Source organism: Callithrix jacchus, chromosome 4, assembly GCF_049354715.1.
Source record: "Callithrix jacchus isolate 240 chromosome 4, calJac240_pri, whole genome shotgun sequence".
Lineage (NCBI taxonomy): Eukaryota > Metazoa > Chordata > Mammalia > Primates > Cebidae > Callithrix > Callithrix jacchus.
Window position 1 is genome coordinate 123,113,976 of NC_133505.1, and position 72,089 is coordinate 123,186,064.

The 72,089-nt window shown below is 36.5% G+C and overlaps 1 protein-coding gene across 1 annotated transcript; it reads right to left on the reverse strand.

Annotated features, from left to right (window-relative positions):
• Window positions 1-19,929: 19,929 nt before the first annotated feature.
• Window positions 19,930-54,042, reverse strand: GPRC6A (G protein-coupled receptor class C group 6 member A). The gene is made up of 6 exons (XM_002746896.6): window positions 53,852-54,042; window positions 36,851-37,154; window positions 34,519-35,355; window positions 28,735-28,947; window positions 23,841-23,964; window positions 19,930-21,081 (listed from the first exon to the last, which is right to left on the reverse strand). The coding sequence occupies exons 1-6, from the start codon at window positions 54,040-54,042 to the stop codon at window positions 19,967-19,969; spliced, it is 2,784 nt and encodes a 927-aa protein (XP_002746942.2). The 3' UTR covers window positions 19,930-19,966.
• Window positions 54,043-72,089: the final 18,047 nt, after the last annotated feature.

The following is a 72,089-nucleotide window of genomic DNA, read 5'->3' on the forward strand; positions in this document are numbered from 1 at the left end:
CCCCTCAGTTGGAAGCGTTGTGCTTCTTGCTAGGCTAAGGCAGAGGATACAAAGATAGAGCTGCAGAGCTGCCCCCAAGGCGCTCTCAGTGTGGCTGGGATGAGGTTCCCTCGTCAGCAAATGACCTGCTCCCAAAGGAAGGCCTTAGAGGGACCTTAACTAACTTGTTTTCCAACTCCCTTTTAGTCTCTCTGTAGGGAAAGTTCTAAAGTGACAGTCTATCTCTAGACTCTGCTCATAGGGGTCCCTAGTGCTTGGGGTAACCTTATTAAGTGGGTGGTCCAGATGAGGACTAAGCATACACTTAAGACACCAACCACAGAAAGGGCACTGAAAACATGAAGGAGTGTTTTGAAATTATTTTGAAATTTAGAATTAAGAATAAAAATTCATGAGAGCACCAGCATGTGTAAAATGTCCTCATGCTTGTGTTCTAAATATATATTTACATATGGGCTGATGAAGGCCATAGTATTTTCAGCACTGAGGATGCCAAAGATCTTAATTTGGCCTGAGTTCTTAGGGTCAGAGCTTATGGTAACATCAAAACTTGGTCTGGTTGTGATATAAACCAGATATGATTTATAGAAACCATAAATCAGATCATCTGTTTATTCTGGCAAAACATTCCAGTGGTTCCAAGCACACTGTGTTTAGAATAAAACGGAAACTCTTTACTGGGGTCTACAGGGCCCTGTATGACCTGAACCTGCGTAACTCTCCAAGCTCAATTCCAGCCACTCTCTTTTTTTCTGTATGGTCCAGTCACACTGGTCTCCTCTGACTTTCTCAAGCAGCAAAAGCCTTCTCTCATTTCAGGGTCTTTGCATTTCCTTTTTCCTCACATGCTCACCTTTTTCTCATTTTTAAGGTCTCAGTATAGCTGTCACTGCCTCCTAAAGGCCTTTCCTGTCCATCCTAGCAAAAGTTGCCCTACCCCTCCTCCCACCCTCAATTTCATCACCTTTTTTTTTCCTTAGCAGTTGCCATTCTCTGTGTTTTTGCATATGTACTTTGTCTTGGAATGCAATCTCCATGACCAGTGAAATGATGGTCTTGGGGCATCACTATATGATGGTCAGCACAGTACCTAGCACATTTGCAGATTTTCAAATGTGTATTGGATAAAAGAATGAACGGATGACAGATATTGCCTGATCTCATTCCAACAAAGCTCTCAAAGAAGAAGATACTCTTAACTCTGTCCATTTTTGTCTTTTCCTGTTCATACCTCAGCTCTTGGTGGTCTGGCTCTTTGCCCCATAGTTCTGCTCAAAATAAGATATCAAACAAGATCAATGAACTCTACTTACAGATCTTCATGTTACTCCTCTTGATTCCCAGTTTTATTTTTGTAATTCAGTCTTTTATTTTCTCTCAAACATCTAATTATAATGACCTCCAAAGTATTTTCCCCATCTCTGGTTAATTATTTCTCCAATCCTTCCTTTGCATAGCCTGCAGAGAGCTTTCTAAAACATGGTTGTAATCATGTAAAACTTTCATGGTGCCAACCTCTTCCCTATTCTTTCTCTAACCCTAACTCCCAAACCTCTATCCACAGAATACAAAACAGCCCTGATGCTGGGCATAGTGGCTTATACCTATAATCCTAACACTATGAGAGGCCAAGTTGGGAGGATTGCTCGAGCCCGGGTGTTCCAGATCAGCCTAGGCAATATAATGAGACCTCATCTCTAAACAAAATTAAAAAATGAGCTGGGTATGGTGATGCATGCCTGCAGTCCCAGCTACTCAGGAGGCTTAGGTGAAAGGATAACTTGAGCCTGGGAGGCAGAGGTTGCAGTGAGCCAAGATTGCACCACTGCACTCCAGCCTGGGCGACAGAGTGAGACCCTGTCTCGAAAAACCAAACCAAAACAAAACAGAAAAAACAGCCCTGAAAAAAATCACAATGATTCAGGGAGGATTCTTCCAAAGTCTTCTGCTCTGATACTTTGCATGGTCCGATTCAAATTCTCTGTCCTTGTCATATCCCTAGAAACTTAAAATGTCACTAACCACAGGAAGGTAGATCACATTTAATTACTCTATGCTACTAATAGTGATGTACAGCAACTATCAACTAACATCACAATTTAATTTTGGCTTGGAGGGCTGGGGTAAAATTGTGTGTGTGACCCGTGCTCATTAGGGCATGACTAAATTGGTTGGGTTGCTTTTGTCCCATTGTTTCAACCATTAGTTTGAGAAAGACATTCAGAAGAAAGCAGGGTTGGTTAAGTGATAAGAACTGTTCAAAGCCTTTCATATTTTCAGTAATATGTAGCTTTTGTTTTAGAAGTTACAAATTTGAAATACGTGCACATTCAAACAGTTTATTCACAGCCCCTCCAGAACAGCAAAAAAGCATATGCCCCTTTGCAATAATGACTACATGGTTCAAATCTGTATGCTTGGATAGAATTTTCTGATTACTTGCTAGTGCTTCTCCAGCTCCTCATCCCATACCACCCTCTCATAAACATACATTTAAATGGTCTTGCAAAATTAATCACACTTATAAGAGATATACAATGTAATTTCCTTCCTATGTAGTTACAATAAAAGAAGGTTGTTTTCTCATAATCACGTGAATGATGCCACCTCAGATTACCTTAAGATAACGACCTCTTGGCCTACATGCATTGATACAATTCCTCTTTAACTTTCGTAAGCCAGTTGTCTCTCTCTTGGATTATATGGCTATGTTCTCTTCAAAATTGGGAACCAACCTATTTGAACAATTTGCCTATTCAGGGATAAAAATCAGCTAATCAAAATAATTATTTTCCTGTTCCAAACTTTTTACTTGGGACTACTCTAATTACCAGTTTGCAGTATAAGCTTTTTTATTTTGCATATTTCTTGTTCTACCACCACCTACAGATATGAACTTAATAATTTATCATCATAACTAACATTTACCATAAAATTTGTTGAAAATAATTGTCAAGAAACTGTTACCAAAAGCATTTAATTAACAGTGTTCTTTAACAAAAGGCCTGTGTTGGGTTAAAGTACCAAAATTTAGGGAAAGTTTTCAAGATTGAAACTGGATAACCTAAGGTACAGAGTGTTTTAGGGATTAAAAATCAGCTACTATATTTTGCTCATTCCTTTTTTTCTTTTGTTCAACTGCAAAGTCTCAATTAAACATTTACTCTCAGAGGCCTAGCACTATACATATCTAGTCAAAAGCTATCTATACTATGCTATTCAAAAATCAAACTTTAAAAATCTAAACAGCTGCCTGCTTGAATACATACTTAATTGTTTTTGTAATGTCAGTATCTACTTTGCTAAATAATAACTCTAAAGAGGAAGAATTTATGGCACTGACAGAATGAGATGTATTAACTCAACAATAAAGCTCTGTTAAAATCATGCAAAAATTTTTGATGGTGATGGAAACTTATGTACTTCAGTGTCTTTACTTCTATGACTACCATTATGTTCTAGTTTGAAGTGTTTCCAACTTTTTTTCTAATAGTCATCTAAAAATCTTCAAAGCTAGTTCTTACAAAGCTGGATTGCTCTAAGAGACTCTTTAAAGAAGTGCTTGAAGCACTTGCTACTTGTATATGTGCTTCATTTAAAAATTGAATTGTATGGTCACTTTTATAATATGCTATCATAATTGATTTTATAAAATAAATTCAGCTACATATAAGTGAAAAATATCCTGCCTCATATAGTAGTTGGTTTCAATTAAGTATAAGATGAATCTCTATCATAATGGCAAATGCACAAAAATATACAAAGAATACACAAAGGAGAAAAATATGAAATTTTAGGGAGAGACTAAGATGTAAATTACATAATAAAATACATTAAGAAACAATGTTAAAGTCAGTAGTAGTCACTAAATACATTCTATGGCTATCATAATAATTGTAGAATATTAGGCTGTGTGAGAAGGCCCAGTAAATTACACCTCTGATTCCTGCCCATTTTAAAGCAGTTGAGATATTAAAAAATAGTCTGCCAATAGGAAAGCAAAATTTACCTTTATTATTTATAAAGTTGATTGGAAGATATGGCATCTGCAAGCAAGTGGCCTTCCTAGTACTGAGCCCTAGAATGAAATTGACTGACTCATCAAATGCTAGACTACCTGGACCTGGCAGACCCCTAGTCATGCCAGAGTCTACTTTATGAAACGAATGGCATAAAGAATAGACCAGAATGCATTCTTCATTTTTGCAGGCAGCAAGACTCATAGAAAGGGCAGAGCCAAGTAGATTCAGATTCATTTTCTTCCCTCAACCTCAACAATCACTAGGAGTCTTCCCTGGGGTGAGATTATAATGTTCTAACATTGTTTTCACTGCTCAACAAATGTTTCTAACAAATGTTTTTATTATTCAACAATGTCTATGAAATGTATCTATATTACTACTGTTGCACTAACACATTCATTTTACATGCTCTATAGTCTCCTATTTTTTGTTACTTGCCTATGTGTTTTCCAAATTTTTACTATTGTAAAACATGTTTCAATGAGCATTCTTGACATATCTCATTGGGTACATGTGCAATAGTTTGTTTACCTAGAAGTGGAATATCTGAATGGAAGTGAATAAAAATCTTTATTGTATTCATTATAGATGAAAAGTGGAATTTGATAGAGCACAATAATAAAGTAACTTTATTCCCCTAACTCCACTGCACCCAATCCTCATGCTATCCCTTAAAGTCCATCCTGTGAACTATTTGTTATTTACTCCTTGAATGAAATATTTTGCAGATTTTAAACATTTTAGTACCTTTAGATTCCATTAGTCATTTTTTAGTGATAAGAACAATCTCCATTATCCCTGCCTACTCATAAATGGAAAAAAAGAATTATCTCCATTTTAGAAGTTAAATGTCTAAATCAGTGCAATACTAGATATTATGAAATGTATTTATTTCAATTAAAAATATTTATTTATCAATTCTTTTTACTTCTTTAAAAATTATTTCAATAGTTTTTGGGAAACAGGTGGTTTTTGGTTTCATGGAAAAGTTTTTTAGTGGTGATTTCTGAGATTTTGGTGCACCCATTACCAAAGCAGTGTACACTGTACCCAATGTGTAGTCTTTTATCCATCACCCTCTTCCAACCTTCTTCCTGAGTCTCCAAAGTCCATTTTTATGCCTTTGTGTCCTCATAGCTTAGCTTCCACTTATGAGTGAGAACATGCAATATTTGGTTTACCATTCCTGAGTTCTGTCACTTAGAATAATGGTCTCCAACTCCATCCAGGTTGCTGTGAATACTGTTATTCATTTTTTATGACTGAGTAGTATTCCACAGTGTCTATCTATCTATCTATCTATCTATCTATCTATCTATCTATCTATCATCTATCTGTCTGTCTACCTACCTACCTATCTATCTATCTAGCTATCACATTTTTGTTATCCAACTGTTGGTTGATGGGCATTCAGGCTGGTTCCATATATTTACAATTGCCAATTTTTCTGCTAGACACATGTATGTGCAAGTATCTTTCCCATATAATGACTTCTTTTCCTCTGGGGAGATACCTAGTAGAGGGTTTGCTTGATAAAATGGTAATTTACTTTTAGTTCTTTAAGGAATCTCCATACATTTTCCACTGTGGTTGTACTAGTTTACATTACCACCATAGTGTAAAAGTGCTTCCATTTCACCACATCCATGCCAACATCTATTATTTTTGATTTTTAAATTATGGCCATTCTTGCAGGAGTAAGGTGGTATCTCATTGTGGTTTTAATTTGCATTTCCCTGACTGGTAATATTGGGCATTTTCCCATATATTTGTTAGCCATTTGTATATCTTATGTTGAGACCTATCTATTTAAGTCCTGTGCCTACTTTTTGTTGAGATTTTTTTTCTTGCTTCTTTGTTAGACAAATCAAATACCAGTGTTTGATTTGTGTCTGAAACTCTAACATTTCACATAATTTCCTTCCATTAAGGCCATAGCTATGATCATCATGGAGCAATTGAGGTTTTGCTCTATGAAACTAACTTTATGTGATGTGTGCATTTCTAATGAAGAGTTTTAAACACTTTGAATTGTAATTTTTATTTCATTTATATGTTGAAAATGCAAGTATACCTTTAGCATCAAAGAAACACGTGAATTTTGTACTGAGTACAAAGAGTTAATCTGGGAAAATCAGATGATGTTTAGTGTTTGTTGTAACCACCAGTGAGCCAGGACATACATTGTGAAGGATATTTGAAATGCTGAAATAATTTTTCCTGTTGCTTGTACCAGGGGTTGAATATTATAACATTGGAAAATGTTTAATGAATGAATAAACGGTGAAAAAGTTAAAAAATATGTACTGATGATTTTCTTCATATGCGTTATAATTAGAAAATTTGAGAGAAAGGACAATTTTTTTTTTTTTTTTTGAGACAGGGTCTTGTTCTGTCTTCCAGACTGGAGTGCAGTGGTGCGATCTAAGCTCATTGCAACCTTTGCCTCTCTGGCTCAAACAATTCTCCTGCCTCAGCCTCCTGAGTAGCTGGGATTGCAGTTATGTTATTTTTGTTTTTTTTTTTAGTAGAGATAATGTTTCAGCATGTTGGCCAGGCTGGTTAAAGGGCAATTTTCTATAACCACTTATCCTCAAGGAAGCAACATGTACAAAAGCTCAGAAGGAGGGATTATTGACCTGACGATTAAAAGTTGGATTTTTTTTTCTGAGACTCAATTTAAAGTCAAATTCTTCACTTCTAAAACAATGTTTTTATCTTACCATTCCTTAATTACTTATGCCCAGTAAACAAAATATATATTTCTTAATTACTTATGCCCAGTATACAAAATACGAGTATATATATGCCCAATAAATGAAATATATATGTAGAACAATTTATGTATATATATACATATATGTAGAACAATATATGTATATATGTAGAACAATATATGTATATATGTATAAATATACATATATACATATACATATATACACACATATATTGTTCTATATATGTATATATTTGTATATATATATGTATATATCCATATATGGATATATATATCCATATATGGATATATATATCCATATATGGAGAGAGAGAGAGAGAGAGATAGAGAGAGAGAGAGAGAGAGAAAACGAGAGTTTTGCTGTTATTGCCGGGCTGGAGTGCAATGGCGTGATCTCAGTTCACTGTAACCTCTGCCGCCCAGGTTCAAGCGATTCTCCTGCCTCAGCATCCCAAGTAGCTGAGATTACAGGCACCCACCACCGTGTCCGGGTAATTTCTATAGTTTTTGTAGAGGCAGGGTTTCGACATGTTGGCCAGGCTGGTCTCGAACTCCGGACCTCAGATGATCCACTCACCTCGGCCTCCCAAAGTGCTGGGATTACAGGCGTGAGCCACCGCGCCGGGCTCATATATATTTTTTAGTTTTATTGTCTGTATTCTTCAGTATTGTGATAAATTGAAACATCGATATTAGTGTTTATCAAGAAATTGTTCTACAAATATTCCATGAGGATCTTACAGTTATACTAATCTGTCTATAAATAAAAAGTAAAAATATAATTGCCCACAAGGTGGCAGCAGTATCTTCAACTTATTCTTCAAATAACCAAAGAATGGGGCATTTTTCTGTTCCGAGTCGCCCTCCCACTGCCCTTACAGTCTGTATTCCGTAGCTCAGATATATCTCTTTTCTTTCTGTCCTTTTGGTTTATCTTTTGGTTGTTAAAAAGTATAAATATGGGTTATTGTCAAGCGTCAGAAAGAAAAATGAGGCAATTATAGCCAGTTTGCCTATGTCTGACGTGCCTGGAATCCAATTATGAGTTTAAAGTCACTCCCACAAAGGTTAATCTAGTGACATTCTATGACAGTCTTTTCACTAAAAATACACATGATTTCAGGCATGTATTTTTTCATGATTTTTTTTCAGCCTCCAGACAATGGCAACTGGAATTCTATTTATTAGAAAGTGATGCTTCCTTTAGGACATTAGTTCACATTTATTACATTTGCAGTGTTATTAGTGGCAATGCAGCTGTAAGTTGACTGGGAAGATCTTACTCTTGTCATATGTGCATTTCAACAGACCTCATTAGGTTTTTAAATATGTATTGTTAAATAACATTAAAAGTAATATAAAATCATCTCATATTCCTACATTTGTACACAAACTGTTTTCTATTTCTCTATGCTTCTTTGGAATCTTTACCCAGATTTATACAGAGTTCTTTTTTTCCTCTTTATCCCACATATAACCATTCCTAATATAGAGTTCTAGAGTGCCCATAACACTTAAAAATGTTCACTTATTATTTCATTAACATTTCAATTTCTCAGCATAATCTTTATCTTTGTTTATGGCATTTTAATACTGAGTTATAAAGACATAGTTTATTTTATTTATATGGTGGACACTTAGGTTGTTTTTTATTTTACGTGTTGCAATTAATTACAGTATGGATGATGTTTTGGCTAGGTCTGAGTTCAGATATTTTATTTAATTCTGTGTATAAATACTATAATATTTGTCAAAACGTGTGTCCTGAATTTGATTTGGATTCCCAACACCTGCAAAGTACCATGTAAATGTGTGTGTGTGTGTGTGTGTGTGTGTGTCTGTGTCTGTGTGAATGCCAACACTTTTATTCTGGGATATTGACTTAAGGAAATAGTTCAAAAGAAAAAAAATATCTGAGTAATATGTTGTTTCTTTATACTTTACATTCTGGGAATGTCAACATATCTTTATTTTGTGTAAGTAATGCTTAGCTTTTTTTTTCTTTTAGCATTTCTTTTTTCTTTTTCTTTCTTTCTCTTTCTTTTTTTAATAACAGGGTCTCCTTCTGTTGCCCAGGCTTGAGTGCAGTGGCATGATCTCAGCTCAGTACAACCTTCACCTCCTGGCTTAAGTGATCCTCTCACCTCAGCCTCCAGAGTAGCTGGACCACAAGTGTGTGCCATCGCACCTGGCTAAGTTTTTGTATTTTTTTTGGTAGAGGCCAGGCTGGTCTCAAACTCAGGTGATCTGCGTATGTCTGCCTCCCGAAGTGCTGGGATTACAGGCATTAGTCACCGTGACTGGCCAATCATTCACTCTTTAAGGGAAACCGGTATTTAGATACATATCTTTCCACTCTTTTTTTTTTTTTTTTTTCTTTTTTTTGAGACGGAGTTTCGCGCTTGTTACCCAGGCTGGAGTGCAATGGCGCGATCTCGGCTCACGGCAACCTCCGCCTCCTGGGTTCAGGCAATTCTCCTGCCTCAGCCTCCCGAGTAGCTGGGACTACAGGCACTCGCCACCATGCCCAGCTAATTTTCTGTATATTTTTTAGTAGAGACGGGGTTTCACCATGTTGACCAGGATGGTCTCGATCTCCTGACCTCGTAATCCACCCGCCTCGGCCTCCCAAAGTGCTGGGATTACAGGCTTGAGCCACCGCGACCGGCCTCTTTCCACTCTTTACATATGTCATACATGTGAAAATTATGCTACTCGCAACTGGTTTCCTTCATTCACAATCCATGGTGGGGTCTTTTAATATCTATTCATATAAATTTACCTACTCTTAAAAATGGCTGAGCAGTCTTTCAACAAAATGTATTATAACTTATATAGATGATTCTTTACGGATATTTAAGTTGTTTGAAGTTTTTGAAATCTTTTATTATTTTAATAAAGAATTTTTACAAAGATCCTCTTGTAAATAAATATATCTTTGTGTAGTTGAGAATTTGTTTCTGAGGTCTAAATTTCTAGCAGTGGATTTGCTAAGTCAGAAAATACGTTTTTTACTATTTTTATTTAATTAATTTAATTAATTTATTTACATATAGGGGCTCGATCTGTTGTCCAGGCTGGAGTACAGTGACATGATCATGGCTCACTGCAGTCTCCTACTCCTGGCTCCAGCCATCCTCTTGCCTCAGCCTCCTGAGTTGCTAGGACTACAGGTGCATGACATGCACTAGGCTAATTTTTAAATTCATTTGTAGAGATAGGGTCTTGCTATATTTCCTAGGCTGGTCTCAAGCTCCTGGACTCAAGTGATCCTCCCACTTCAGCCTCCCAAGGCATTGGGATTACAGGCATGATCTCAGCCTATATTTTTCTTTAATTGTGATAGATATTGGCAAATCTAGGTATTTGGAGACAAATTGGCTTCCAAAAATTGTCTGAATTTTTCATTGATAATACATAATGATCCTATTTCCAAACCAGTAAATTTACCATATTTTGAAGGTCTGAGAATATCTGTCTCTTTACTGTTGGGTAAATACTCTGTGAAACCTATCCTTTCCTCCCGTTCCATGTATTGTTTTGATTGATTAGTGGAAAAAGAGGTTTATGCGTCTAACCTGATCGTTTGACTTGGATGCCTATAAAATTATCTAATTTTTCTCTGTTTGGCTCTGTTTCCCTCTTTCTTTCAAGTTTAAACAACATAGGTCAAAGGTCTGAAGAAAAGTGTTTCTTTTTCATTTCTTTTTTTGATTTTCATTGTACGTGACATGGTGTTCTAGAATCAAGTCAGAGTGTCTGAATTCACTTCAACCTGGCCTCCAAATAGACATACAACTTTAAACAAGATAATTAATCTTATTGTTCCTTAATTTCCTTCTTAGTAATGGTTGCCTACCTCACAAGATGTTGTGAAAACAAATACTAACAGTGGTGAGGATAGAATAATATTTTGAACAGTGATTTGTAGCTTTTGAAGTACTATAATGTGCATTATCTCTTCTGATCTTTATAATAACCTCATATGGTAGACTGGATAGATATCTTTATCATTTTTCATGTAAAAAACTAAGACACTTAAGTTTTGGTAGTAGCAAGAAAAGTTTCTTAGGGAAGTCAAAAGTATCCCACCACTGTAATACCAAGAACAAGGAAATACAGGTGTTTTGCTGGCAAGGAACTTCAGAGAGGGCTGGGTGTTTGGCATTTCTCCTTCCAACATGCCTCAGGTTATTTACTAAGAGGAAAAGACAGTTCCTTGACCAAACTTTCTCCCCCACTTTTCCCACCAAAACTATTTGTAGTTGGTTATAGGAAAGTTAACAGAAAATAGTATGAGAGAGAGAGACAGAGACAGAGAGAGAGAGAGAGAGAGAGAGAGAGGGAGAGAGAGAGAGAGAGAGAGATAGAGAGAGAGAGAATGAGAATGTGTGTGTGTGTGTGTGTGTGTGATTTATAAGTATATATACTATATAAATACTGAGAATTATTGGACAATCATTGCTTTTATGTAGCAATTCATTCTCATCCATGCCCACTGACAATAGGATATTGAGGTTTCCTTCCCTCTGCCACCACTGGAAAGCTTGGTTATGTATTTAACTTCCAACTTCTGTCTTTGCAGCTTATGCTAGAACTTCATTCCAAGCACTGACTTGGGGTCTTGAAAAATCCACTTTGGGTGAGTCGTACACTACGTTATTAGGGTAACAACCAAAGCACAGTACACACTGTGTCTTAGAGAAAGGAAAAGAATCCTCTTTCATGTGTCTTAGCAGACGGACCTCTTCTTTTCTCCCTCATCCTGGTGTGGCAAATGTCATGTGTGTGTGTGCATGTGCACACGTGTACAAGCACATGCACACTCATTTATATATCAATTATGTATATATATAATGTGTGTGTGTGTATATATTCTGTGTGTGTGTATGTGTCTATAAAGGGCACCTAACAGTACAGGAGGTCTGAACACAGATATTAGCAGAAGTATGAGCTAAATTTCTAAAACTTGGCTTATGCTTCTTTTAGCTACTGCTTCAATAAATCCTTTTACTTTTTTCCTGTTTTCCACAGAGCAAGAAACATCAAATCTTAAAGTTAATTATGAATGGTATGATTAACAATCTTTCTCTCTAGCTTGGATTATGTCAATGATAAATAACTCTTTTTAATTATTATATTTGCCATGCTATCAGATCAATAGTACAATGTGTATTACCCTTCATTTTATTAAAAATATTATCATTAATATTTCGAGACATGGACTTACTCTGCCACCCAGGCTGGAGCACAGTGGCACGATCATGGCTCATGGCAGCCTCGACCTCCTGGGCTCAGGTGATCCTCTTACCTTAGCCTCCTGAGTAGCTGGAATGACAGGTGTGCACCATCACGCCAGGCTAACATTTTTTTTTTTTTTTTTTGTAGTGACAGGGTTTCCTTATGTTGCCCAGGCTGGTCTTGAACTTCTGAGCTCAAGCAATCATCCATCTTAGTCTCCCAAAGTTCTGGGATTACAGGTGTGAGCCACCATGTGCAGCCTCACGAGCATTATTTAGCTTCCTTTCTTGGGAAGAGGAACCTGTGAACATCTGCTTGGCACTGTGTTTTATTAGAGACACAGAGGGGAAATAAGAAAGCAAAAATAACAGAGGTAGCTGCTTTACAAAAGGCTAGGTTTAAAGAGTGGACAGACCATTAAAAAAATTTAATACTAGAGGTAGTTATTCAGAGCCTCCTAAATGCCAGAAAGTCTGGCTATCAAAACAGGTGAGATAATAGTCCTGTCCTAGAGCAATGTGCAATTAATCTAGAGCTGTAAAGTTTTAGACTCAGAAGGAAATTTGAGATAGTTTGCTTCATGCTTTTCATTTTACAGGTGGGAAAATATAACCATTGATGTGAAGTACAAGGGTTTTAGTTATGATGCTTTAGTTTCAAATCATAGAAATCTAAGTGAAAGAAGAATATAAAAGGGAACATGTATAGGCTCTCATAGCGAAAAAGTCTAAGGATAGTTTAGCTTTAGGCACAGCTAAATCAGGGTGGTCATGTAATTCTCTCTCTCTTTTTCTCTCTGCTATTTTTATTGGCTTCACTTTCCATTTTGTCTCATTATCGCCTGCCTCAAACAGGTTTTCTTCATTTGTGGGAATGATGATTGTCAGAAGCCCTATCATTCACAAACCTAAATAAGAAGGAGTTTTTCTGTTTCTTTTCGAGGCCAGAAAGGACCCCAAAAGTCTCTTATGGCTCAATCTGAGCCACTTTTCCACCACTCTGGTTTGACAGCCTTTCCAGTTGCACACGGAGTGGGGAGACTTGCTAAAAGAATTGTGAAGAGAGTGGGGAACTTACAGAATAACATAGCAGATATGGAAGGCGCTGAGACCAGAAAATGAGCCTCCTAGGTTATAAAATTTCCAGTATCAGTGCAGGCTGTGCCTGTTGAGGGCTATGATGTCCACTTCTATTGTCTGCCGTGATGTCCACTGCCAGATTTTGTACAAGAGCAACCACTATACCCAGCCTATATTTCAATTATTATTATTATTGGCCTTGTTCTATTATATATTTAATTTTAAACATCTTTAAGAATTTTCTTAAATATGTTTTATTATAAAATTAATTTCAATGTATTTTGGAAATAGGTGGCTGCAAATGTAACAAATGAATTAACCCTCTCAACGCTTCACTCTTTCTTTGCTGTTTACCAACATAGGGGTCTCACTAGCTGCTCTCATTTCTATTTAGTCTTATGAAAGGACTTAGCAATTCTTGTAATTTCATTGGTTTAACACGGGCAACTCCCAGAATTTTGTTCTCATGTTTTCTGTTGGGGTATTTAAAATGGATAGCCCTTTAGGTGAGAAATATACTACCATAGACCCACTGGTTAATTGGGGAAACAGAGGAATACTATTCAGCATTAAAAAGGGGGAAACCCTGTTGTTTGTGACAACATGGATGAACTTGGAGGACATTATGCTAAGTGAAATAAACAGGCACAGAAATACTGCGTGATCTCATTCATATGTGGTATCTACCAAAGTTGACCTCATAGAATTAGAAAGTAGAATGGCGGTTCTCAGAGGCTGGGGAGGGGAAGAGTAATGGGGAATAGGAGATATTGATCAAAGGGAAGAAAGTTCCAGTTAGACAGGAAGATAAGCTTTAATAATTTATTGCACAGAATGTGACTACAATAAATAATAATACATCATGTATTTTGAAATTACTTGAAGCATATAATTTGAAGATTTTCATTACAAAAGTGACAAGTATACGTGTTTGTTAATTAGCCTGACAATCATTCCACGTTGTAAACATATATCAAAACATCACATTTACCCTATAAATATATATGTTTTGTAAGTTAAAAATAAAGTTAAGAATATTTACAGACTCGATATTACTTTATTTAGGCTTCTATGCTTTTTAGTCATGCTATTCTATGTCTAACAAGCTAAAACACAGATCAGGCCCACATGTGTATAGACATGAAACAATGGCTATATGTAAAAATGTGATTGTATTCGATTCATTCGTTTTTAGCTCTGAAAATTTCATTTTCTGATAATCTATTTTTTCTGGAAATATACTTGCAGGTTACTAGAAAAATTAAGAGAAGTTATAAATGTAAGACATTTTAATCACTGGAGATTTTCCTACAAGAGACTCTTGAAGGTGAGTGCATCTACTTACTATGCTAATTCTCCCATTCTTCATATTGTTTTTGTGCTTGGACACTCATTAAAAGAGACAGGAAGCCCACATGTGAATTTATCAGGCTGTTCTTGTTCCAGAAGCTCTAAGAACAGGGGTGCAGGACTGAAAAAGCAGCTCCAGAGTATTGGCATTGAGTCCTCTTCCATCTTGTTGCTCTGCCCTTTTCACGAGATGCAGATTTCATCTCATGGTCCAAGACAGCTGCTCTACTTTTGCATAGTGACTGGCAAGAAAGTGAAAAAAAGTATGGCCTGGAGATACTCCTTTCCTTTCTATTTCTCAAAGGAAGTTCCACTTTTCACTCCTATGTTTGTCTAAAGAAGCTTTTTCTCCATCTTCTTTTCACCCAAGTTTTGAGGATTATGCATTAAATGTTTTCCACTCTAACTTTCTGTAAGTCTTATTTTGCTAACAATGGTAGTAGGGGCCTATTTGAGGGTTTGGATTAAAGACAGTTTAAGAGATGTGGAGATTCTAACATCAGAGGGAAGCTTAGGAAAAGCCATTGAGTTACTGTGTTGAACAAGATTTCAAGAATATTCTTGAGAATGTTAAAATTACTCATTCGATATTTATTGAGTACCAGTTTTGGTGTGGCCTTGTACAAAATCTAGGCACATCATAACAAAATTGGTAGATCTTGCTCTTGAGATCCTCACAATCTGAGCTGACCTGCTTCTCATTTTATCCTGCCAATAAAGGCTATGGTGCAATGTGTGTTATTCCCTCATTCTCCATTTCAGCAATGAAGTATTTTACTATGGGTGTCCCTGTGGGCAGGGTAAGGAGACAACTATATAAGTCAGTCTGAAATTGTAGTCTAAATACTTTACCCCCCCACCGTGACCCAGATTAGTTTGTCTTGACTAATGGAAAAGTTTCTATCTAAAAAACAATTTGGACTTTATCAAGACAAACTTTAAAGAGTTGAATATTTTATAATGAAGGATTACTGATTAGTTGGAATGATAGGTACTTTTTCCACTTATTTAATTTTCTTCTTTAAAAATAATATTTAAGTATAGGCTTTATAATAAAAGGGGAGGGCCAGGCACGGTGGCTCACACCTGTAATCCTAGCACTTTGGGAGGCTGAGGCGGGCTGATCACCAGAGATCAGGAGTTCAAGACCAGCCTGACCAATATGGTGAAACTCCATCTTAAAAAAAATAATAATAATAAAAGGGGAGGAAACCCTTTATTCCAAAAAGAGTTAAAAAATTATTCAATTTACACCCAGTTGAATTTAAGGGCCTCGAAAGTTAAAAGAAAGTCTGGGCACAGTGGCTCATGCTTGTAATCCTAGTGCAGAATACCCAAGGAGGGCAGATTATCTGAGGTCAGGAGTTCGAAAGCAGACTGGCCAACATGGTGAAACCGTGTCTCTACTAAAACCAAAAAATTAGCTGGATGTGGTGGCAGGTGCCTGTAATCCCAGCTACTTAGGAAGCTGAGGCAAGAGAATGGCTTGAACCCGGGAGGAGGAGGTAGCGGTGAGCCGATATCACGCCATTGCACCCTAGCCTGGGCGACAAAAGCAAGACTTCATCTCAAAAAATAAAAAAAGTTAAAAGGAAAATGAAAAGTAAAATACTCATTCTCTTACTTGTGTTTTTCAAATGATGACAAGGATGTAGTTTTGGCTTCAAGGAATTTAAAACTTAATTTCTTAGATTAAGTAGGATGTTTTCCTCCATAATAATTGTTGAAAGCTATGTAATTGTAGTAAAACTCACAACTCTTATGAAACAATATTTCTTTTATTGTTCTATTGGCATTGTGCTGTGATTTTTTATTTTGGGAGACAACACTTAAGAATATGAAAACTCTTCTACACCTTTCCTCTCATGTCAATAGGAGAAATTGTTTCCATGTCAACAGAGCAGTGAATTAATGAAATCACAAACAGAATAATCATTTCTTAACATTTTCATGTACATCAGAATATTTTCTCTTCTTAGTTTTTATGAGACATTATCACTGTATACATTATACTGTATCATATATAAATAAATCTAGGATATGCAGAAATCTAAAATTAATATCTTATTTTTTTAAACATTCAATTTATGTTGAAGCAAGGCTGTGGAAGGTCTTGCTTAGCAAGGCAGGAAAATTCAATTTAATTTTAAGGACAATGGGAAGTTATGAAATTTTTCTGAAGAGGAGCATGATAATATTGAAGTGAATTTGAGAAAGATTGATTCGGTAAAGATTTATTCTATGTATTAGACTGCAAATCCTAATGTAGGTAACTGGTTTAGGATATTTCAATAGCAGAGATGTGAAGCTGTAAGAGCCTGAATTGGGGTGATATTAGTTGTGGTGACCATAGTAGTCCCAGAGAGGAAAGAGAGGTTGAGAGAATTATTACTAAAGAATTGCGTCTCACTGCAATGTGGTGAAAACACTGGAATGTAAACTCTTTGAGAGCAGAGAACTTGACTTTAAAAAAAAAGCCTTTTTAATTATCCCTGTGCATAGAATTATTCCTGGTATTGATTGTTCCTCAATAAGCATTAAACAAATTAAGATAAAAGCAAGTAAATGTAATAAAATGTAATATGTGCTACAACAGGAGCAGAAAAAAAATGGCTTCATAGAAGAGGAGATACTTGAATTGTGCCTAGTGGATTGAGCTAGAATGTTTCAGAAAGACAAGAAGCGGAGAGGACATCAAGGCAGGGGAAGAGCCCCGGCTCTGAGGACTGAAACACCATGGTATGGGGATGAGCAATCACGAACAATCACCAGTGGTTTGCCATTTCTGAAGCACGCTTCACGAAGCCGGAAGGAGTAGAAGTTAGTGCTGGACTTGAAGAGCCTGGATATCAATATAAGGAGTTTTGACTTACAGATTTTTAAATAATTTAGCAGCATGAGGAAGTTTTTATCATAGAAAGAGATCTAGTGGAAGTAAATAGAAGGTTTAGTAAGACCTCCTGTATATTTAGAGTAAAACTTTTGAAGCCAGAGTCAAATGAGAAGGCTATTGCAACAATCTATAAAAGAGGTGATGAAGACCTGGATTAAGGAAGTGATGACAGGGATAAAGATCATGGCAAAGTTTTAAGAAAATACAGGTGTGGCCGGGACCGGTGACTCCAGCCTATAATTCCAGCACTTTGGGAGGCCGAGGAGGGTGGATCATGAGGTTAAGAGATCGAGACCATCCTGGTCAACATGGTGAAACCCCATCTCTACCAAAAATACAAAAATTAGCTGGGCATGGTGGCACGTGCCTGTAGTCCCAGCTATTCGGGAGGCTGAGGCAGAAAGATGGCTTGAACCCAGGAGGCAGAGGTTGCGGTAAGCTGAGATCATGCCATTGCACTCCAGCCTGGGTAATAAGAGTGAAACTCTGTCTCAAAAAAAAAAAAAAAAAAGGAAAATATAGGTGTTAGAAAATAAAGACAGGTGATGAATTAAAGGTGTACGACAGTGAAGCAGGCAGCAGAATCAAGGATGCATCCCAGGGCCAACTGGTCCAAAGGTGGGTACTATTACATACTGAGAAATGGAAACCAGGATGAGGAGGAGGAGAAGGAGGAGAAGGAAGAAGGAAAATATGGGCTAAATTTTAGGCATAATAGCTTTGAAATGTGAGGGGGGACAAGCAGCCAGGTTGGTTGGAGAGTGACCTGGGCCAGAGATACAGTTTGGGGAGTCGTTTGAGTCAAAATTAAGACATAGAGCTGGTTAATATTGTAGCAAGAGAGTGTGTTACCAGAAACAGATGTAGGTTGAAGATGAAACTCTAGGAAATACTCACATTTAATAGTCAAGTGGAGGAAGACAAATCTGCCAAGGAGAATAAAATTCAATGGCCAGGGTATCCGAGGAGAATCAGCAAAGCCTTTGCATCAGACTCACTGAAGGCTTTAAAAATTATAGACAGAACTGGGAAGGGGAATTTCAATAAGGAGATGTTAGATCAGAAATATAATTAAGATTCAAGGGAGATAAACACTTAAAAATAATCATCAAATTTGCGAGATAAAGAGTGACAGGTAAACTTTCTGTGAACTATTTCATCAGAGTGGTGCAACTAGAAGCCAGATTTTAAATAAACTGGGAACTAATAGGTCACAAGTCAATAATTACAGTCTTCCTCTAAACAGTCTATTGTGAGATGGAGGAAGAAAGAGAGTGACAGCTAAAGAAAAAGTAAAGATTGGGTACAGTGTCATTTTGTGTGTTTATGTTTTATATAGATGGGAGCAATGTGAACATCCAGATTCTTATCACCAGCCTTGACAACCATCCCCTGGGCTCATGGTCTTATGTCCATATGAATATTTGATACATCTTAAAATTCTTCCAGGCACCTCAAATTCAACATTCCATCTTCTACTCTAAGCCACTTCTTCCTTCTATATTTCATACCACCTTTCAATAAACCAGTCTAGAAGCCTGTAACCCATCCTTCACTGACCACGTCAAATAACTGATCACCTTCTATATAGCTTGAATGCACATACATATCCCCCTTTCTATTCCCTGGTGCAGATCCTAATCCTCTCTTATCTAGACTCCATCCTCCATCTTGTTTCAGAGTGATTATTCTGGGGACTTTGACCCCTCTTGTCCCTTCTCTGCCAGACACTTTAATGGCTATCCACTGCCCCACAGGACAAAGACCCATACTCCTTAGCAAGAACTCCAATGGGTGGCCTCTCATGATCTAACCTCTACATGCCAAAGAGGACTCATCTCCAGTAATACCAAAATGGTGATAGTTCCCTGAGCACAACTTCTTCTCACGCTTTCCGTTGTTTCTCCCACTCTCCTCCTTTATCTAGAATATCTTTCTGTGCTTTCTCTAGTTAGCTAACCCCTACTCATCTTTCAGGGTTTTACCTAAAAATTATACTCATTATTTAAAGTCTCCTCTTAAAGCCTCCCATCCTCCCGCAGTGTGGTTGAGTACCATTTCTCTATACTGCTATAGTGCTCTATATACGTTATAATCATAGACTTCCTCACACTGATTGAAGATGTCTATATGTGCCTGTCTCTCCTTGGATTTTGAACTCCTTGAGATCAGCGATGATGCCTTGCTGCTTTTGTACCTTGTTATTTAGCATATCACCTGGTTCATGGTAATTGCTCAAATGCTTGTACAACTACACTGAGCAGTTGAAGGAGAAGAGTAAAATTGCTCAAGAGAGGAGAATCCATACAAAGAGATTTGAAAAGAGGTGGTTGAGAATGGAGTAAGGATGACACATTAGGGGACAATTTTGAATAGAAGAGAAGTCTTTAACGATGTGCCTAAGAGGAAGCAGGTAAGGATGGAGATCAATGAAAGTGGTAAGAAATGAAAGGAGTTTCAGGCTGCAGATTCAATTCTATTTGTTAAATAGGTTATTGGACAGAATGACTGTTCTACTATAACTTGATAAAGATGGTGGTGAGGAAATATATATGACATACTTGCTGGGAAATTAAAAGCACATCTTAGATGTAAATACTTCGGAAACATTTTATTCTGGAATGTGGCATCTCCTCTGGCTAATTCATATACTTGAAATTCTTTTTCGAGGCAAACTTTTAGAGACACTTGTGGCATTTTCTTTGCATATGTGTGCAAATGTTTGCACCTGAAGATCTTTGCTTTTCTGCCAGATTGCAGACTTGTCACTAGAGCTGGGATTGGTCATTGTGACATTGCCATGCATGGACTCCAGTGAAGCATGACTCACAACAATGCTGCTCACGCTACGGGAAGAGTAACTGTAAATCATTTTGAGGAAGGCAGATTTTGTGTTGATCTCTTGCTTACAAATAATAACATAGCATTTGGGGAAGAATGTGCAACTCAGGATTCCATAGTTAGATATTAATATGACAATAATCTCCACAGCTGGTAAATATTTGCCAAATGTGGTAGCATAGATAGGAATGAATGTGATCCAAGCTATGAAGTAAATGAGCATGCCAAATGTTATGAATTTGGCTTCATTGTAATTCTCAGGTAATTTCCTGCCTTTGAAAGCAAATATGAAGCAAATGAGGGCCAGGATGGCAATATAGCCCAACATGGTGCCAAATGCAAGTATGGATCCCTCCTGACACTCCAGGATGATGACTCTGGGCAAGGAGACATTCACCTCTACAGTAGGTGCTGCAAAGATTAGCCAGAGTGTGCAAATGATAACCTGGATACCTGTGCAAGTGAAGATAATAAGGATTGGTTTATAGAGGCACTTCAGAAATTTCTGTAATTTGGGATCAAAGCTGAAGGCTAGCAAAATTTTTAGGGACTTCGTCAAAATGCAGGAGATGCAGAGAGTAAAGCTCACTCCAAACAGTGTCTGCCTGGTTTTACATGTGAAGTCTTGTGGTTCTCCAACGAAAAAGCTCGTACTGGCAAAATTGAGGAAATGACAGAGAAGGATCACGTAGCAGACTCTTAATCCCCCGGATGATTTCACAACAGGTGTGTTCAGGTTTCTTGTGAATATTATGCCAACAACCAGAACAAATATGATTCCCAGTAGGGAGAGGATCAGGAGCAGGATAGCCAAGGAGTCATTCCAGTTGAGATATTCCACTTCCTTTTCAAAGCACATAGTGCTCCTAACAGGGGCCCACTGAGTTTCGTTGTTACATAAAAGGCAGTGAGGCATATCTAAAAGACAGAGGAGATGCAGGTACATTGTCAACATTTAAAGTAGGTGATAGTCCACAATACTACAAATGAGATTCCTCTTCTGTAATAGTTCTGACGAAAGAACAGATATAGATCATTGTCACATTGGTTACTTATTAAAATAAAATATGCACAAACTCAAAGAAAGTGAAAGAGAAAGGGTAAAAGTGAGGAGAAAGGGAAAGAAAGAGAAAAAAGAGAAAGAAAAAAAGCCAGCTGGATTGTGAATGTTTAGGAAATAAATACACTCACAATAGATGCTAGCCTTTTATGTATTTGCTATTATATGTGATGGTTCCAGCACACTTTTTTTTTTTTTTTGAGAGGGAGTCTTGCTCTGTTGCCCAGGCTAGAGTGCAGCAGTGGTGTGATCTCTGCTCACTGCAACCTCTGCCTCCTGAGTTCAAGAGATTCTCCTGCCTCAGCCTTCCGAGTAGCTGGAATTATAGGCGCCTACCACTGTGCCCAGCTAATTTTTGTAATTTTAGTAGACACAGGGTTTCACCGTCTTGGCCAGGCTGGTCTTGACCTCCTGACCTCGTGATCCACCTGCCTCAGCCTCCCATAGTGCTGGGATTACAGGCATGAGCCACCACACCTGTCCAGTTCCCGCACTTTAAGAATAAGGCTTTGGAATCAGACATAGCTTTCCTTATCTCTTCCGCTTATAATTCCTGTAAACTTGAACAAACTAGCTGAACTTTCTGAGCCTACTTCAGAATCTCCAATGTCTCAAAAAGTAATAAAATAAAAGATTCTGCCTCATTGGGATGCCACACTTAATGAGGCAGTAACTGTAAAATGCTTCACACAGAGCATTACACAATGTGTGGGAGCTGCTATAGCTAGTAAAGGTGCAATTCTTTTAAAAGCAGAGCCAATATGGCTAGATCACTCTAAGAGCTTGAAGTGTCTTTTTAAAAGTGAGATAATGGAAAATTGTAATCAATGGCAATTGATGAAGAATTAAAGTTTATTTTTTTCTCCAAGTAGTGGGTAAATCTGAGCCTCTTGAACTGGGTAGTGATCGTTGAAAAGTATTTATGCTGATTCTGGCTGCAGGGCAGTACAAATAGCTGATGTTAGAGTTGTGTCTCTAGAAATGATATTACATTTGTTCCCCATTCTAGTCACCCAAAGTTGGTGAGTCCCAGCTACATCCAAAGGGCTCTGTCAGGGCATTCATCTGAGTACACCCCACAGTGCCTGTACAACTCTTTAAAATTGTGTGTTCTTTATTAACCTCAACGTAAGGTTGTATTTCCGTTTATAAACTTCATGACTCTTCCAGCCTCCTCCTCTTTCTGAACTCCATTCCCTTAACATATCTGTTCTTTTCTGTTTGCCCCATAACCACAGTTGCTAGTGTCTGCCATTTTTTTTTGTCCAGTGGATGTTTATTAGCCTTATCTAGGTATGAGAGTTGTGTGTTAGAGACGAAGAGAGGACTAGCAGGTGGCATCCTTTGGGTTTTCCTAACTCCTAGCTTATCCTCCAATGTGTCTTCAGTCTTCTACATTTGTTTGTGGAAGCGACTTACTCTGGTTACCAAAAGAAAGCCCAGGAACAGCCTTTAAAGAGTCCCATACATCTTTATGGAAAATAGACGTTACATACTCCTTGGTGTTTTTATTTCTCTCATTTGGATGATAATTGGTAGTTACCATGTTGCCTGAAAAACTCCCTCCCTAATTATCTAATTTTTTAGGCAGTGGTGTAGCATTTTTATTTACTGATCATTTAAATGCTCAATTCCACTAATATGAACATTATTAAATATACACAAGAAATGGGATATTTTTAAATGTGAGATAATAAAATGCAGGTAGATATAAAGTTGTGATACTCTCAGGTTGGAATAAATGGCATTTTTTTTTTGGTGACACAACAACAGAACATGAATCTTGGAATATTTTCATTGGTATGCTTCTCTCCTTGAAGCCAATAAGCAAAAAGAATAGGTATTTGGGAACTATTCCAGTTTTGGAATCTCAGCTTTTCTGCAAGATGAATGGGAATGCTCCAATAAACAAGGAAATCTGATGCTTTTAAAGTAGGCTTTACTTCACGGGAAGTGCTCATAGTTTCTTTTAAGGTTCCTAAGGCTGCTGAGCTCACTCTTATACTTTAATTTGTGTAATTTGCTTTTATCTTGTCAAATGTTTAAAGATAGGCTTGGCAAACAATCAGTTACTAGCATCTCATCCTTGTCAATAGTTGGTCCCTTGCCTAACAGAAGAAGTTTCTTTTAGGTTTCACTTTTGCTTCTTGGTAGATATAATAAGATTTCCAGGATGTGCGCACCTATTTCTTAATTCCAGGTGCCTCTGGGTTTCTATTATGTTTAGTTAATTCAACATTTACTTATTTGTATTTTTTATACCTCAGTTACGAGCCAAGCACATCTGTATAGGGATACATGGACAAAATTAACTTGTATCACTTTAAGAGGTGCATACTTTAGAAAGTATGAGTGAAGGAATGACATTTTCCCTTGGAGGTAAAGTAACTTTTACAACTCTATTATTTATTGGTTGTGCACCCGTTGATAGAATAGAGCAAATTCCAAGATAAAATGAAATTTCACTGGAATTTAATTTTACAGGAGCACATGAAGCTTTTTCAATTTTTTTTTGAATGAAAGAACAAACCAAAATAAAATTCATGCAAAGAAAAAAAAAAAAGCCTCAGAGAATGGTTCAGGTAGATCACTGTCCACGTGGAGTGACTGTAATTACCTGTCTGATTACTGTAGTGATTTTCAGGACAGTTCTCACATTCATAGCAACAGATGTGTTGACTTCTCGTAGTTTTCTTCATTTGCCCAGGAGTGCATTCTTTGGAGCATTTAGATTGAATTTTCTGTATTAAAAGTGAAAAGAAATCACAAGTAAATTTGTAAAAAGAATTATCCTAATCAATTATCCTCGGCTTAATTTAAGATATATTTACTAAATACTATTGTGGTATTTGTTTCATAGGACTATAGAATCTTTCTGCCATCTTGAAAAATGTAAACAAGCTTTTAGGGTGGAGAAGTCGCTTTAAGAAGAACACAGTTTTTGTTGCATTAATAACTTCTGTAAGCAAATTATGGAAATTAACCCTTTCAGAAGTCCCTAGCAGAGGGAGAAATGCGTAGTAATACAACTAAACAAAATAATGATGGTTTGGTAAGTTTCAATCCCATGTTGAATGAAGGATTCCACTAGATAAGAAAATAGCAAATGACTAGATTTTTGTATTCTTTAAAAGAAAGTTCTTGTTACCCTGTTAAGGAGCATGTCCTGTCAAACTCTAAAAAAAAAACAGAAAAAACATATTAAGCTTAAAATACAATTTAAAATTTAATGTTCTCTAATTTAATATTAGAATATTAGTTTTAAAAGACAGCTCTAAATATAGAAATAATATTCAAATAATCTTGAGAATTCAAGTTATAATTTGCCTGTCACAATTTGAATCACATGCAGCATTCTACTTTTATGGAACTCTAGCTAGTTGCATTTTGGCTGTGTTATTATTTTCCATTCATAGGCCCTTTCTTATGATACACCTTGTGAGAAAAATCTACTTTATCATGTTACTTTTACCCTTGGAGCAGAGCAGAATGGTTAAACGAATCTTTCTCAAGATTCTTTTATCAGTTATTTCTTACTCTGGAACATAACTGAAGTACTAAACTAACCAGGAAGAATGCAAATAATCTGTCTGAGAGAGAAAAGATTCAGTATCCCGGGTCTGCAAGCACTGGTTTCCTTTTTCTCTCCAGTTATTGCTGACCTGGGTCTTCAGCAGGCAGTATATATGCCTTGTGAATTCCGCACAGCAAACTTTTTTTTTTTTTTTTTTTGAGACAGAGTTTCGCTCCTGTTACCCAGGCTGGAGTGCAATGGCGCAATCTCGGCTCACCGAAACCGCTGCCTCCTGGATTCAGGCAATTCTCCTGCCTCAGCCTCCTGAGTAGCTGGGATTACAGGTACGTGCCACCATGCCCAGCTATTTTTTGTATTTTTAGTGGAAACGGGGTTTCACCAAGTTGACCAGGATGGTCCCGATCTCTTGACCTCGTGATCCACCCACCTCGGCCTCCCAAAGTGCTGGGATTACAGGCGTGAACCACCGTGCCCGGCTAGCAAACTTTTAAAGTATTCATTTTCCTGGAGGGTGCTCAGAGGACATAGAAAGATTTAACTATGAGATAAAGCCAGACATTGTTAGGGTCCCTTCTCTCCCTCTGCATCAAGAGCAAAGATAGTCTAAAATCTTGTATTGATTACTTTAGACTTCAATTGAGTTAGGATTATCTGGTATTTTGTACTATGAGTTTTAGTGATTTACCAGAAATGTAAATAGTCCAACTAGCATGCAAATTGGCATATCCTAAAATCTGACCTAAATGATCTCAGATGTTGTTGATTTTTAATGTGTCATAGAAATAATTATGGGTGTCTCCAACAGAAAGAAAGATTTGTCTCACTTTTCGTAGTGGTCAACCTCTTCCATTTAGTCCCTAAGAGCCTCACTTAGTTATCTGTCATTCTATCACCTTCTCTTCATTAAATGAATTTTCTACAGAGTCTGGAGATAAGTATTGATAACAATTAATGATGTTTCTTGCAAAACTAATAATCATCTCTGTATTCAAACAGAAAACGAATCAGAGCATGTTTTAAAAGTTTCATTGTGAGTTACGTATTTAGCAGAGTGCTGGGTTTGTAATGTAATTGTGAGGATAATGATAAGGAAAATGAAGATGGTAACACTGACAGTTTGAGAACACAGAAGAATGGCTACATTTCTGTCTTTTAAGGAAAAAGCAACTTTACTAAAACTTTTACAGCCCGGGGAAATCAGATTAAGGGAAGTGGTTTACAGCATTACTATGTTCATTCTTTCATTCACCAAGTATTTGTTGAGTGCCTAGCTATATGTCAGGCACTGTTCTAATTGTTGAAGACACAGTGGGGAATACAACACAAATATTTTATCTCATAGACCTTAAGTTCTAGTTGACAAGACTGACAGCGTTAAAAAAAGCAAAATGTAGAGAATGACAGATAGTTGTAAGTTCTAAGGAGAAAAATAAGGATAGGACAGTGAATAGGAACTACTGGTTGATGTTGCAATTTTAAATAAGGTGTCCAGGGAAAGGCTTACTGAGGTGGTGACATTTTAGAAAAGACAAGATGGGATAAGAAAATTAATTGCATGAACATCAGAGAAAACTGTTATAGGCAAAGAAAACAGGGACAAAGTCCTTGGGCCAGTAGAAGGGAAGGCATGCATGGAAGACTGAAAGCCTGTGGGATTTCAAGAGGGGTGTAGAGTAAGGGGAGGGTGGGACATAAAGTCAGGAAGGTACTAGGGGTAGGTTGTGTAGAATTTTTAAAGACACTAGCTTTTACCCTCAGAGAAATAGGATGTAATCAAAGGATTCTGAGCTGAGCACTATATTTTATAGGATCACTCGCATCTCTGTTTTGAAAACAGACCGAAGGGGATTGGGTGTGGTGGCTCACGCCTGAAATTCTGGCACTTTGGGAGGCCAACGAGGGTGGCTCACAAGGTCAGGAGTTTGAGACTAGCCTGGCCAACATGGACCCTGACTCTACTAAAAATACAAAAATGAGCTGGGCATGGTGGCACACACCTGTAATCCCAGCTACTCAGGAGGCTGAGGCCAGAGAATTGCTTGAACCTGGGTGGTGGAGGTTGCAGTGAGCTGAGATTGTGCCACTGCATCAATCTGGACAACAGAGCAAAAGTTCATCTTGGGTAAACAGCAGCAGCAGCAGCAGCAACAACAACAATAACAGACAAAAATAAACAGATCGAAGGGATAAGAGCAGAGGCAGAAAACCTTCTACAATAATCTGGGTGAGAAGTTATTGCAACAGCAGTGGAGTAGGTAGTAAAAAGTGTTCAGGTTCTGGACACATTTTGAAAGTAAAACTCATTGGTTAGGGAGTGTGACTGAAAGAGAGGTGACAAGCGTCCCAGCGGGTTCTCTCATGAGCAACTAAAAGAAGGGAGTTGCTATTTATTGAGAGGTGAGTAGGTTGGGAGAGAATGCCAGCTCTGTTTTGGAGATTTAAGTTGATTGGTACACGTCCAGGTACAGATGTCAATTAGGCAGTTGTATATTTATTTGGGTTGTAAGTCAGAAGATAAAAATCTAGTAGTCATCAGTCTCCCATATAATGATATGATTTAAAGCCCCCAAACTGGGATAAGATCACTAAGAAAAGGTGTAGACAAAAAGAGGAGCAGTTCTGAGCCCTGGGCACCTGAATGATTAGAGGTAGTGTGAATGATGAGGAACTAGCAAAGGAGATGGAGAATGAGTGGCCAGATACACAGGAAGAAAATCAAGGGAAAGTAGTGTCATGGAAGCAAACAAGGCAAAGATTTCATTGAGGGGAGAAAATAGCTAGTAAGTGATATATGATAATTGGCTTTATGAACTTTGGTGAGCCAGACAGAAACAATTCTGATGGATTGAAGAGGTTTCAAAAGAGTATGGGAGGCGAAAAATTGGGGCCATTAAATATATTCAACTTTTTCAGGAAGTTTTACTGTAAAGAGAAATAGAATATACAAAGAAAGACTTAGGGGAACAACAGAGGTTTTTTGTTTGTGTGTTTGTTTTAAGATGAGAGAAATAACAACATGTTTATCTCATTAAGTGGATAAGGCAGGAGAAAGAATGATTGAGAAAAACGGAGAGAGAGTGTAAAATGACGAGTAATGTATTGGAATAAGTGAAAGAGGTTGGGACTGAGACGTAGGAGCTGACCTTGCTTGGGGGAACAGACAGTCCATCTATAGTGCCAGATGGAAGGCAGGGGTACTGGCACAGATGTGGTGGCTGATACCACAGGAATTCTCTTCTGATGCTTCAGTTTTGTTATAACAGAGAACAGAGTTAACTGAAGTGAGGGTGGGAAGTTATACTGATCTCAGAGGAGAGAAGAGAAAGCATAAAATGGCCATCTAGGAAGGTGAGGGAATTCATGAACTAGGGCTATAATCTGATTGCCCTGCAGCTTTAAGAGCCCACTGGAGGGCTCTCATGAATTTAAAATGAGAAGTCAGCAAGACTTTTGTTCATTCTCTCTCCTTCCTTCCTTCCCTCCCTCCCTCCCTTCCCCTCCCTCCCTCCCTCCCTTCCTCTTCCCTTCCCTTCCTTCCTTCCTTCCTTCCTTCCTTCCTTCCTTCCTTCCTTCCTTCCTCCCTCCCTCCCTCCCTCCCTCCCTCCCTCCCTCCCTCCCTCCCTTCCTTCCTTCCTTCCTTCCTTCTTTCCTTCCTTCCTTCCCTCTCTCTCTCTTTCTCTCTTTTTCTCTCTTTCTTTCTTTTCACCAACTTCAGCTACATAGAGGCTGCATTAATTAGGCAGAAAGGTGAATTTCACAGGAATTGTGTTTGGCCAGATGAGTATGATGAAGACAGGGGCAAGGGAATTGAGGGTGTACAAGGGAAAGTTAAATAGTTGAGCATGGAATTTAAGGAGGAAAAGTGGGGACTGTAAACAGGCAGGAGGGTCACTGGAGGTCCTGGTGGGGCCAAGGACTTTTGCAGTTGAGGTACCAATTGCTTTGAGTGCTACAAAACAACCTACAACAAGGTTACCTTAAGATTCTTGAACTCATTTTTTGTTTCTTCATCTGGGATGATGAAGACATCATTCTGCAGGTCATATTCTGCCATCTTGGTGACAGTCATGTGTCCATTGATCTCCCTCCAGAGCACAACATCATATCCAGTGTTTAAATCCCCATGAGCATCAAAATGAAACGAATTCCCTCCGACAGTGAATGTCACATTTTTTAGCACATCAAGTAACTATAAAAAATAAAAACAGAAATAAGCACTTAAAATAAACGCTGCAAGTGTATTCATTATTTTAATTATAACATGATCATATAAAGCATATCACTTAAAAATGAAGGAAAAGAGATTACAGATCACTGGTTGGAAAATTCGTAACTATCTGACAATAATTTGAGGATGAATTTCACTTGGGTTCTGGCTTCATTTCTGCATAACTTTTGCTATATAAATTTGAGAAAGCAAGTTAATTTCTATGGATGGTTGTTTCTAAGTATCTGCATTTATCCTACAGAATTTTAGCATAGGTCCCCTGGTACAGACACCTGGGATCTAACTCTGGTTCCATCTCTCATCAGTGCAATCTTGACAGTTACAATTGCTTTCTATCTTATTATCTCCAATGGTTCTTAAGTTTATTTCAATGATTGAGTATGTAGTAAAGTGATCACTAAATTATATTTCTAATTTAATTCACAAAATGATTTCTTTTTTAACTTGAGAGGAAATAAGTAGAAGGATAAATTACCTGTCTTGCTACACAATTTGTACAGTGAGAACTTGTATACTACAGAGTTAGGACACAAAATATTTTGCTAACAAATGAGGTAGCCATATTGAGGTTGTGCTGTAGTGGAAGAACAATAGGCTGGAAGGTAGGGAAACAGGCTGCTGTTCTGGCTTCACCATTAACTTAATATATAAGTATGCCAAGTGAATATCCTCTCCGAATGCTTTCACAATGGCCCATTTGTTACCTAAATCTATGGTTCTATGTGGCTTTTGTTGGGTATAAAATCTATAGAATAAGGCAGAAATTATTCTATTTGAAGAGAATTATTCTGTTCTATCTCTTTTCAGTTAATTTTTTTATGAGTGTTTTAATTTTTTGTCAATAGAATATAAAAATAAGTTTTTTCAAGTAAATAGATTAACTATGACAATAATGTCAATGAGAAATGTTACTGTAGCAGAATTACTACCTGTGTGTATTTATTTTATGTCCCCACAGATTTCTTAGCTCTTTTAATGAATATCAATAAATTAGCATTACTTTAAAGACACAGGATATCAGATCTAACATGGTGGAATTCACTAACAAAATTTTATTCTAGCAATTGCCTGGGAAAAAAATGGAGAGAACAAAAATAAAAGAATACGCAGGGCCTGACTCCAATGTTCTCACTTCTATCTGTTGACTGGTTTGTTTCTTCTGTTCCTTCCTTAAGCAATATACACATGTAAACCCCAGTAACTCAGTTCTTTAGGGAGCATGTCCTCTTCCACACAAGTGTTTGAACTATAATTTCCACCTCTTTTTTTTCTGTACTTAATTAGGCTTTATAGGCTAAGGTTCTGACATATATATGTTCTGTAAATAATCATAAAATTGTATAATGTAAATAAACTTCCATAACTTTATGCTTGTTCTTACAGGAAAGAGGATAGAAGCCAATACAGCAGTATTTTCATTATTCATTAAATAGAATAAAACATGTGCTCTGAAGTAAGGTAAATTTTTAAACATTAACACTCCAGTTATTAAGCTGTTAAATGCCTTTTTGCATCATTTAAAAATGTTTTCACGGAGACTCTGAAATTCACTATCAATTGACACTACAACATTGAGAGAATGGGATTTTCATTTCAATTATTATATTTTTAATTTCAATTATCATATTATTCATTCACTTGTGTATAATAATGGCCAGTTTTTAAGCACACATGGCCAGGAATCACAGCAATTAAGATGATATGGTTGACACTGTTTTCCATTGTCCTAACTGTGCTGAGGTCTGCTCTACCTCATAAGTAAGGTTAACTGTGGAAAGACTACATGGCTAAGTTAGAGAAGAGCAGAGGAAACAACCTTACATCTGTGTCCTGGCGCCCAGACTATGTCTTCTTCCTTTATGAACTTTTCCATGATGTAGCAGAAAACACACTGATCTAGGGTTGGGGCCACAGTTTCATTGCTATCTGTGGGAGTGACAATGGGACAGATCTTTACCATTGAGGTTCCCTCCATCTATAAACTGTGACAAGTCTTGGTCACCAGAAATACTTCTTCTTATCACTTCTTCAAGATGGAATGTAAGGAAGGTGGTGTATATCAGTATCTAGAACCATATGCTTTAAAAATTATTACTTATTATCTTACCATGCCAATATTACTCTCATGTCTCTCTTGACTTCTGGACTAATATTCAACTACCTTGCTACATTTACTAATACATATCTCAACTTCTTCAAATTCAATATTTCCAAAATGGAATGCTTAATATTTCTTACTCCCACCAGACCTCCACTTTTCTCTATGGTTCCAGCTTGACACATGACACCAGTTGCCCCAAATTTGAATCATCTGCAACATTTTTGATGCTTTCTGTCATCATTTATATCCAATCTATCTCCAAACGCTCTTCATCCTCTCTCTTAAATATCCATGTATGTATCTCTTCATCCTTATTGTCATACCTGTAGGCATTCTTATCTTACATCAGATTTACCAAATTAGTCTTTCTCCCTCCAGTCTTGTGGAGAGATCAATTTAATCAATTCACTGCATGAAAAAAAAATCATATCACTCTCCTGCCTGAAAATGTCTTTAATTAGTTGTCCTTTCCTCTGTCAAGTTCAAACCTTTGAACATAGTTTGCAACCTTTCTATTTAACAGGGAGTCCCTATATGAGTAGTATCAGCATCATCTGGGAAATTTTTAGAAATGCAGACTTTTCAACCCCACTGTGGAACTACTGAATTAGCATGATAAGATTCTCAGTAAATTCAACTGCTCATCAAAGTTTGAGATACCCTGATGGATAAGGCTCTAATAATGTGTCCTTCACTCTCTCATTCAGTCTCATCACCAACTCATTCAGTTAGTCCTTCATGAACTCATTATAGCTCTCATGCAAGACTCCAGTCATATGGCATGATTTTCTGCTTCCTGAGGATGCTGTGCTTTCTTTTCTCTCTTTTTTTGGGACTTTGCTGGAATGTTTCTGTTCTGGCTAACTGCTATCCTTCCTTGCATTCAATAGAGGTCATTTTTTTTTTTTTGACAATATTCTCTATATTGCTACTACTGGATTAGCTGTCTCACTTATGTACTTCTCTGCCATCTGCAGAGAAACACTATAATGCCCCATCCTGCATTGTAATCAGCTCCTTAATTGATTGTATACATCATTGGACAGATCATTCCTTTAGGGAAGGAATTCTGTACTGTTCTCCATAATATCTTCATCACTCAACACAATGCCTGGAACATTGAGACACCAAACATTTGCTAAATAAATACATGAATAGAAGTTTAACTATCAGACATTCTTTCATCTCCTATATATCACTTACTACCTTATATATCATCAGAAGTAAAGGAAAACAAAAAAGAAAACCCAAATCACTAGTCACAGCAAGGAAGTGATATCCTCCACACACATCTGAGGAACATTAAAAATCTGCTGAAGTAAAACAAGCATCACTGTGCTGTCCCTGAGCATAGTTCACAAATAATCACTAAACATAGGGCCAAAGTAAGTGCTATCCTCAAACACTGGGAAAAATTAATCCCTTTTAAATTATTTGAATCTAACATAATTTAGAAAGTATTATTTAAATATTAATGAATTTTGCTAAGGTACAAAGTAATCCTTAAGAATGTATCTTTGGCTAGGGACCCTAAGTGTTGCTGATCTTTAAAATTTAAGTCTACAGAGATTTCCTTATAAAGGGATAAGGCTTTGTATTATTTATCTTACTGAATCTGGCACTGACTAGTTGCGGCTCACTCATGTCATGATCAAAGGAGCACGTCAACCCCTGTTCTCCCTTTCCAATCTGTTTCTGTTTGTTCCTAGATTGGCTCTGGGGGCAAAAATAATGACTCCAGGCTCCTAGTGTTTAAATAAAACATTTTAGAAGACTGCTTAGATGATTTCTTCTCAAATCTTATCCTCAAAATATTTGAGACTTAGTCCTAATTTAAAATAATTTTCCTATTTCCCTCAAATCTTCAGGGGGTGAATAACTCTTGCTATTTGCATTTCTTTGCCCTTACAAGGTTCTTTATATATCTCCAACTTTATACTATCTGTCCCACGACTGTTCTCTATTTCTCTTTCTCAGTCTCTCATTTCTAAAATTCTATGTGGTGGTATCATTATTGTTTAAAAATTAAACTGTTTTTCTGCAGTGCACCAAGCCAAAATCCTTGAAATATATTAGAAAACATTGTACTGAACTTGGAATATAGTGAAGAATGATGATCTAAAAAAGATAATTTAAGGTTTTTACCACCGTCATTTAAGTTTTATACTACAAAGGGAATGCTTTCATATAAATGTCTTAAAGTTGTAAGACATAATAATATATGTATATATTTTAAAAGAGCATTTGCTATTGAGAAAGGTCCTAATTTCTAGTTTTACCTCTTTACTAGATTTTTGGCTTTGTATTTACAAGGCGATAAGTCGTTTAAAAGTGAGCAATTTAAAATACCCTCTCACCATTGCATAATCCTCCCAGTCTGATATAACTGGTTATATCAGACCTCAGAGATGGTATTTTGGGGTGTGTTACATAAAAAAATGACAAAAGTAGAAATAGCTGTTCTAGATATCCATTTGTATGATCAGAAGAATTGCCTTATTTCTTTTACCTTCTTTTCTCTTACAAATTTAGAAAATATGTATTTTGTAACATGCTTTTGCCTCAAGACTTTCAAGTTTGTCTTTGAATACACATTATTCAGAACTTTGTTTCTAATAAATAAAACGTCATTATTAAAAGAAGCAATGTACTTTTCAATGCCTTGTTCAAAGGTATTTCAGAAAGCACAATGGAAATTTTTCAAAAATGGAGCCACATTAACTTTTAAGTTTCCCTAAATTAATCAAAGAGAAGAAAGGGAAAAAGTTCCTTTAGGCAAAATTGGTGGTTTCTTTAAACCTGGAATATCACAATTGACCTAACAACATTCCCTTGAAGAAGACTGGAGTCCAAGTTCTTTATGTGCATACACACACACGTAAATATTCTAATGGTCTTTATGTGTATATGTATTCATTTACTCTACCTCCATACTAATTGAGAATCTTAACTGCAGGTGTTGGGATTATAAACCACCAAAGACAGTGAAAAGCAAGGAAAATGGAGTCAGAAGACCCAGACTACAGTCTTATTTCTGGTACTTCCTAGCTTTAGTTTCCTCATCCATCATATTTAATAAAAACCAAAAGAATTATTAAACAGGTATGCTCTAACTCTTGCGTTTGTTAAGAGTATTTAAAAATGATAATTTGTATGACTCAAGGAAAATACCATCAACAAAAGAATTTTCTTGGGAAATAAAAGAATACAACTTTGGTAGGGCTGAGTAGGAAGTGAAGATAAAACAGAACTCTATTATCTTCAAGAGTAAGGCACTATAATAGAAAGGCAGGTTATTTAAACACTGAAAGTATCTATTTGTAAAAGGAATAAGACTAAGAGAAATTAACATAAATATTTGCAAATTAATACAAGGAAGGAAATGGTGAAAATGATGGTAGGAGAGTTTTCTTGAATGTGTGAATTAGTACCTCCCATGGTTGAAAGGCGTTGGGCTTCTGACAGTCACGAGCTCGACACAGATCCTGAATGGCATAACCAAGGGCAAACACTGCAAGCTGAATACTATGAATGAGTCCTGGCTCAGCATAATCCCGGAGAAAGTCATTTCTCATAAAGAAGTTCGTTTCTATAGTCTTGTTAGCCTCATAGGACAAAGTCCCCTGAGAATGATTGAAAATGCATTGACTCAAATCGGTGTCCTTGACATATGTGCAGGCAGATAAATGCATGACATATTCATGTAAGAGTTTGTTACTGTCACTGGGAAGCAAATGCAGATTTTGAAGAAAGGAATGGAAAGAAGATATATTCCCTCTTCTAAAGGTAAACCCCACAACTTTGCCAATTTTTTTAACATTAGGAATGGTGGTAATCTTGGTGGCAGTTGACCAATTATCACTAGCAATCCACATCTTATTTATATTCATTTCAATGGCTTTATTGAAGAGATTGAAAACATGGAATTGCCTCAGAAATACCACAATGACGTTAACCTGGGCTTCTAAAGTGATTTTCTCCAGTGTCTGATTGATTCTGACTTCGATGGTATTATCTGAAAGAAAGGCTGGGAGAACCTCTTTGAAGGCTATGCACACATTCTTTGCTTCAGCCTGAATTGTAAAAGTATTAAGAGCCAATCGTCCATAGTCATCATCTGTGGTTATGATGCCAACCCAGTTCCAACCAGATTTCTGAATCAGGTGAACGATTGCTTTAATTTGATGGAAGTCACTGGGCACAGTCCGTAAAAATGAAGGAAAGCGAATCTTGTCACTCAGGATTTCTGCAGTTGATTCATAACCCACCTGGAAAGAGATAGAATCTTTTAGTTACAGTGTTGATGAGCTCCAGGTGACTGTTCATAGTAGATATTCTGCTCTTTGATTTCTGTAAGTTTTCATAACTTTTCTAAATTCTCTAGTTCTTTTTATCCTTCTCCTTCTATGATTTACTGCATTATAAACAACTTAAATCATGATACTTAGCCCCTGATGATGGTTTAGAGTCATGGCTTTCTAATTATTTCATACTGTGTTTAGTATAAACCTTCTGAGAATTCAGGCTCTACCTCATATTTCCATTTACACCTCTATATCCCTCTATATCTATCTTGCATCTCTGGCTGGGGGCCAAGAGTGGATATTATTTAAATACTTAGAGATAAATACAGGAAAAATGCAGTCCATCATATAAGCAAAATGCAGTTTGGGACATCAGTGTGTGCAAAATCTTGTCTAATTCAGAATTTGTGTGATTTTATTCTAGGTAAAGTCAATCAGTCAAATAATTATCTTGTCTGGGGGTCAGCAAAATTTTCCTGTAAAGGACCAGATATAAAATGTTTTAAACTTTTTTGGTCATATGTAGTCTCTGTCATATCTTTTTTTTTTTTTTTTGTTACAACTTTTTAGATATGTAAAAACTATTTTTAGCTTGAAGGCTCAAGAGCATGGTAGCCACATTTGGTCCACAGGTTATGGTTTTCTGACTCCTGATCTAGTCAAATAAACATCACCATTTTGGAAGACCTACTTAATGTATGCAAGGTTTTGCCTGATTCATAGCTTTGGTGAATTATTACCTTCTATACATGCAATAGCAATGTGTCACTTGTTCAGCATTTCTTTCTTTTCCTTTTTTTTGTTTTAACTTTTTTTTTTTGAGATGTAGTCTCACTCTGTCACCCAGACTGGAGTGCAGTGGTATCATCTTGGCTCACTGTAATCGCCACCTCCTGGGTTCAAGTGATTCTTTTGCCTCAACCTCCTGAGTAGCTGGGACTACAGGCATGCACCACAACACCTGGCTAATTTTTCTATTTTTTTTGTAGAGACGGGGTTTCACCATATTGGCCAGGCTGGTCTCTAAGTCCTGATTTTGTGATCCACCCACGTTGGCCTCCCAAAATGCTGGGATTACAGGAATGAGCCACAGTCTCCTGGCTCTTTTTTTTTTTTTTAATTATTGTTATATTTTAAGTTCTGGGGTGCATGTGTAGATCATGCAGGATTCTTATATAGGTTTATCATTTTAGAAACAAGACAGTTTAGGCCCTAAGAGGTTTGTATATTCTACAAATCAAGCTGAAAATGGTCAGAAAGTAGACCTGACAGATTGAGGGGTGATTAATCCTTTAGTACTTTTCCACTATACTATCTGTAATGGTGTGCATCCTTTCTTTAAAGAAAAAGAAAAGTTAAAGTAAAAGCGACTCCCTAACTAGTTTCCTCAGGTTTCCCTGATTCTTTCATAGTAATGAATGTGATTAAAATCAATGTATGGAGGCAGAACAAAACCTACCTGTGGTATGAGCTGTAAATTCAACATCCTGGAGACAGCCATGGTTATTTCTGAGTAGCCAGAACCTATGACAGCCTTAACTCTCGGCACATAGCTGGAATAGTCACACTTAAACTCTACAGTTGCTCTGGAGCAGTTGAATTTAGAAAGAAACCTCAGAGAGGCTGCCATCGCCACTGTGACTTCTGTACAAGTGTCATAGAGTTCATACCCCAGTTTGACTCCAGATAATAGTGTTGAATTGTTGATCATCTCAATGCTGTGTATCATGGCAAGAGTTTGAAGAAAGACTGATATTTCAAAGCTGTTGGGAAACAAGTATTTTTTGAAATCAAATCATAACTCTTGTATGGACATGGCCGTATCGCATTTTGTCTACATCGCCTTATAACAATTTCTGGATGAGTGAAGCTTGTCTCTTAAAGGATCTAAATTTTATTTACAAATAATTTTTTGTAAAATATTTATGAAGGGTAATATAAAACCCCACAGTTTCTTAAAAGAAATCTATGCTACAGATTTAACCTTTTCATGATGACTTTTTTGATCATATCAAACACTACCATATGAAGATATGTTTGATTTTTGTTCCTTTTCATAATTAGATATCAGCATTTTATTGCTGTCAAAATGCTTGCTTTTTAGACTCATAAACCCGTCATTTAGTTTTCTGATTCTAATTTGTGTGATTGGAAACTAGATAAATAAGACTGTTAAGAATCACATTTAAACAGCTCTGATTAAGGCCTAACAGCCTGCTCCTAGATAAAGGGCCTTATTTTAATTCTGAGGCATAGCTCTTTCCACATTCAGAGGACATTTTTTATACATCTTGATTTGTGACTATTCCAGAGCACTGAGTTGTCTGATTACTGATTTACTGTTATTTCATCCACCACTGTATACAAAGGATTCAATACATGCTTTTTAAATGAGTAAAGGGGGATATTATTGTTCAGGGTTTGATATTCTAGTTTCTTTTTAGTTCATTAAGTTTTGATAATTAAACTATTTGAATATTACTGTCTGTCATTGTGAGCCATGTTTAGGTGGTTCTATCTGTACAAATGCATCTCTTACTGTTTCCTTCTGCTTCACTAATCTAGCCAGATTGAATTTTTTGCTATTCTTTGGACATTCCAACTTTTCACTTGTTGCTTCTTGGCCAGATACTCTTGTCCTCTCTCTAAAATAATGAAGTAAATAATAATAATAAAATGTATTAATGAGTTAAACTATTTGAATATTACTATTTGTCATTGTGAACTATGGCTTGCAATTACAAATAGTAATATTCAAATAGCTCAATTTATCCAAACTGAATGAACTAAAAAGAAGCTATATATCAAAACCATGAATAATAATATCCTTCTTTATTAAAATTTTAAATGTAATTTAAAAACTTCCCTAATTAAAATTTCAGTTAAAAAGAGAAGTAAGCCCAGCTCATAATTGGCACAACCAACATTGGCGTGCACCACTTAGGACTCAGAGGGTCACCCTGTCATTGCATTGCCATCAGAGATGCCACACCAGCTTCTCAAGAGCCCAAGAAATCACCCATCTGCTGGTTCCATGACTTCCACTATCAGCATTTGAATAAGGAGCCTGGAGTCCCAAGAATTGGCCTGGTTTGACCAAACACTGGTACCGTGTATGCTGCCCTGGGACACAGGACAGGCATACTCAGCCCACTGCTAACACCGCTGAAGCTCAAAGACTGGCTTACTTGGCATCACAGTCACCAGAAAAACTGTACCAAAACCCTCACTAATAATTGTACTCTAACCCACTGAGGAAATATCAGATGCCACTTATGCTATTAACGGCCAAAGAAATCAAAGAAACTATACTACTACTGCAACCAGAATAAAAGCCAAAGTACCCTGCTCACCTAACACTATCTATTCATTCTTAAACATTCTCCCTCTACAAAAACAAATTCTTAAAATTTGGAAGAAGCAACTGAAACATCAGATTTACGTATATCAACATAACAACACAGGAAACATTAGAAAGAAAGAAAAGATGATGCTTTTAAAGGAAGATATACTATCATACTGGTCTTTAAGAAAAAAAATTAAATAAAAATTTTAAAAAAGGAACATAATAATTTTCCAGAAACAGATCTTAATCAAAAAGCAATTTATGAAATTTCACAAAAAGAATTCAAATTACAGATTCTAAAGACGCATAGTGAGATACAAGATAATTCTGAATAACAATACAAAAATCTGAAAAACAATTCTGGATATGAATGAGAAGTTTACCAAAGAGACTGATGTCATAAAAGAATCAAACAGAAGTTCTGAAATGGAGTAATTCATTGAATGATGACATAATACATTTGAAAGCTCCAACAATAGATTATATAAAGCAGAAGAAAGAACCTTTGAACCTGAAGACAGTTCAGGTTCAACTTTGGAAAAAACCCAGCTGTGCAAAGATAAAGAAAAGAAAAAGAATTTTAAAAAAGATAAACGAAGGCTTTATGATATATGGAACACCTTAAAGTTACCAAATATACACATTACTAATATCCCAGGAGGTAAAGAGAGATTGAAATAGTTAAACCTATTAAAAAAAGATAAAAATAATAAAAACTTTCCACATCTAGCAGCAGGTTTAGACATCCAGACACAGAAGGCCCAGCAATCTGTAAACATATACAATGCACAAATTCTCCACATCACATTATAGTCAAAATGTCTAAAGTCAATGACAAAGAATTCAAAACAGAAAAGAATCTAGTCATCTATAAAGGAAATCCCATCATACTAATAGAAGATGTCTTAGCAGAAACCTTATAGGTCAGAAGAGAATGAGATGATATATTTAAAGTGCTGAGGAAAAAAACCTTGCCAGCCAAGGATACTATATCCAGAAATAATTATCCATAAATGGAGGAGACAGGAAGTTGTCCCCAGACAAACAAAAGCTGAGGGAGTTCGGCACCACTAGATTGGCCCTACAAATGCTCAAGGGAGTTCTATACCTGGAAGGGAAATGATGTTGCTTCTCATCATGAAAACACAGGAAAGTTTAAAACAATGGTAAAGCACACACACAAATGAAGAAGAGAAAGGACTCAGTTGATACTACTACAGATACTCATCTATCAAACACAATCACAAAAAATGAGAAAAAGAAAGGAACATAGAATATATAAAACGACCAGTAAACAACAATCTGACAGGAACAAAACTTCATATGTCAATATTAACCTTGAATGTAAAAGGATTAAATTTTCCTCTTAAGAGATATAGTCTGGATATACAAATTTAAAAAAGCATAATCCAGTTATATACAACCTACAAGAAATGCACTTTACATATAAAAGCACACATAGACTGAAAGTAAAGGGATACAGAAAGATATTCCATGCAAGCGAAAACCAAAAGTGAGCAGAAGTAGCTATACTTATATCAGATAAAACATACTGTAAGACAAACATAGTAGAGAAAGTAAAAGAAGGTCATTATATAGTGATAAGGAATCAATCAAGAAAGAGGAAATAATTTAAAATTTGTATGCACCTAACACTGAAGCACCCAGATTCATAAACCAAAAGTTACTAGATTTAAAAAGAGAGAGACTCCAATACAATAATAGTGGGAAACTTTAACACCCCACTATGCATTAAGTAGATCATCTAGGCAGAAAATTGGCAAAAATACAACGAACTTACCACTGGGCATGGTGATGCACCCTTGTAATCCCAGAATTTTTGGAGGCGAGGGGGCAGATCACTTGAGGTCAGGAGTTCAAGACCAGCCTAACCAACATGATGAAGTCCCATCTCTACTAAAAATACAAAAATTAGCTAGTCACGATGGTACACACTTGTAATCTCAGCTACTTGCGGGGGCTGAGGTGGAAGGATTGCTTGAACCCAGAAAATGGAGGTCACAGTCAACCAAGATTGCACCACTGCACTCCAGCCTGGGCAACAGAGTGAGAATTTGTCTCAAGAAAAGTACTTAGATTGAATGTTAGACCAAGTGGACCTAACAGACATTTACAGAACATTTTTCTCCAACAACTGCAGAATATACATTCTTATCATGGAATATTCTCCAGGACAGGCTATATATCAGGCCATAAAACAAGTCATAACAAATATATAAAAATAAAAATTATATCAAATATATTATCAGGACACAATGGAATAAAATTAGAAATCAATAACAAGAGAAATTTTGGAAACTATAAAAATCAAAAGAAATTGAATAACATGCTTCTGAATAATCATTGGGTTAATGAGGAAATTAAGATGGAAATCAAAAAACTTATTAAGACAAACAAAAATGGAAACAACTGTAGTAGTCCCTTCTCACATTGCTGTAAGGAAATAGCTGAGACTGGGTAATTTGTAAAGAAAAGAGTTTTAATTGGCTCATAGTTCTGCAGGCTGTACAGAAAGCATGATGATGGCATCTGCTCAGCTTCTTGGGAGGTCTCAGGACATATACAATCATGGTGAAAGGCAAAGAGAGGCACTGATACCTCATATGGCTAGAGCAAAAAAAAAAAAAAAAAAAAAAAGAGAGAGAGGGAAGTTGTGACACACTTTTAAACAACCAGATCTCATGAAAACTCTATCACAAGAATAGCACTAGTGGGGTGATGCTAAACCATCCATTATCCAATCGCCTTCCACCAGGTCATCTCCAACATTGGGGATTATAATTTGACATGAGATTTGAGCAGATACACAGATCTAAACCATATTATTCCATTTCTGGCTCCTCCCAAATCTCATGCCCTTCTCACATTGCAAAATACCACCATTCCTTTTCCCCAGTCTCCCAAAGTTTTAACTAATTCTAGCATTAACTAAAAAGTCCAAAGTCCAATGCCTCATTTGAGACAAGAGTATTCCTATCTGTCTATGAGCCTGCAAAACAAGAAATAAGTTAGTTATTTCCAAGACACAATGGAAATACAGGTATTTGGTAAATACTCCAATTTGAAAAGGGAGAAATTGACCAAAGGAAAGGGGCTGCAGGCCTACAGGACCCATGCAAATCCAAAACCCAGCAGGGGCAATCATTACATCGTAAACCTCCAAAATATTCTCTTTTGACTCCATGTCTCACATTCAGGGTACCCTAGTACAAGCTAGAGTTGGAGTAGCTGGGACACAAGAAGCAGAAGGGCCCTGGTCTCAGCTCATGACATCTTTCTTCCCTACTATGCTTCTGGGCCTGTGATAAGAGGGACTGCCATGGAGGTCTCTGAAATTTCTTTGAAGTCTTCACATTGTCTTGGGTACTAACATTGAGCTCCTCTTTACTTACACAAATTTCTGCAGCCAGCTTCAATTCCTCCCCAAAAAATGTTTATTTTTTTTTCTGACACATGGCTGGGCTGAAAAATTTTCAAACTTTTACACTCTGCTTTCCTTTTACATATAAGTTCCAGTTTTATGTCATTTCTTTGTTCATACACACGAGCTATGCTATTAGAAGCAGCCAGGAAACTCCTTAACTGCTTTGCTGCTTAGAAATTTCTTCTGCCAGATACCATAAATCATCACTTTCAAGTTCAAATTTCCACAGATCCCTAGGGCAGGGGCAAAATGCCACCAGGTTCTTTGCTAATGCATAGCAAAGATAACCTTTACTCCAGTTCCTAATAAGCTCTTCATCTCCATTTGAGACCTCCTTAGTCTGAAATTCATTTTCCATATATGTCACCATCATCATTTTGGTCACAACAATTTAACAAGTTTCTAGGAAGTTTCAAACTTTTCCTCATCTTCCTATCTTCTCTGGAGCCCTCCAAGCTGTTCCAACCACTGATCATTAACCAATTCCAGAGTTGCTTGTGTCTTTATAGCAATGCCCACCTCTCTGGTACCAATTTTCTGTATTAGCCCATTCTCTCGTTGAATAAAAAAAATACCTTAGACTAAGTAATTTATAAAGAAAAGATTCTTTGTATTCTTTGTATTGTTTTTGGTCTCTATTTCATTTGGCTCTGCTTGATCTTTATTATTTCTTTCCTTCTACTAATTTTAGATTTGATGTGTTCTTGATTTTCTAGTTTCTTGAGGCACATTCTCAGGTTATTTGAAATCCTTCTACTTTTTTGACATAGATATCATGGGAGCAGTTTCTTAGAAATGGCTTCATAGGAACAATTATATGCTAATAAATGGAAAAACCTAGAGGAAATGTGAAAACTCTTGGAAACATACAATCTACCAAGTTTAAATAAGGAAGAAATAGAAAGCCTGAGCAGACCAATAACCAATAGCAAGATTGAATCAATAATAGAAAGCTCCCGAGAATGCAGGGAAGATGGTGCTGTAGGACCAACTCAGGATTGCAGCTCCCAGTGAATCCGCAGAGGGTGAGTGGACGCCACATTTCCATAGGGATCTTTATTGCCCACAGACCAGGAGATTACCAGATGTAAGAGCCCTACGGGCCACCAGCGTGGCAGTTTGGGCCGGTGCGGCTGTTTGGGCCAAGGCCACAGCACAGCGACACTCCATACAAAATACACCGGTTTGGTTGCCCTGTTAAACTGGTAATTGGAGATTTTGGAAGGCAGATTAGCACATTCATCTGATTAAATGGGACTTAAACAGAAAGCCAGGCCAGGAGATTCCTGGGTAGCAACATGGTTGGAGCTGGCGCAGTGGGTCACTGCACAGGAAATCACACAGATCCCGGCACCCTTGCAGCAGGTGACTGGAACACCTGGGAGAGAGTCAACCATTCAACTTAAAAAAAAAAAAAAAAAGGACTCTGAGGCAGGGAGCCAGGTGATCAGGCTCGGCGGGTCCCACCCCCAAAAAAACAAACAAAACAGTAATTGGAAATGCTCGGGGTTGAGAGTTTCACAGCAAGCACAGTTGAACCCAGGAGAATGCAGCTTGGTGGGGGAGGGGTGTCTGCCACTACTGAGGCATGCAACCCCTACGGAGGTACTCTGCCATTGCTGACGCAGCCTGCTGTTGCCAAGGCAACCCGCCATAACAGAGAGAGTCCGCCACTGCAGAGGTGGGCCACCATCACCACTGTAGTTCTAACCACACCCATATAAACAGGACTACAGGGAATTACACACGGCAGCAGGGCGGAGCTCACGGCAACAGGGCAGAGCCCATGGCAACAGGGCGGAGCCCACAGCAGCTCATCATAGCCACTACAGGCAGGCAGTGACTAGACTGCCTCCTCACTGGGCAGAAAAGTGCAACGGCTACTCATAAATAAAACCCTATCTCCCCGGGACAGAGCACCTGAAGCAAAAAAAGGGGGCTTTATGAGTTCTGCTGCAGCAGACTTAAATGTATCTGCCTAGCAGCCCTGAATGAACAATGGAGCTCACAGCTCAGCACTTGAGCTCCTGTAAAGTACAGACTGTCTCCTCAAGAAGCTCCTTCACTCCTGTATATCCAAAGAGTCACCTCACAAAGGACTGATCAGACTGACATTTGGTGGGCATCACCCAGGGACAAAGATAGCAGAAGAAGAATCTGGTAGCAACCCTCACGATTCCGCAGCTGCTACAGGAGTACCCCAGGCAAGCAGGGCCTGGAGTGGACCTCAGCAGTCCTACAGCAGTGGGGCAAGACTGTTAGAAGAAAAACTAAGAAACAGAAATACTTCATCATCAACAATCTGGACATCCACTCAGAGACACAACTGGAAAATCAGCAACCACTCAGATGACAGGTGGATAAATCCACAAAAATGGGAAGAAATCAGTGCAAAAAGGAGAAAAACACCCGAAACCAAAACATCTCGCCTCCTACAAAGGACCAAAACTCCTCAAGAGTGAGGGAAAAAAGCTGGACAGAGAATGAGTTCGATGAAATGACTGAATCAGACTTCAGAAGGTGGGTAATGAGAAACTTCCGTGAGCTAAAAGAACATGTTCTAAATCAAGATAAAGAAACTAAGAACCTTGAAAAAAGATTTGAGGAAATGATAACAAGAATGGACAACTTAGAGAGGAATATGAATTGAAGGAGCTGAAAAACACAACATGAGAACTTCACGAAGCATGCACAAGTTTCAACAGCCGAATTGACCAAGCAGAAGAAAGGATATCAGAGGTCAAAGATCAACTCAATGAAATAAAACGAGAAGCCAAGATTAGAGAAAAAAGCGCAAAAAGGAATGAACAAAGTCTCCAAGAAATGTGGGACTATGTGAAGAGACCTAATCTACGTTTGATAGGTGTACCTGAATGTGACGAAGAGAATGAATCCAAGCTGGAAAATATTCATCAGGATATTATCCAGGAAAATTTCCCCAACCTAGCAAGACAGGCCAATATCCAAGTCCAGGAAATACAGAGAACACCACAAAGATATTCTGCAAGAAGAGTAACCCCAAGGCATATAATCGTCAGATTCACCAGGGTTGAAATGAAGGAGAAAATGCTAAGGGCAGCCAGAGAGAAAGGTCGGGTCACCCACAAAGGGAAGCCCATCAGACTCACAGCAGATCTCTCATCAGAAACCCTATAAGCCAGAAGAGAGTGGGGGCCAATATTCAACATCCTTAAAGAAAAGAACTTTCAACCCAGAATTTCATATCCAGCCAAACTGAGCTTCATAAGTGAAGAAAAAATCAAATCCTTTGCAAACAGGCTAGTACTTAGAGAATTTGTCACCACCAAGCTTACTTTACAAGAGGTCCTGAAAGAGGCACTACACATAGAAAGGAACAACCAGTACCAGCCATTCCAAAAACATACCGCATGCTAAAGAGCATCAACATAATGAAGAATCTGCATCAAGTAATGGGCAAAACAGCCAGCTAACATCAAAATGGCAGTATCAAATGCACATATAACAATATTAAACCTGAAAGTAAATGGACTAAATGCACCAATCAAAAGACACAGACTGGCAAATTGGATAAAAATCCAAAACCCATTGGTGTGCTGTATCCAGGAAACCCATCTCACAGGCAAGGATACACAAAGGCTCAAAATAAAGTGATGGAGGAAGATTTACCAAGCAAATGGAGAGAGAAAAAAAAAAAAAAAAAAAAAAGCAGGAGTTACAGTTCTTGTCTCTGATAAAATAGACTTTAAAGCAACAAAGATCAAAAGAGACAAAGAAGGACTTCACATAATGGTAAAAGGATCGATACGACAAGAAGAGCTAACGATCCTAAACATATATGGACCCAATACAGGAGCACCCAGATATATAAGGCAAGTTCTTAATGACTTACAAAGAGACTTAGACTCCCACACAATAATAGTGGGAGACTTTAACACTCCACTGTCAATACTACACAGATCAACCAGACAGAAAATTAACAAGAATATCCAGGGCTTGGACTAAGACTTGGAACAAGCAAACCTGATAAACATTTATAGAACTCTCCACCCCAAATTCACAGAATATACATTCTTTTCAGCACCACATCACAGCTACTCTAAAATTGACCACATAATTGGAAGTAAAGCACTCCTTAGCAAATGCAAAACAAATGAAATCATAACAAACAGCCTCTCAGACCATAGTGCAATCAAATTAGAACTCAGAATTCAGAAACTAACTCAGAACCGCACAGCTTCATGGAAACTGAACAACTGGCTCTTGAATGTTGATTGGATTAACAACAAAATGAAGGCAGAAATAAAGAAGTTCTTCAAAACCAACGAGAACAAAGACACAACATATCAGAATCTCTGGGGCACATTTAAAGCAGTCTCTAGAGGAAAACATATAGCAATAAGTGCCCACATGAGAAGAGTGGGGAGATCCAAAATTGACACCCTATCATCAAAATTGAAAGAGCTAGAGGAGCAAGATAAAAAAAAACTCAAAACCTAGCAGAAGACAAAAAATAACTAAGATCAGAGCTGAACTGAAGGAGATAGAGACACGAAAAACCCTTCAAAAAATGAATAAATCCAAGAGCTGATTTTTTGAAAGGATCAACAAAATAGACCACTAGCCAGACGTATAAAAAAGAAAAGAGAAAATAACCAAATAGATGCAATAAAAAACGATAAAGGGGAAATCACCACAGATTCCACAAAAATTCAAACCATCATCAGAGAATATTACAAACAACTCTATGCACATAAACTTGTAAACCTGGAAGAAATGGATAAATTCCTGGACTCCTGTGTCCTCCCAAGCCTAAACAAGGAGGAAGCTGAAACTATGAATAGACCGATAACAAGGTCTGAAGTTGAGGCAGCAATTAAGAGCCTACCACACAAAAAAAGCCCAGGTCCAGATGGGTTCACAGCCAAATTCTACCAGACACACAAAGAGGAGCTGGTACCATTCCCTCTGAAACTATTCCAAATAAAAAAGAGGGAATTCTTCCCAAATCATTTTATGAGACCAACATCATCCTGATACCAAAACCCGGCAGAGACTCAACAAGAAAAGAAAACTTCAGGCCAATATCCATGATGAACATAGATGCAAAAATCTTCAATAAAATACTGGCAAGCTGATTGCAACAGCACATCAAAAAGCCTATCCATCATGATCAAGTAGGATTCATCCTGGGGATGCAAGGCTGGTTCAACATATGCAAGTCTATAAACGTAATTCACCACATAAACAGAACCAAAAACAAAAACCACATGATTATCTCAATTAATGCATAGAAGGCCTTTGACAAAATTCAACAGCCCTTTATGCTAAAAACCCTCAATGAACTTGGTATTAATGGAACATATCTCAAAATAATAAAAGCTATTCACAACAAACCAACAGCCAGTATCATACTGAATGGGCAAAAACTGGAAGTATTCCCTTTGAAATCAGGCACTAGACAAGGATGGCTTCTCTCACCGCTTCTATTCAATATAATACTGGAAGTTCTAACCAGAGCAATCAGGCAAGAAAAAGAAATAAAGGGTATTCAAATAGGAAAGGTGGAAGCCAAATTGTCTCTATTTGCAGACGACATGATAGTATACCTAGAAGACCCCATTGCCTCAGCCCAAAATCTCCTGAAACTGATAAGCAACTTCAGCAAAGTCTCAGGATATAAAATCAATGGGCAAAAATCACAAGCATTCCTCTACACCAATAACAGACTTAAAGAGAGCCAAATCAAGAACGAACTGCCATTCACAATTGCTACAAAAAGAATAAAATACCGAGGAATAAAACTCACAAGGAACGTAGGGGACCTCTTCAAGGAGAACTACAAACCACTGCTCAACGAAATAAGAGAGGACACAAACAGATGGAGAAACATTCCATGTTCATGGTTAGGAAGAATTAATATCATGAAAATAGCTATACTGCCCAAAGTAATTTACAGAATCAACACTATCCCCATCAAGCTACCATTGACTTTCTTCACAGAACTGGAAAAAACCACCATGAACTTCATATGGAACCAAAAGAGAGCCCGCATAGCCAAGTCAATTCTAAGCAAAAAGAACACAGCGGGGGGCATCACACTATGGGATTTCAAACTATACTACAAGGCTACAGTAATCAAAACAGCATGGTACTGGTACCAAAACAGAGATATAGACCAATGGAACAAAACAGAGGCATTGGAGACAACACAACATATCTACAACCATACAATCTTTGATAAACCCAACAAAAACAAGCAAGGGGGAAAGGATTCCCTGTTTAATAAATGCTGTTGGGAAAACTGGCTAGCCATGTGCAGAAAGCAGAAACTGGACCCCTTCCTGACACCTTACACTAAAATTAACTCCAGATGGATTAAAGACTTAAATATAAGACCTGGCACCATAAAAACCCTAGAAGGAAATCTAGGCAAAACCATCCAGGACACAGGAGTAGGCAAGGACTTCATGAACAAAACACCAAAAGTATTGGCAACAAAAGCCAAAATAGACAAATGGGACCTAATGAAACTCCACAGCTTCTGTACGGCAAAAGAAACAGTCACTAGAGTGAATCGGCAACCAACAGAATGGGAAAAAATTTTTGCAGTTTACTCATCTGACAAAGGGCTGATATCCAGAATTTACAAAGAACTCAAACAGATTTACAGGAAAAAACAAACAAGCCCATTCAAAAATGGGCAAAGGATATGAACAGACACTTTACAAAAGAAGACATGTATGAGGCCAACAATCATATGAAAAAATGCTTATCATCATTGGTCATCAGAAAGATGCAAATCAAAACCACATTCAGATACCATCTCACGCCAGTTAGAATGGCGATCATTAAAAAATCTGGAGACAATGGATGCTGGAGAGGATGTGGAGAAATAGGAACACTTTTACACTGTTAGTGAAAGTGTAAATTAGTTCAACCATTGTGGAAGACAGTGTGGTGATTCCTCAAGGCCTTAGAAATAGAAATTCCATTTGGCCCAGCAATCCCATTACTGGGTATATATCCAAAGGACTATAAATCGTTCTACTATAAGGACACATGCACATGAATGTTCATTGCAGCACTGTTTACAATAGCAAAGACCTGGAACCAACCCAAATGCCCATTGATGATAGACTGGATTGGGAAAATGTGGCACATATACACCATGGAATATTATGCAGCAATCAGAAATGATGAATTCGTGTCATTTGTAGGGACATGGATGAATCTGGAGAACATCATTCTCAGCAAACTGACACAAGAACAGAAAATGAAATACTGCATATTCTCATTCATAGATGGGTGATTGAAAATGAGAACACATGGACACAGGGAGGGGAGTACTAAACTCTGGGGTCTACTGGGGGGAAAAGGGGAGGGTCAGCGGGGGGGTTGCTGGGGAGGGATAGCCTGGGGAGAAATGCCAAATGTGGGTGAAGGGGAGAAAGGAAGCAAAACACACTGCCATGTGTGTACCTATGCAACTGTCTTGCATGTTCTGCACATGTACCTGTAAACCTAAAATGCAATAAAAAAAGACAAAAAAAACCCAACAAACAAACAAACAAACAAACAGAAATAATAGTGATCTTCCTCAGAAAACTCCAGAAAATTGAAGATGAAGGAATTCTCTCTAACTCATTCTATGAAGTCAGCATTACCTTAATGCCAAAAGAAGATAAGGACACAATAAAAAAAGAAAACCATAAACCAATATCTCTGAAGAATATACATGCAAAAATGCTCAAAAACTACTAGCAAATAGAATTCAACAGTGCATCACAAAGATAATACAGCATGATTAAATTTGATATCAACCATGCAAGGATAGTTTAACATACACAAATCAATAAAGGTAATGCATCATATCAACAGGATGCAGGACAGAAACTATGTGATCATCTCAATAGATGCAGAAAAAGTATTTGATAAAATACAACACCTTTCATGATTAAAAACTCTCAATAAACTAGGCACAGACAGAAAATACTTCAAAATTGTAAAGACCATATATGACAGACCCATAGTTAACATCATACTGCTGGGAAAGTGGAAAGCCTTTTCTCTACAAACTGGAGCAAGACAAGGATGCCCACTTTCACTACTCTTATTCAACATAGTATTGGAAGTCCTGACCACAGCAAGGGCAAGAGAAAGAAACAAATGGCATACACATTGAAATAGAGGAAGTCGAATTGCCCCTGTTTGCGGTTGACATAATCTTATATCTAGAAATATCAAAAGACTCCACAAAATACCGCTTAGAGCTGATAAATTCAGTAAAGTTGCAGGATATAATATTAACATATAAAAATCAATAGCATTTCTGTACAAAAATAGCTGAAGAAGAAGAAATCAAGAAAGCAATCCAATTTACAGTAGCTACGAAAAATACATAGAAATAAATTTAACCAGGGAGGTTTAAGATTGCTGCAAGGAAAACTACAGAACACTGATGAAAGCAACACAAATAAATGGAGAGACTTCTCATGCTCAAGGATCAGAAAAAATAAGTGTTTAAAATGTCCATAATGTCTAAAGCAACATGTAGACTAAATGCAATCCCTATTAAATGTCAACATCATTTTTCACAGATATAAAAAGTTCCTAAAATTTGTATGAAACAAACAAATAAAAGAACAACCCAGAATAGCCACAGCAATCCTGAGCTAAAAGAACAAAGATGGAAGCATCAAACTACCTGACAAAATTATATCACAGGGGTGTAGTAACCAAAACAGCATGGTGTCTGCATAAAAATAGATATGTAGATCAATGGGGAACAAAATAAACAACTAAAAAATAAACCCACATATTTATAGTTAACTGGTTTTTGACAAAGGAGCCAAGAACATATACGGGGGAAGGGATTCAATAAATTGTACAGGGAAAACTGGATATCCATATGCAGAAGAATAAAACTGGACTCCTTTCCCTCATTGTATACAAAAATTAACTCTAGTGGATTAAGAACTTAAACACAAGATCCCAAATTATAAAACCATTGGAAGAAAACATAGGGAAAACACTTAAGGACATCAGTCTAGGCAAAGATTTTATGGGTTATGGCCTCAAAATCTAAAAGAAAAATAAACAAATGGGACTATATTAAAATAAAAATCTTTGTACAAGAAACAGAACCACCAAGAGGGAAGAGACAACCACTGAGTGGGAGAAGATATTTGCAAACTATTCATCTAACAAAAAACTAGTATCCAGAATATACATGAAATGGAACAACTCAATAATAAAAAAGCAAAATCTCATTAAGAAGTTATCTAAGAACACGAACAGATAATTCTCAAAAGAAGACATACAAATGGTCAACTGGTATATAAAAAATGCTCAGCATCACTAATCATCGAAGAAAGGCAAATTGAAACTACAATGAGATATTGTCTTACCCCCAGTTAGAATAGCTATTACTAAAAAGACAAAAACAAAAACAAAAACAGATGCTGGAAAGGACATGTGGAAGAAGGAACTCATCTGCACTGTTGGAGAAAATGTAAATTAGCACAACCCCTATGGGAACCGGTATGGATAGTTCTCAAAAATCTAAAAATGATAAATGTAATCCAGTAATCCTACTACTGGGTATATGTTCAATGAAAAGGAAATCGGCATTTTAAAGGGATACCTGCACTCATGCTTACCATAACACTGTTTGCGATAGCAAAGATATGGAATAAACTTGTGTCCATCAGCAGAAGAATGGATAAAGGAAATGTGGTATATATATACAACAGAATACAACTCAGCCATAAAAAAGAATAAAATCATATCATTTGCAGCAACATGGATGAAACTGGAGGCCATTATGTTAAGTGAAATAACTCAGGCACAGAAAGACAAATACCATATGTTCTCATGCATGTGTGGGAACTAAAAACAGTGATAATATAAAGGTAGAGAGTTGACATCATAAAAGTACTAGAAGACGGGAAGGTAGGTTTGTAAGAGTAGGGATAAAGATAGGTTAGTGTGTATAAACGTAGATAAAAGATAGAAGTTCGATGGCTTGACAGCACAGTTACTATAGTTAACAGCAATGTATTGAATATTTCAATGTAGCTAGAAGAGAGGACTTGAATTGTTTCCAACGTATAGAAGTGACAATACTTAAAGTGATGGACACCTCAAAAAGCCTGACTTGATCATTACACAATCTAGGCGTATAATGAAATATTACATATACCTCATAATATGTAAACTAACATGTATCCATTAAAAAAAGAGAAATATAGAAGAGAAAAAGGGTAAATGAACAGGCAGTCTGACATTAAATTGTATATTTTTGGAGTTCACCACATGTAAGCTCCATTAGAGTTGGAACCTCCTTGGTGTATTCATGTTGGTATGCCAGTGCCCATAATAGGGTGCAGGTAATGTAGGCAATTAATAAGTAGTTATACAATGTTGAGTGAGTACTATTTCTCTTGATGAGTGACATAAAGGCAAGAGATTTTCAACTGAGTGATTTTTAAAACAGGAAATTTGCTTATTTGGTCAAATAAGTGCTTTCCATCCTTAATTGTTAGTCTGCAATTGTGGGCCTCAACTCTGCAGTCATTCTTTGTGTACCAATGTAGTGCTCTGAAAAATCTTCATTAATTATTATTTTCTTACCATTCTCTGGTATTCCTGCTAATCAATGATTATGATGACAATAGCTCAAAGCGCCCAACTTTTAGGGAGAATGCCCAGAAGAAATCTTAGTGTGACACAGGATCACGTTTATCTATTAGTATTCTTAGAAGGGCTTGGTAAATACTTTGTTGACAAAGAAAGAAAGGCAAGAGGAAAAACACAAACCTAGGCGCAGAGACATAAAAATAGAATCAGAATTTTAGAACAGGAAGGAAACATGAGGAGCACATTCCACAGCAAGAGAAGCCGATGCTGCTTGTGTCCTTAGAGGTTATCCAGGCCTTTGTTTTACAGATGAGATAATTGAAACTGGAACTCAAAGTTTAAGTAATCTACCTAAGTTTACAAAATAATTAGCTTGTCCGAAAACTGAAATGAGAATTAGAATATTCTGTTCTCCTTAAGGAAAATCCATTTGCAACATTGTCCACTCAGCTTTACTTTTCCATATTATACTGTGCCAATGAAATGTCTTTTTTGTAGGTAAGTTCTCACTACACAAAGTGGTCATCCAGGAGGAAGGAGCACTTTGAGTTGAGGAGGGTCTTAATTTATCATAAAAGAGTTTAACTATTTCTGGAATGAAATGAATGCAGTGTTGTAAAAAATGTTAGTAAGAAAAAATTCAACTATAGCCTATTTTAAACAAAGCATTAAATAATATATCTGTGTTTAAAACAAAATACATGTGTGTGATAGAAATACATGTGGGCTATGTATGTTGTAGTGAAAAATAGGCTACAATGTCTTTTCAAGTGACTTCAGGCATTATTTTTTAAAGGCAAAATTTAAATAAATATATTAATGAAAAGCATTCATATCCTCTGCACTTGGAGGTTGTTTGATTTTACATCTAGGGCTGTTATTACTCTCTTTTAAAGAAGGATTGCAAGATTAACCATATGCAACTTAACAAATATATGTGAGTTTATTTTTAAAAATGATTTAGATATCAATACAAATCAACAGTTTATATGTCCTAGGCTTATGACAGAATCTTGAAATGTAAATGTGTTTTTTGAGACTTTACTCACCCAACACACTTCTGGATTTCTGGTCGTTTGGGATAGTCTTCTGAGGACATTTTTTCATGAGTAGGGAACAAACCTCCAATTATGATATGTCCCGGAGAAGAGGCAGCTACAAAGTCATCAGGGGTCTGGCAAGGCTGTGAAGTAGCAAGAATAATCACAAAGAAGGTAATTAGTATAATTAATAATGCCATGTCTCATTTGCTCAGTTCATGTGAGTTCTCAGGAATCATTAAGCACACAGAGTGCCAACAATGTTCGTATTTCACCTGTAAACACCTTGTAAGGTATAGGACAGTGTCAAGAACCAGAAACACTCAGTATTCAGATACTTGATGATAGTCAAAACAGTTATTACGCCAATAAGAACATAGATTTTTTAATACTCCAGTGTTAGAGATAATGTGCTAGCAGTCATGTGATGTAAAAGCGGATAGAATTATAAACAGAAGTTTCACTGTAATGGTACTTTTTTACTTCAGTTATATGTCAAGGGCTCTGAGTCACGCTGGCATTTCTTTTGAAGCAGAATGTAGAACTTTCAGGAAGAAGTGGTTTGGAGAAGTTTTTCACTTTAGAAATGGATAGTTCTGCATTTCCAAAAGACATCACATTGAAAATACAAATAATTTAATATAGTTTATCAGCTGTTTAGAAAAAAACCATCCTGCTTTTATTTTTCCTGAAAAGCTCTATTTAAAAACTGAAATTCAGTTAAATTTAGGTATTTGTCACTTCCATTTTCCCTGTGTTAGAAATAAGTAGCTTTTGTGAAGATGAGTGAAACTAAAAACAAGATGAAACTTGTCTGATACAGTATTTTGCTTTGAACAAGAAAGGTCTGTTCATAGATCATTAACATTTCCTCTATTGTGGGTGCCATACATATTTTCATACATTTGGGACTAACTTAAGGCTACATATTCTTAAATACTTAGGAAGTTGAACTAACATAATTTGATGGGTATCTTTTGGAATTTAATAGAGGTTAGAGAAACCTCAATCATGTAGGCACCATTAAGAAAAACTTTAGTTTTAAAATTTATTTCATAAAATTAGTCTTTTAAAAATATTTTATTAAAAATGAATATCTCATGGGTAAACAGTTTCAAATCCAATACATTCAGTTTGTAGCAGATACATTTAAAGAAATTTCAAAAATAAAAGAGTACAATGGCCACTGCAGCATTTTTGTCATTATCCAAATTAGCCTTAGATCCCACGGTCCTGTGAAGTTATGCCAGCTGAGGAGTGGAGAAGCCACAGCTCATCACACAGCTTCAAATGTTTTCTTAAGTCTTACCATTTTTACTAATGGTGAAATTTTCTACTAGGATGAAAACTGGTGAACTTCAGTTACCCAGAAAATTTAACAAACATCACATGAATTTGAAGACTCTTGAAATGTTTAGCCATTACATTTTACTCATCTTAATCTTATTATTTATTGGTATATGTGTGATGGTATAGGATGGATTTATATTTTCATGAATTTAGTTACTTTGCTCAGATAACCTCAAAGGTCTTATGTAACTACAAGTTCAAAAATGATTTGGGGAAAACTAAACTAAAAAATCAGAAATCCAGATCATTCCCAGCAAAATTGTAGAAAGTGTTAAGCAACTCAGAGTGATTCTGAAGATACATTGTTCAGATGACATTTATTTGGAAAATCAATGACAAAAGTTACACCAATAATGTCTTTTAGGTTGCAATTTAACAATATTTAGGGTCTTTGTAATCTGCGAAATGTAAAGATAAAGCACATTTTTAAATTTTCATGAATATAATCTAAGTTTGAAGAGTTGTCTTTAAAGGAGCATCTGAACATAAGAAAACAAAAGATCTAAAAAACCCTTTGCCCTGTAAAATGCAGTATCATGTGGTAGAAAGGGCTCAAACTTTGGAAGCAGATAGACCTGGGTGGCTCTGCCCACTGCTTAGCTATGTGATGCTGAATGAGTTACTTTAATTCTTTGAAAAATAATTTTCTCATCTGTAAAAGAGTTAAGATACTCTAACAAATATGTTGTGAGATGGGCTGGTTTGATGTGCAAAGCTCCTGTACTCTAGTAAGCACTGAAAATTAGTTTCCTTTCTTCTTTCCCTTCCCCAAACTAGAAGTTATCATTTCCTAAATTTGTAGTGCTTTTTTTCCCCCTTTTTTTGAGATGGAGTTTCATTTGTGTTGCTCAGGCTGGAGTGGAATGGCACAATCTTGGCTCACTGAAACCTCCGCCTCCTTGGTTCAAGCGATTTTCCTGCCTCACCCTCCCAACCAGCTAAGATTATGAGCATGCACCACCATGCCTTGGTAATTTTTTGTATTTTTAGTAGAGACAAGATTTTACTATGTTGACCAGGCTGGTCTTGAACTCCTAACCTCAGGTAGTCTGCCCACCTCAGCCTCCTCTTTTAATTTTAAACAGATTCAAAGATTTTCCTCAAGCATTGAATGCATGGTAGAAACGACTTTTGTAATTGTTCTATTAGCTGGTTGTTTTCACGTTGGAATGCAAATCCATTTTTAAGTTAAACTTGAAGGAAGATATAGAATATGTTAATTACTTTAGAATTCCACTAAAAACATTATTGTCACTCTTGTAGTTTCTATTATGAGGGATAAAACTTTCAGCCATAATTTAGAGTGTACAGTTAGTACATTTTTTTCTATCTGAAAACCCTTATAAATGACAGTAATAACTAATTCTATTCCAAAAGATTATGATTCTTACATTAAGCAACTATTTCTTGACAGTAAACCCTCTTAAAAATTTTGAGATATGAATTACTGGTGGGACTAGCTTTTTACTCCTTCTGATCTCAAGATTTTATATTTCTTCTTAACTAACCTTATGTGGAGGGATATCTGGTTAAAATAACCTAGAGGGAGGTATGAAAGCATCACTCCCCAAGTAATTCTCAGAATGATACCATTATCTTGGTTGGATAAGCACAGTAGGAAAATACAATCAATGATTAAAGATACTTTATTCTAAAATGATGAGTTTGTAGCACTGAAGATGGGATGGCTTCTTCAGTGATGAAAGGCTTCAGTGAAGACTGAATCCAGCTGGAAATGATTCTCTAGGAGCAGGGGCAGGAAATACCACATTCGCACTCAAGAAAGCCCTGAAGTGAGTGAGGTTTGACATGTGTCTTATTTTAACATTTTAGTTTTCTCTCCCGTTATCCCAGCTTCCCACTCAGCCTCCTCAATTGCACACCAGTCTTTCATACTTCATTGAGTTTCATCCTAACAACAACACTACAAAATTATTTTCAGTGTTATTTGCACCTGCAATTAAAATTTTAAAACAGAAATATCTTCAAGATTAAAGGAATAAATTTAAAACAGTGCAATTTCAGTTGTCTGCAAGAGGAGTCGAGGGAGATAGAGTCACAGTGGTTCACAGGGGAACTTTGGTCCACACTAGGCAGGCAGCTGACCATACTGCTGCACACAGAGCCAGCCTGATGGAACAGGTTAGAGTGTGGCCTCTGGAAGGAAAGAAGCTGACTCCAGTGTTATGAGGGTAGATGCCAGTATCTACAGCCTAGGGGCAAAATAAACAGAACTTAAGAATGACTTCTGACCCATCATTCCATATTGTCAATCTACTTCAATGTCTTTTTTTTTTTTCAGGGTGGCATGAACAAAAATATATTTAAAACAAGCAGATTTTCAAAGCACAATTATACATATAATTTCAACAACATTAAATTTGAATGCACTTTTTTTCTGCTTGTGGTGTTCTTCTCTTTCACCATAATTCCTTATCAAGAAGTCACAATAGGAGAGATTGTACCCTTAAGAATACAACTATAAGCACTGAGCTACGAATCCCATGATTGGACACGTTTAACTGGGCTCTCTTGTGCTAATAGCTTACAAGTTTGTTTAATCTTTCCATTATTTTCTAATTTTTCACGTGCTTACTATTACCTCTTCAACTATATCAAAGCTTTTAGAAGACTGAGATAAAAGCTTTACACTTTTTTGTATATTTCATTGTTCAAATGGCAGTCTTTTTTATTAGGACATAAACCAATAAACTTCAGTTGTCCAGAAAGTTCAACAAACATATGTGAGTTTGAATACTCTTTAAATATTTTGCAATTACATATTATTATAATTTTATCATTTACTTGTATATGTATGCATTTAATTACATTACAAATATATTGCTCAGTTTGATCATCTTAGCAAATCATCAAGCTTATAATAGCTACAGTTCTCACTAGATACAATCAATAGCTTTTACAGTCTGTTGCTATTATCATTTAACCAAGAAAATAAAAATATAAATTCATATTGCTTAGTAAGTATTGAATACTAGAAGGATATTACTACACCTAAAATAAAGAGTTCAATAAAACCTCTTCTAGAGGTAAGACTACAAAGAAAAGGCCTAAATCCCCACTGGGCTCCGCTGGGTGCATAGATAAGAAAGTTCTTTCATTTAGCTGAATTTCAAATATATCACAAAAGAAAAGCTGGTTCTTAACAAGGTCATAAAATAACCAAGTCAGATTTTGGTCATCTTGCATTCTTTCTCTCACCACGTACCCTGTTTCCCTCTTCTTACCCACCTGGCTTAGTATTCCATCACTGTACTATTTAATATTGAACTATCCTTGATTACTGCAACATTCTACTTCATCCTACTCCATTTTCTTCTCTTGCTGTACCTTTGTCTGTAATTAAAATCTTCCCAAGCATTTTTATTTAATATGTAGTTTTAACATGAGGTAATTAATTTACTTTAGTGGGCAGCATAGAGGATTTTATCTGACTTAGGGGACCTTAGAAGGTCTATGGATGGACTTCATGAGAGTCTGTGAATCTTTTGAAATTGTATAAAAAGTTTTTAGGGAAGATACATTGTAGATTTTTCTGGGGAGAACATTCAGTGCTGTCATCATATTATCAAAGGTTCATTTGGCCCCAGGAATGCGAAGAACCACTGTCTGTTCTATTAAAACCCTGTCAAATCTATTAGAACAGATTTAGGCCCTGCTTCCCAGGAAACACAGGAATGTTTTCTGAGATAATGATCCTTTATTGTTACCTGTTTGTAACTCACATAATCATCCCTAATCTCCCATCAACAACTTCATGTGCCTGATACACATAACCATTTAATACCATTAGTGAAAAGATTGTTAACAGTGTATTATTGTCCACAAATCACTTCTCATCCATCCAAGTGTAGAACTTCACTAGATCACCACCCTAAGACCAGATCTGCTTACCTTACCATGAAATAGTGAAGATAGCAATTTTCTGGTGAAGTTAAGCAGTAGTAATAATCTACAGGGTTTTTATTAGTACAGAAGAGGCCGTGTTCACTTTTCAAAGCTATTTAATATTTTTTAAATTTAAATTTCATTTAAGTTTTCAAACTAAAACTTAATTTTAGGTTCTAGGATACATGTGCAGGATGTGCAGGTTTGTTTCACAGGTAAATGTGTGCCATGGTGGTTTGCTGCACCTATCAACCCATCACCTAGGTATTAAGCCCCACATGCATTAACTCTTCATCCTGAGGCTCTCCCTCCCCCAGTCCCCCACAGGCCCCAGTGTGTGTAGTTCCCCTTTCTGTGTCCATGTGTTCTCATTGTTTAGCTCCCACTTATAAGTGAGAGCATACAGTGTTTGATTTCTTGTTCCTGTGTTAGTTTGCTGAGGATAATGGCTTCCAGCTCCATTCATGCCTCTGCAAATAGCATGATCTTATTCCTTTTTATGGCTGCATGGTATTCCATGGTGTATATGTACCAAATTTTCTTTATGCAGTCTATCATTGATGGACATTTGGGTTGATTCCACATCTTTGTTACTGTGAATAGTGCTGCAACAAAAAATTATTTTCTAACAACCATACAAAAAATGAATTTTATTAAAATACGTATTTTATTGTAAATTGAAGATTGTGTGTGTGTGTGTGTGTGTATTTGACCCTTGAACAACACAGGTTTTAACTACATGGATCCAGTTATACATGAATTTTCTTCTGCCTCTGCCACCCCTGAGACAGTAAGACCAACTCCTTACTCAAAGTGGAGATGACAAGAATGAAGGTCTTTATGATGATCCATTTCCACTTAATGAACAGAAATATATTTTTTCTTCCCTATGATTTTCCTAATAACATTTTCTTTATTTACTTTATTGTAAGAATACAGCACATTATACATATAACAAAAAATATGTATTAATCGATTGCTTACGTTATTGGTAAGACTTCTGGTCAACAACAGCCTATTAGCAGGTAAGATCTGGGGTACTTTGACTGTACAAGGAAGGTGCAGTGCCTCTAAGCCTCGCACTGTCCAAGGGTTAACTGTATGTATTTAATATACACATATATGTTCCCCTCATTTCAGGGAAGAGCTCTAATCTTTTAGGATACCATCTAGCTCTGTCTTTTATTGTCTCATATAGAATGGCAACATAGTATTCCACCATCTTCTCTCAGCCCTGATATTACAGTACCAGTAATAAAAACTACTTCTTTCATCCAACTCAGCACTAATTGTAAAACAAGCAACCTTCTTCCAACCCCCAAATCCCAAAGTATCCACCAGTTACTCAGCTTAATGTTCAATTATTACCTCATCTTTTTTTGGATATTGAGTGAATCCCTCATATTGCAACTGTATTTTCAGTGGAGTCATTAAAAAATACCAAAAGGTTTTAGTCTTTTTGTATAGTAAGTCGTGTAAGCTTAGAAGCCATTTTGATATCAAGCTAAATTATAAATTCAATGAAAAATAAATCTTCCAAATCACTAATTATAGTGCCATCAATAGAAAAATTAGCTGATTGAATTTCTCACTTTTCAGTCAGTTTTCTGTTTTATATATATATGCATAGTCTAAGTCAACAACTAACTTGGCTGTCTTTTTCATGTAGTAAATAAATAATATAGAATATATAAAATAAACTTTCTTCAGGAATCACAAACTGTGCCCCTAGGTCCCCACAACTTGTGATAGAACATTCTACTACACACAAATGCTGAAATTGGCAAGAAACCCAGATAACCATGTTGGACTCAAAGTTGAGAACACATAAAGATTTTTTTTAATCCTGCAAATACTAGAGTATTTTCAGCCTTCTTGTGTTTGATTTTGGCTTCAACATGACTTCCTCAGAAACGTGCTCAGTTTCTTCACAGCATTTATCAATGTCTGTTCATTGTTAGTTTTTTGTGTATTGCCTACCTTCTCTATTATTTTAAAGCTCAATAAGGACAGAGATTATATGCATATATTTACTAAAATATATCCAGGAACTTAAACAGAACCTATGAATGGTAGACATTCAATAACTAGTTGTTAGACTAATGAATGAGTACATTAAAATAGCACAGACATGGGTGATTACAGCTTAGACTGCTCTTCTTAGCTGGGTGGATGTAGCTTTAGGAAAACTGCAATACCTGAACAGCTCTGAAAGCTGAATGTTGGGGAGGACCACTCAGAAGCTAAAAGCAGAAACTCCAAGTTCACATTGGTTTTCTCCAGTTTGTGATGTCAGAATGAGGATTTGTTTGGGGAATTGGTAACACCTGCTTTCAGAGGCGACAATATAGTCAGCACCTGCCTAATTGTAAGCCCAAAAGACTTCCCACTATTTACTTGATACTTGTTTTCAACAGACATATCCCATCACCCATCAGGTTCACAGTTCATGTTGTGAGTGTGGCATGTTTATGTTTTAAAGATAAATAACCTTTTATACGTGCTACACATGCCACTTTAGGCTCTGCTCAGTAGCAAGAAACAGGCCAACTGAAACGAAAAGTAATTAGACAACAGATTCAGAAATTCTTTCATAGCCTATCAGTGAAAAGATTGTAAGAGATTGCTTTGGAATAGGAGTACATGTCATTACACATTTCTACTTAAGGAAAAATAAGAGGTTGGCAATTTTGAGTGGGCAATAGGACACTGTGTGAGCGACAAAATCAGCTCTTCTTTCTTGAGATTTCAGACAATCAACAGATTTAATCCCTTAAACAAAGGCAGACAACTATGGTTAGACCAGGTTGGTGAATTATTGACAATCTAGCTGCTTCAGTTGGCAAGCAATCATTGAGAGTTTCCTTCAAAAGCTTACTTGTAGAAAGAGATAATAGAACTCTTTAAAACAACAGGTAAAAAACCCACTCTATTCTGATTAGAAAAGACAGTGTAGCAGATAACAAATTTTAAAAGATATCAAATTTACCTAGGGCTGCTGTATAGAATTCTGCTTGATTAGATTCTCCAAACAACAGTAGTTTTGTTCAACCGAATCCATTGATTTGTCCTCAAATACTGTAGAAATAAATGTGTACAATCCTTTAAACTGGTAAAGTAGAAAATGCAAGTTGGAAACAAGAAATGAGTTTGAATCATAGATATACTTGTGCTATTATCAAATTTTTTGTGGCACAGTTGGAGGTAAACTGATTATGTAGTAATTCAGTGCTTTAGGAAAATATAGAAAGAACTATACTGGATCATTTATATCAGCAATTCTATTTTGAGAATTGCTTACTTTATCTAAATTAGCCTCAGATAGTTACCTGGCAGTTGATCAATGTTACTTTTCATCTGCCTATAGATGCTTTCTCTTCTTGTTGCAGAGGCATATTAAATCATGCCTATGGTATATTCATTTATTCATCAAATACTTACTGAGTGTCTACTATGCCTTAGGCATTGTTCTTAGTGCTAGAGAAACAGAAGTGAACAAAATAGGGTGTGAAAAAACTCATAAAGTTCACGTTCTAATAGAGAAGGCAGGCAATGGCAAAAATATATGTCTTATAATATCTTAGATATTAAGAAGATTTTTAAAATAATTATTTTATTGCATTTTAGGTTTTGGGGTACATGTGAAGAACATGCAAGATTGTTGCATAGGTACATACATGACACAGTGAAGGGCATAGAAAGTTCTAGAGTAGGGCTGAAATTTTAGTCATGCAAGTTGGTCAGTAAAGGCCTTGTTAAGAAGAAGATAATATGTAAGCAAAGACTTAGAGAAGGAGAGGGAGGGAAGCATGTGCATGTGAGAAGTAAAAGTGATCGAGGCAGAGGCGAGGGCAATGGTTTGAAAAGAAAGCACAGCAGAATAGCACAGGGGCGGGTGCTTTGGAGTAAAGGGAGCAAGGGGAGCATAGTGTAAGAAATATTGAAGAACTGACAGCCATATTGTGAGGGCTTTTTCAGGACTTTGGTTTTTATTCTGACACTGGAAGTCATTGAAAAGTTTTGACTAGTAGAGTGATTATTCTGATTTAGATTTTTAAAGGATCATTTTGTCTCTGTTGAGAATAGATTGCAAGCTACTTGGTGACTGTTGCAATGATTCAGGCAAGATGATGCTGGCTCTGATAAGGCTGGGCAACTGGAAGCCCCAAGTTGCAATTACTGTAGAAGAATAAGAATGCAGGAGTAGCAGATTTAGAGTGAGAAATACCAGGTATTCAACACTGATCTTTCAGTTTGAAATATTTATAATTCATTTTTAAATGAACGTGTCAAGGCAATAGAATATATGAGTGCAATGTTCAGAAGTGATGTTCAGGTGAGAAAGATAATATGAAAAGTCATCATCATGTATATGATGTTAAGGCCATGAACTAGAAGAGATCTTGTCATCAAATATTAGTTAAGATGTTAAAGAGTAAAGACTGTCTCCTGAGACATTCCAGTGTCAGAGGATAGAAAAGGCAGAAGCATGAGCAGAAGCGACCAGTGAGGTAGGAGAAGAGTCAGGAGATAAAGAACAGCTTTTAGGATGGATCTATATTGTCAAATGCTGCTTAGGTGAAATAAGATGAGGACTAAAAATTGAGCATTGGATTTAGCAATGTTCAGGACATTGATGACCTTGACAAGAACAGTTCTGGTAAAGTAGTGGGGGATAAAGTAAATGTTTGTTAATCATTTAAATGGCCATCTCCAGACTGATGCTTGAGTCACTGTGGGTTTATTAGATTAATGTTGTAACATTTGAAATATTTCAAAGGTGAACCTATTCTGCTATTCAGATATCTAACTCTAATTGTTTGCCAATAACAAAGAATGAACAATATTGTATTTCAATCACTATGCTAAAAATCCAAAAGGTAGGTTCTATTAACAAGTGCATTTTGAATAAGAGGAATCCTAGGCTGAAAGGGATTTTGTAGTTTGCTGAGAATGGCATGCCCTAAATGCTGCAGCTGGGTTTCAGATCCACATCTATCTGAATCCAGAGACTTGGTTTTTATCTTTTATACCCCATAGCTCTCTCTTAATGTCCAAGAGACACTGAAGTCATGAATGTCACATTGACTTCTGTGCTAGAAGACTTCATATAGCCGCCTAGAGAATAGAGTTAATAGATCTTACGGGCGAATTTATCATACATCCTAGGAGCATATTAAAAAAAACACCAGACAAACTTACGGTGAGATTCTTTCTTGTCTATCCCATTTAGCCAATGTGACTTTCATGGTTATTTACAACCATTGAGGAAAATTAGTGAAAATTAAGTAATACAATTTTGTTTTCAGAAATGGAGAATGGAATAATTTACAGTTGTATCCTATCTCTTAAATAATACACAATACTAATATGTTCACAGAACTTTTCTTAATGACTATTATAGTTTTGACAGCTTGAGGGTCTTCAAAAGTTTTGACATATTGAGCTTTATAAGCATTTAGAAGTATTTTAAAAATTTTTAGTCATCATTTTATGATTAAATATCTTTAGTGTGTTAGAATAGAGAGATAAAGATTCTATGAAGAGAAAGAAAGAAGGAGGAAAGCAGGGAAATAGAAAGAACAGCAGAAGAAAGGAAGAAAAAAAGGAAAGATTATAGGTTTTGAATTTTCTACCTTTTATAATTTCTCCAATATTAATAAAAGAATGTACCATTGAATATTTTAATTATCTGAGGACAGGAATTTGTGTCTGTTTTTTTTTTCCTTCCTCCCAACATTGTCACCTGAGTGGCTGAATCAGAGACTGTCGTATAGAAGGCTCATCATAAATATTTCTGGAGTGAATTGATGAACATAAATAATTCTGAAATTCATTAAATTTAAATCCTAATGACATAATGTGTGGTAATAATGTTTATATTGTTGCCACATATAAATAAGTAAAAGATATTAATGAGTATCATTTATATATTTTTTTTCTTTTCTTAATTTCTATTTAGAGATACACTAAGGATTCTGGAGCAGATTCAGGAAGTCAAATTAGTTGGCTATGTAGACTGTAATTTGAAGTATATGTCATTTCAAAAAAACTATTAATTTATTATTTCTCAATACTTTTATACTACTATATTTATCCTAGAATATTAAGATAAAATAAGATAAAAGATAAAATGCAAATTGTTTTTCTTTTCTCCTACTAAGTATGTAAATACTGTTTTTAATGAGGTGTGGTTGAAACATTTGGTTTGAACTTCATAGTTTGGTTTTTGTGTTTATCTAATAACAGAAAATATGTATCATGGAAAACACAGATGATCAAAGGCTTTCCCCATTCCTCTTTAATGACAGTAATGGAAAAAACAGAAAAAGAGTAGTAGTTATCATTTTCCAACTTTTGAACTCTGTTAGCTTTTAGTGTATTTTTACATTTAACTTTCATAGTTAGTTGAAAACCATTATACTTTGCTTTAGTAAACAAAAGATGATGAAAGCATTTTCTTGTGATCATAAAGCAAGCAAGCAAAAAAAAAAAAGCACCCCCCGCCGAAAAACAAAACAAAACAAAAAAACAAAACAAGCAAAAAACCCTCCTAACTCCACTTTAAAAATCCTCCAGGAGACATAAGAAAAACAAAACATTAATGAGTTACAGAGTCAAACATAATAGAATGGGAGCAAAAGTCTTCTGATGACTTCCTAGTATGGGTACCAGGAAAATAAAATAAAGCATTTTATGTGAGCTACAAGAGGAAGAGACAAAGAACTAAAATCTCTAGGTTAGTTTTTCCAAACTGTTCTGTAAGATGTTAATAGTTGTCCTTTGATAAAAGGATTTTTATGTATGAATAAACTGTGAAACACTGGATTGAATTAAGTACAGTAGTCAGATTATTTATTTATTTATTTATTTTCCCTGGCACTCTCACAGCCTTTATTCAGCCTAGAGAGATACAGCCTGCAGCATTTCCCAAACCTGGAAAATGGAAAGTGCTGGCACTGATTTTTTACTGGTTACTTTTGTTCTTCCCACATGCTTCCTTTCACAGAGCCATAATCATGAAGGGTAAACCTTTTATACTCCTAATTTCCGAAGTAGCTTCAACTTTTTCAGTTATTTATTACAGGGCACTAAGGAGGCATTTTTTAAAAACTGGTATTTTATTGTTGATTTATATTTTAATAGCTAGAAAATATGATCTGATCTCATTATATACTGTTAATGAGTATGAATCAGTACTGTATAATGCTGATTTTAAGCTATTAAGACTTTCTTTGTGACATGGTCAATTTTTATAAACAGCCTATGTATGCTTAAAAAGGATACAAATTCTCTATTTGTCAGACTTAAAAATACATATCATGATGCTCCTAAATATTATTTATTTTTACTGTTTTTGCTCTCTTGCTTGAGCTATCGATCTCCCATAGGTACGTATGGCCTACAAAGTATTCCTATATAGAAAAAAAATTTAAAAACTCTTACAAATCTATAAGGAAAAAAAGCAGACAATCTGGTAGAAAAATGGACAAAAGACTTAAAAGACATTTTACATAAGAGGATAGGGAATTAGGAAAGGAGGAGTCAAATTGTTTCTGTTTGCAGACAACATAATTGTATATTTAGAAAACCCTATCATCTAGGCCCTAAATCTCCTTAAACTGATAAGCAACTTAAGTAAAGTCTCAGGATACAAAATCAATGTGCAGAAATCACAAGCATTCCTATACACCAATAACAGACAAACAGAGAGCCAAATCATGGGGGAACTCTCATTCACAATTGCTACAAAGAGAATAAAGTACCTAGGAATACAACTAACAAAGGATGCAAAGAACCTCTTCAGGGAGAACTATAAACCACTGCTCAAGGAAATAAGAGAGGACACAAACAGATGGAGAAACATTCCATGTTCATGGTTAGGAAGAATCAATATTGTGAAAATGGCCATACTTCCCAAAGTAATTTATAGATTCAATGCTCTCCCCATTCAGTTACCAATGATCTTCACAGAACTGGAAAAACCACCTTAAACTTCATATGGAACCAAAAGATAGCCCACATAACCAAGACAATCCTAAGCAAAAAGAACAAAGCTGGAGGCATCATGCTACCTGACTTCAAACTCTACTACAAGGCTACAGTAATCAAAACAGCATGATACTGGTACCAAAACAGAGATATAGACCAATGGAACAGAACAGAGGCCTTGGAGGCAATGCCACACATCTACAACCATCTGATCTTTGACAAACCAGACAAAAACAAGCAATGGGAAAAGGATTCCCTGTTTAATAAATGGTGTTGGGAAGACTGGCTAGCCATGTACAGAAAGCAGAAACTGGACCTCTTCCTGACACCTTACACTAAAATTAACTCCAGATGGATTAGACTTAAATATAAGGCCTAACACCATAAAAACTCTAGAAGAAAACCTAAGCAAAACCATTCAAGACGTAGGCATAGGGAAGCACATCATGACTAAAACACCAAAAGCATTGGCAACACAAGCGAAAATAGACAAATGGGACCTCATTAAACTTCAGAGCTTCTGCACAACAAAAGAAACAATCATTAGAGAAACCGGCAACCAATAGAATGGAAAAACATTTTTGAAATCTACCCGTCTGACAAAGGGCTAATATCCAGAATCTACAAAGAACTAAAACAGATTTACAAGAAACAAACCAACCCATCCAAAAGTGGGTGAAGGATATGAACAGACACTTTTCAAAAGAAGACATATATGAGGCCAACAAACATATGAAAAAATGCTCATCATCACTGGTTATTAGAGAAACGCCAATCAAAGCCACATTGAGATACCACCTCATGCCAGTTAGAGTGGTGATCATTAAAAAAATCTGGAGACAACAAATGCTGGAGAGGATGTGGAGAAATAGGAACACTTTTACACTGTTGGTGGGAGTGTAAATTAGTTCAGCCATTGTGGAAGACAGTGTGGCTCTTCCTCAAGGACCTAGAAATAGAAATTCCATTTGACCCAGCAATCTCATTACTGAGTATATACCCAAAGGATTAAAAATCATTCTATTATAAAGACTCATGCACAAGTATGTTCATTGCAGCACTGTTTACAATAGCAAAGACTTGGAACCAACCCAAATGCCCATTAATGATAGACTGGACAAAGAAAATGTGGCACATGTACACCATGGAATACTATGCAGCCATAAAAAACAATGAGGGACATGTCCCTTTGTAGGGACATGGATGAATCTGGAGACCATCATTCTCAGCAAACTGACACAAGAACAGAAAATCAAACACCGCATGTTCTCATACATAGGCAGGTGTTGAACAATGAGAACACACGGACACAGGGATGGGAGCATCACACAGTGGGGTCTTTTGGGGGGGCCAGGGGAGGGACAGAGGGGGATGGGGAGATTGGAGAGGGTAACATGGGGAGAAATGCCAGATATAGGTGATGGGGGGTTGGAGGCAACAAACCACATTGCCATGTATGTAACTATGCAACAATCCTGCATGATCTGCACATGTACAGCAGATCCTGAAGTAGAATTAAAAAAAAGAAAAGACAAAAGGTGCAACTTTATTTAATGAAATAAAAGTTAAAACAACAAATACCAGTGCTTGCTTCAGAATGGTTAAAATGAAAAAGTATTGGGCCTGGCGTGGTGGCTCACACCTGTAATCCCAGCACTTTGGGAGCCTAAGGCAGAAGAATCACTTGAACCCGGGAGGCGGAGGTTGCTGAACTGAAATTACGCCACTGCACTCCAACCTGGGTGACAGAGTGAGACTCCGTCTCCAAAAAAGAAAAGAAGGAAGTAAGAAAGGAAGCAAGGAAGGAAGGAAGGAAGGAGAGAGGAAGGAAGTAAAAGAAAGAAAAAAATAATTGTTGGTAAGGATTCAAAAGAGACAGACTTCTCATTCATTACCGGGAGAAATATAAATTACTAAAACATTACAAAGCTGTTTGCCACTATGTACTAAATTTACACACATGCATACACATATTACCCAGAAATTTCATTCCTAGGAAAGCATTCTGACAGAAATATAGATGTGACTTCACGGGCACTTATAAGAATTTTTATAGTAGCTCCATTTGTGAGATGCAAAAACTAGAAACAACTGCAATTTCCATCAACAGTAGAATGTAAACACAAGTTTTGGTATATTCACCCATACAAACTATACCTACATGCAACAAGAAAGAAAGAATCTAAACACAAAAGAATGCTTAGTATATTAGTCAACTTATATAAAGTTAAAAAGCAATCAAAATCATCCTATAGTGTTAGAATTAGGTAAATATTGAGATAATGTTTACCCTTGAGTCCTGGTAACTGGAAGGGGAATAAGGAGATTCTGGAATGCTGGTGATCTGTTTTTCAATCTGGGCGTTACAGAATTTGATAAATCAAAATTAATTGAACTGTGCACTTACAATTTATTTCAATTTATACAGGTATATCATATGTATTAAAAACTATGTTAAAATAAAGCCACCCACTAATGGGTATTTGTTAATGTCATTTTGAAATTCAGCCTGTTTTGCTGTACACGTTTCAATCTACATTACTAGGTGTACACATACATGTTTATGATAGTTGTATTCTCTTTGTGGGTTTTTGATTTTATCTCTAGTAACATGTTTTGTCTTAAATTCTATTTTGTCTGAGACTAAAATTATACTGCTAGCTTTCTTTTGGCTAGCACTTAGCTGGTATATATTTCTCCATACTTTTTGACTTTTATGTTCCATTTTGTTTTAGGATTGTCTTGTAAGCAGCTTACAGCTAGAGTTAAAAACAAATCCACCTGATTTCAAAATTACCTGATTTTAATAGGAGAATTAATCCATTTATCTGTAGTGTGATTCCTACTACATTTGAAGTTACTTCCATCTCTTCTTTTGTGATTCAGCTTACTATTCTTTTACTTTGCTTGCCCCCATCCTTTACTGCCTCATACTGAAATGATAAAGTTTTCTTTATTTTTTCACTTTTACTCTGTTGGTTTGAAGCTATCAATTGCATTTTGGAGGGAAGGTTACTATTAGTCTCTCTGGATTCTTTGTAGTTAAACAGTGTTTTTCTCAGGTTACATTCATATTTTCCATTCATCTTATTCTCTATTTTTACTATGTTATGCTGTATTGGGGATGTATTTATTTACTATTTTATTGTAGTGTGATATATGCACAGGTAACAGCACAATATCTTGATTAATTTTTACAAATTAAGCATATGTATACCTATACTCAGATCAAGATACAGAATATTGCCATCACTCTAGAAGTTCCCTATGCCTACTGCCAGTCATTACCTTCCAATAAGGATAGCTACACTTCTGACTTTAATCACAAAGAGTTTGATCTGAATTTAAATTACATATAAATAGTCTCATACAGTGTCCTGTTTCTTTTGCTTAGCAATATGCCTTTGAGGTTTATCCATTTCATCATATAAATAGTAATTAATTTAGTGCTGTATGGAATTCCATTGTAAAAACATATCTCATTAATTAATCCATTCTACTATTGGCTGATATTTGGATTGTTCCTAGTTTGGGATACTACAAGTAATCCTCCTATGAATATTCTTGTAATGTATTTTGATAAACATACATGTATTTTTAAAATATATTATCGAGGAGTGAAATTTAATGGATGAGTCAAAAGGTAAATGTACATTTAGCTTTAGAAGAAAATGCTAATTGGTTTTCCACATAGTTGTACAAATTTTCACTCTTTAGTAATGTATGAGAGTTCCAATTGTTTCTTTTCTTTTTAGTACTTGGTATCATCATCTTTTTCATTTTAGCCATTTTAGTGGGTGTCTCATAAGTTTAATGTGCATTTTACTGGTGAACAAGTGTTGAACAACTTTCTAAATGCTGATTAGCCATTTGGAAATATTTTTCACGAAGTCCCTTACAGAGTTTGTCTCTTTTTCTTATCGACTTCAAAGGAATTTTTATAATTTTGGTTACATGTTCTTTGTTAGACATGTGTATTAAGAATATTTTCTAGCACTCTGTATCTTGTTTTCTCAGATGCCTCTCCACTGTTATTCCCCAAAGCATGGAGGAAAAACAGTGTATCATTAGATGAAAATGGCTTGTCTAAGAACATACCTTCACAGATAAGTTAGGAAAACATCGTTCTTTTGTTGCTAAACTGGCAACTTCCATAAATGCTAGCAAAACTCCGCAATGAGACTAAAACCGCATCTCAAGAGAGGTCAGCAAATGCTATCGTTTTGGCACTGAGGGAGATATTTGCTGGTTTCACTTGATCCCTAGGCTCCTGAGTTAGAATTGACTCCTAGGAAAAAATATACACTGGCCATCAGTTGGATACCTTAAACAGAGATATAACCAGTAATGCACATTTTTAAGTTAGTTCCTCCTTTTAAACTTTGAAAATGAAGTTTGATATTAGGCAGATGAACATCAAAACATGAGTTACCCAAGGCTGGGCTCAAATTCTCCTCTTTATCACTTAGGAGTCAAATAAACATAGTCAAGTAACTTAATCTGTCAGTTCCCTTATCTGTAAAATATAGTTGATTATGCTGACCTCCTAGAGCTGATATGAAGATTAAGTGAGGCCTAGTTTGGAAAGCACATATTTTAGCACCAGGTATCCGTCAGTAGTTGCTTAATAACTTTATTAATAGTCAGAGAATAAGCAGAATCAGGCTCTCCCTCATATTTGAAGCATGTGGGTCAGACACAGACACTTATCCATCATTTGTAATCTATAGTTCACTCTGAAAGCATTGGGTCCAAACTTTAGATGAGATTTAAAGTCCCCTAAACAGCCCAGCAGCAAAATGCTGACTTGTTGACTCTGTGTGGTAAGAGGACCTCTCTTCAAAAGTTCTAGAGTTCACATTCTAGGCTGAATTCAATCATTTTTTACAGCTACTTTGAAACATTTAAAAAGTGATTTATGATATTTGAAAAAATTTTCTATTAAAAAAGAGATTATATAATAGGACAGATATTTGCTCATATGCCCACTTTTTGTTCT

Excerpts from the sequence above, each read along its gene's own strand:
- GPRC6A (XM_002746896.6), bottom strand. The coding sequence starts at position 54,042 with ATGGCATTATTAATTATACTAATTACCTTCTTTGTGATTATTCTTGCT. Across the intron at positions 35,356-36,850 it reads ATTTACAGCTCATACCACAG|GTGGGTTATGAATCAACTGC; the intron begins GTAGGTTTTGTT and ends ATCTCTTTCCAG. Across the intron at positions 21,082-23,840 it reads TCACTACAGTAATCAGACAG|ATATGCCTCACTGCCTTTTA; the intron begins GTAATTACAGTC and ends TCTGTCTTTTAG.